The 70,507-nt window shown below is 49.8% G+C and overlaps 1 protein-coding gene across 1 annotated transcript; it reads left to right on the top strand.

Moving 5' to 3' along the window:
* The first annotated feature begins 22,075 nt into the window (after positions 1-22,075).
* On the top strand, positions 22,076-55,354 carry TMIE (transmembrane inner ear). The gene is made up of 4 exons (XM_071560201.1): positions 22,076-22,283; positions 37,587-37,704; positions 46,365-46,514; positions 54,367-55,354. The coding sequence occupies exons 1-4, from the start codon at positions 22,185-22,187 to the stop codon at positions 54,828-54,830; spliced, it is 831 nt and encodes a 276-aa protein (XP_071416302.1). The 5' UTR covers positions 22,076-22,184; the 3' UTR covers positions 54,831-55,354.
* Positions 55,355-70,507: the final 15,153 nt, after the last annotated feature.

The raw sequence follows: 70,507 nt of genomic DNA, 5'->3' as shown, positions 1-70,507 counted from the left end.
GGAAAGGGACATGCCCAGAACTCACTGGGGGCACAGCAGCGACCCTGGCACACAGAAGGGCACAATTCCTTGCCAGGGGATGGATGGATGGATGAGCAGGCAATGAGCTGTGCCAGCAGAGCTGGGGGCAGGACTTGAGCACAACTTTGGTTTCCAGGCCAACCTTTGGAATGAAATCAACTTTCCACCCCTCACCCCCAAGGGAGGAGAGGGCAGAGGAGCCTCAAATCCCTCAGAAATCCCAGAGCCCAGCAGGAATTCCCAGCCTGCAGAGCCCACATGTGGATGGAGATTCCTCCCTGCAGAGCTCAGGATGTTTCCCACCCTCCAGAAACAAGGGAGGGTTCCAAAAATCCCAGGGCTGAAGGTCTGGGAACCTCCAGCTCCAACATGGAATTGCAAAGGCCAAGGAGTTCTGCTCCATCCTGGGCTCTGGAGGTCCTTAAGGTCTTCTGGTTCAACCCACTGAGGACATGAAGATGGTCTGGGCTTCAAGCTCAGCTTTGGGGGTTGTTTCTCTACAGCTTTGGTCAAGTGCCATGTTGTCCATGTCCATCCCTTGGATTCCTGGTTATATTTTAATTCCAGCCTGGGAAAGTTGTGCTGAAACTGCAGATGGAAAGGGGTGGAACAGTTTGGTTTGACTTTTCCTTGGGCTCCCTCAGCAAAGTTCTGCTCTCAGGTTTGCTCTGAGGCCTCCAGGCTGTTCCTCAGCCTTAGTCCAAAGGACAAGCAACACAAGCCCCAAATGTTTGGACTTTTCCCAGGAAAATTCCCCCTGGATGTGGACAAGGAATGACACGACCTGTGCAGCAAAGTTCTCAGGGAACTCCCACTCCTTTGCTGCTTTTCCTCTTCCAGGAATCCCAGAAGGGGTTGGGTTGAAAGGGATCCTTAAGGATCATCCAGTCCCATGGGCAGGGACACCTCCCACTGTCCCAGGTTGCTCCAACCTGGCCTTGGACACTCCCAAGGATGGAACAGCCACAGCTGCTCTGGGAAATCCATTCCAATCCCTCCCAGCCAAGAATTCCTTCCCAATATCCCACCTAAATCTCCCAGTTTTCCTTTTCCCCAGCCCTAATCCCCCCTTCTCCTTTAGATAATTCCAACAACAAACCACACAGCCAGGATTTCTCCTTATCTTCCCCACATTCCTGCTGCCCTCATCAGAGATAAGACCTCCAACTTCCAGGAATTTCCCACTGGCTCCAACTCCCTTTGGAATGAGATGATCTTCAAGGTCCTTTCCAAATAAAACCATTCCAGCATTCCATGGGAAATCCAAAGCTATACTTAAATTTCAATCTGATCAACCTGAAGATGAAAAAGCCCATTTTGCTCTTGGGAATTTCTAAGACAACTCTTGAAATAAAAAAAAAAAAAATAAATAGACCTGAGCCACTTCCAACTGCAATAAATAAACAATTAAAAACTAATCAAGGACCTTTTGGCAGAGGCAGCTTCTCTTTTGGACACAGAGGAGTTTTATCAGAGCTGAGCTGCCCCTGAGAAGAGTTTAAGTAAATAAGGGCAGTGGTTTCTTGGTGAAGTCTTTAGAAATCCTCCCAATCAGCTCCAGGGGTCCCTCCCCTTATCTGAGCAGCTCATCATTAATGAAATTACCTCTGGCTGCAGCCACAGAGCAGGTGGGATCAGTTCCAGCTGGGAGCTCTGGGAACGCTGCAGGAGGTCACTGCCCTCCACACACGCCAAGTCCAGGTGGCTCAGGCTTTGTTTTCCCTCTCCTGCTTGTGCCCAGTTGGAAATCCTTGTTGCCCACATCTCACCCTGGGGGAGATGGTTTCAAACTGAGCTGAAACTGTTGAAAACCAGCCCTGGAAACATCTGGTTTCAAATTGAGCTGAAAACCATCCTGGAAACATCTGCTGGAGGGATCAGGAGGGGCAGGTGGACCCATGACCACATGGTCTCCAAGAGGGCTGGTTCAAATGGCATCCCAATCATCATTCATTGGCCACCCATGGCAATTAATCTGGTTCTAAAGATCATTCATTAGCCACCCATGGCAATTAATCTGGTTCTAATGATCATTCATTCATTAGCCACCCATGGCAATTAATCTGGTTCTAAAGATCATTCATTAGCCACCCATGGCAATTAATGGCAATTAATCTGGATCTAAATGTATCACCAAATATTCATTAGCCACCCATGGCAATTAATCTGGTTCTAAAGATCATTCATTAGCCATCTATGGCAATTAATCTGGGTCTAAAGATCATTCATTAGCCACCCATGGCAATTAATCTGGTTCTAAAGATCATTCATTAGCCACCTATGACAATTAATCTGGTTCTAATGGCATCACCAATTACCATTCATTAGCCACCTATGGCAATTAATCTGGTTCTAAAGATCATTCATTGGCCACCTATGACAATTAATCTGGTTCTAAAGGTATCACCAATCACCATTCATTAGCCACCCATGGCAATTAATAGCAATTAATCTGGTTCTAAAGGCATCACCAATCATCATTCATTAGCCACCCATGGCAATTAATCTGGTTCTAAAGATCATTCATTAGCCACCTATGGCAATTAATCTGGTTCTAAAGATCATTCATTAGACACCTATGGCAATTAATGGCAATTAATCTGGTTCTAAATGTATCACCAATCATTCATTAGCCACCTATGGCAATTAAAAGCCTTTTCCACCTTAGAAATACCCAAGAGAGGTTTGACCAAGAAGACTCTCAGAGGACGAGCCCACCTTGCTCCTCCTGCTGAGGGTTTTTCTCCTTGAGAACAGAAGGATCTGCCCAAGTCCCCCCCAATTTGTGCCTGGTGGGGAAACATTTCCTTTCCCAGAATCCTGGAATTGTTTGGATTAGGAAGCATCTTAATTCCCATCCCATTCCACAAGGCCAGGCTGCTCCAAGCCCTGTCCAACCTGCCCTTCAGTTCTTCCAATGATGAAGCACCTACAGTTCTCTTGGCCACTTATGGAATCACAGAATCATAGAATGGATTGGGTTGGAAAAGACCTCCCAGATCATCAAGTCCAACCCTTGGTCCAACTCCAGTCCCTTTACCAGATCATGGCACTCAGTGCCACGGCCAAGCTCAGCTGAAAAACCTCCAGGGATGGGGAATCCACCCCCTCTCTGGGCAGCCCATTCCAATCCCTGAGCACTCTCTCTGCAAAGAATTTCTTTCTGATCTCCAACTTCAATTTCCCCTGGCAGAGCTTGAGCCCATCGTGCCCCCTTGTCCTATTGCTGAGTGCCTGGGAGAAGAGACCAACCCCCACCTGGCCAGAACTTCCCTTCAGGCAGTTCCAGACAGTGCTGAGGTCACCTCTGAGCCTCCTCTTCTCCAGGCTGAACACCCCCAGCTCCCTCAGCCTCTCCCCACAGCACTTGTGCTCCAGTCCCTTCTCCAGCCTCGTTGCTCTTCTCTTCTCACTTGGGTTGGAAGAGACCTCTGAGATCATCAAATCCAACCCTTGATCCAACCCTTGATCCAACCCTTGATCCAACCCCACAGAGTGCCCTGGGCTGGTGATCACAGTGGGGTTGGATCAAGACATGGTGGATTCTCTGTCCCTGGAGGTGTTTAAGTGCCACATCCACTCAGTGCCACATCCAGTCCCTTCTCCAGCCTCGTTGCTCTTCTCTGGCCCCGCTCCAGCCCCTCAAGATCTTTCCTCAACTGAGGGGCCCAGAACTGAACACAACACTCAAGGTGTGGCCTCCCCAAGGCAGAGTCCAGGGGAAGGGTCACTGCCCTGGGCCTGCTGGCCACGCTAGTTTGGATCCAGGCCAGGATCCCCTTGGCCTTCTTGGCCACCTGGGCACACTGGTGGCTCCTGTTGAGCTTCCTGTCCCTCAGTCCCCCCAGGTCCCTCTGCCTGGCTGCTCTCCAGCCACTCTGTGCCCAGCCTGGAGCGCTGCAGGGGGTTGGGGTGGCCAAAGGGCAGGACCTGCACTTGGCCTTGTTCAACTCCATCCCATTGCAATCAGCCCATCTCTCCAGTCCATCCAGATCCCTCTGCAGAGCCCTCCTGCCTTCCAGCAGCTCGACACTCCCTCCCAACTTGGTGTCAGCAGCAAATTTGCTGCTGATGGACTCAATCCCCTCATCTAAATCATCACTAAAGATGTTAAACAGGACTGGACCCAACACAGACCCCTGGGGACACCACTGGTGACCAGCTGGATCCAGCTCCATTCACCAGCACTCTCTGGATCAGCTCCTGACCCAGCAGAGGGGACACTTGTCCAGGCCATGGGCTACCAGCTTTTCCAGGAGTATATTATGGGAGACAGTGTCAAAGGCCTTGCTGAAGTCCAGACAGACACACCCACAGCCTTCCCCTCATCCACCAGGTGGGTCACCTGAACGTAGAAAGAGATCAGGTTGGTCAGACAGGACCTGCCCCTCCTAAACCCCTGCTGGCTGGGTCTAATCCCTTGTCACTTCCATCAGTGTCTCCCCACCCTCAGAACTTCCCAAAAACAGCTTCTCTGGAACTAATTCCTGTTTTTATTTTTTTTTAATCCAAAGTCTATTTATAGCCCCTGTTCCTGTGTTGAAATTCAATCCCAGACAAATCCTGGAGCTCTGGGCTGGAGGTGCTGAGTCAGCTCTGTTGGCATCACATTCCTGTGCCACCAGGGCACTACCACCCCCCGGGACAAGTACCAGCCACTCTGGAAATTGCTGCTTTGTGACTCACTCCCAAGAACCTTCTGGGCTCCACCAGCTCCAGGCCAGGCGTCCTGAGGCATTCCCAGGAGCAGCAAAGGACCTGCAGCTTCCCATTCCCACAAAACCTCCCATTCCTGCTCAGTCCAGGGAGAGGCTGTTGGAAGAGATGGGGAAAAAATGGGGAAAAATTCCTCTTTTTTTTCCCTCCAACAAGATATGGTTGGACTTGATGATTGTTGAGTTCCTCTCCAACCTTGGTGATTCTATGGTTGCTTCTCCTGCTGTACATCCCACTATTATTCAGCTCCTTTTTCCTTGCTAAAAAGATTATTTTAAAGGATTTTAAAGGATTTTTTGCCCCTCAAGACATCCCAGATGCACATCAGGATGGGATTTTTAAGAAAATCAGCAGCTTTATTTACCCCTCAGGACATCCCAGATGCACATCAGGATGGAGTGAGAAGACTGAGCAGGGGGATGGAGAAGTCAACACAAATCCCTTCATCCCAACTGGATGTTCCTGCTCCAGGAATGCCACAGGACCATCCAAGGACTTGGCAAGGACAGGCCAGTCCCAGCCCCTGAGATCCCATTGGATCTGTCACCCTTAAACCATCTGATGCTCCCTCAGAGAGGAGGAACCAGCAGAAACCCTCCCATTCCCTCACCCTCCCAGCATGGAGGGAGGTGTGATCCAAGCATGGAATCACATCTGGAGAGCCCAGGATTTGTGTGTGCCACTGGGAAGCTTCATGGAGACAGGAGCCAACTGTGCCATCATCCCTGTCTCATGCAGGAGAAGTTTCACAACCTCCTTGATAACCAACCTCCTCCTGGTTCCTCCACTGAGGCTTTTCCCTGGAGGGGGAGGGAGGAGGGCAAGGCAGGGGGGAGGGCAAGGCAAGGCAGCAGGGATGGGCATGAGGCAGCAGGGATGGGCATGAGGCAGCAGGGATGGGCACAAGGCAGCAGGGATGGGTACAAGGCAGCAGGGATGGGTACAAGGCAGCAGGGATGGGCAGAAGGCAGCAGGGATGGGCACAAGGCAGCAGGGATGGGCACAAGGCAGAAGGGATGGGCACGAGGCAGCAGGGATGGGCATGAGGCAGCAGGGATGGGCACGAGGCAGAAGGGATGGGCACAAGGCAGCAGGGATGGGCACAAGGCAGAAGGGATGGGCACAAGGCAGAAGGGATGGGTACAAGGCAGCAGGGATGGGCACAGGGCAGCAGGGATGGGCACGAGGCAGCAGGGATGGGCACGAGGCAGAAGGGATGGGCACAAGGCAGCAGGGATGGGCACAAGGCAGAAGGGATGGGCACAAGGCAGAAGGGATGGGCACGAGGTAGGAGGGATGGGCAGAAGGCAGCAGGGATGGGCACAAGGCAGCAGGGATGGGCACGAGGCAGCAGGGATGGGTACAAGGCAGAAGGGATGGGCACAAGGCAGCAGGGATGGGCACAAGGCAGCAGGGATGGGTAGAGGGCAGCAGGGATGGGTAGAGGGCAGCAGGGATGGGCACGAGGCAGCAGGGATGGGCATGAGGCAGCAGGGATGGGCACGAGGCAGAAGGGATGGGCACAAGGCAGCAGGGATGGGTAGAGGGCAGCAGGGATGGGCAGAAGGCAGCAGGGATGGGTAGAGGGCAGCAGGGATGGGCAGAAGGCAGCAGGGATGGGCACGAGGCAGCAGGGATGGGCACAAGGCAGAAGGGATGGGCACAAAGCAGCAGGGATGGGCACGAGGCAGCAGGGATGGGCACAAGGCAGCAGGGATGGGCACGAGGCAGAAGGGATGGGCAGAAGGCAGCAGGGATGGGCACGAGGCAGCAGGGATGGGTACAAGGCAGCAGGGATGGGCACAAGGCAGCAGGGATGGGCACGAGGCAGCAGGGATGGACACACGGCAGCAGGGATGGGCACGAGGCAGAAGGGATGGGCACAAAGCAGCAGGGATGGGCACAGGGCAGCAGGGATGGGCACGAGGCAGCAGGGATGGGTAGAAGGCAGAAGGGATGGGCACAAGGCAGAAGGGATGGGCACGAGGTAGGAGGGATGGGCAGAAGGCAGCAGGGATGGGCACAAGGCAGCAGGGATGGGCACGAGGCAGCAGGGATGGGCACATGGCAGCAGGGATGGGCACGAGGCAGCAGGGATGGGCATGAAGCAAAAGGGATGGGCACAAGGCAGCAGGGATGGGCACAGGGCAGCAGGGATGGGCAGAAGGCAGCAGGGATGGGTAGAAGGCAGAAGGGATGGGCACGAGGCAGAAGGGATGGGCATGAGGTAGGAGGGAGCACAGGGAGCAGGGACAGGGGAACAGGGACAGGAGCAGAGGGCACAGGGAGAGGGCACAGGGACAGGGAACAGGGACAGGAGCAGAGGGAACAGGGACAGGGACAGGGACAGGGACAGGAGCAGAGGGAACAGGGACAGGGAACAGGGACAGGGACCAGGGACAGGAGCAGAGGGCACGGCCTCAGGCTGGGCCAGGGCAGGGCCAGGGTGGACATTGGGGAAATTCCTCCTGGGAAGGGCTGTCCAGCCCTGGCACAGCTGCCCAGGGCAGGGGTGGATCCCCATCCCTGGAGGGGTTTCAAAACCCTGTGCATGTGGCACTTGGGGACAGGGTCAGTGGTGGCCTGGGCAGTGCTGGGGGATGGTTGGACTCAAGGATCTTAAAGACCTTTTCCAACCTGAGCAGTCCTCTAACTCCACAAAGGATGCTCAGTGAGGACATTTCAGCCTCAGCTGAACAGCCACATGACCCAAATCCCATTTTTCCTGCTGTTTCCATGACCTTTAGCAAAGTTCCCTCCTCCTGTGCTCTCCTGTGTGGAGCAGCAGCTGCTCCTGGTGCTGTCCCTGGTCTGTGACAGGCCCAGTTCTCAGCCCAGCAGTGCCAAAGCTCCTTCACCACCAGGGAAGGGCCACAAAGTGAAGCTGCAGAAGTTCAAGGTCACCCAAGGCATTGAGAAGACCCTGGACAGACAAAACCTTTTGATGGCCTTCACCGGGGAACTCCTGGTTCTCCTCAGGCTAAAGAAGAGCTGGAAAGAGGCAAAACCCACCAGGAGCTCAGTGGCCACCAGCACAAAGGACAAACCCTTGGTCCTGCTCAGAGTCCCCAGGAGTAACAGGTCTCCTTGTGCCTGTTGGTCGGGCTGTACCAGTTCCTTAACCTGTTGGACCAACTCCAGCTGCAACGAGGTGGTGCTGAAACTGCCCCAGGAGCTGCACCCACGAGTCCCATCCTCTCCCAGCACAGGGGAGGTGGCTGCCAAGGCAGGAGAACCCATGGTGGGGATGGTCACCAGCTCCAGATGTGGCCCGTGGTGGGTGTTCCTGCCCTGAGGTGACATCAGATGCTCATCCATCTGGATGCTGCTCCATCAGAGGGCAGGGATGGCATTGCTGTCAGGGCTTTGGAAAGCCCACAGACCCTTTGGGAAGCCACCAAGCACTGCCCAAGTACCCACATGCCACCCAAAGCTCCCTCAGGACACCAAAGCACAGGACATTCCATGCCCCAGGTGCCTCCTGCTCATCACAACAACTGCAATTCACAGAATCACAGAATGGATTGGGTTGGAAAAGACCTCCAAGATCATCAACTCCAACCCTTGGTCCAACTCCAGTCCCTTTACCAGATCATGGCACTCAGTGCCACGGCCAAGCTCAGCTGAAAAACCTCCAGGGATGGGGAATCCACCCCCTCTCTGGGCAGCCCATTCCAATCCCTGAGCACTCTCTCTGCAAAGAATTTCTTTCTCATCTCCAACTTCAATTTCCCCTGGCAGAGCTTGAGCCCATCGTGCCCCCTTGTCCTATTGCTGAGTGCCTGGGAGAAGAGACCAACCCCCACCTGGCCACAACTTCCCTTCAGGCAGTTCCAGACAGTGCTGAGGTCACCTCTGAGCCTCCTCTTCTCCAGGCTGAACACCCCCAGCTCCCTCAGCCTCTCCCCACAGCACTTGTGCTCCAGTCCCTTCTCCAGCCTCGTTGCTCTTCTCAGTTGAGTTGGAAGAGACCTCTGAGATCATCAAGTCCAACCCTTGGTCCAACCCCACTGTGATCACCAGCCCAGGGCACTCTGTGCCCTGGGCTGGTGATCACAGTAGGGTTGGATCAAGACATGGTTGGATCAAGACATGGTTGGATCAAGACATGTTGGATTCTCTGTCCCTGGAGGTGTTTCAGAGGACACTCAGTGCCACATCCAGTCCCTTCTCCAGCCTCGTTGCTCTTCTCTGGCCCCGCTCCAGCCCCTCAAGATCTCTCCTCAACTGAGGGGCCCAGAACTGAACCCAACACTCAAGGTGTGGCCTGACTCCAGAGAGCAAACCAGACCGAAATTCCAGCCCTTGGAGCAGCACCTTCCACAGTGACCACTGGCCAGTCCAACAGACCCATCAGGGCTCTACTTGAGGATTCATTGTCTGCAACAGCAACCACAGAAAGAAGGAACCCTTTTGTAAACAAGCCCAGTGGCCTCATTAGTCTAAACTCATTAATCTAAACTCATTAGTTTAAACTCATTAGTCTAAACTCATTAGTCCAAACTCCTCCTTGCTCTGTGGGAGCTTGTCCAACCTGAGGCCCTGATGGAGAGGACTGGTGGTCAATCCTAACTCTGGAGGAGCAGCTTTACATGCAGGAAACCAGGAGAGTAGACCATGAGACCTTCACTTTCCTCTGTCCCCACCAAGCCACCACCCCCTTCCAGCTCACAGCAGCTTCTTCTCAGTGCCAAGTCACCTGGAACCACGAGCCTGGTGGTGGTGAGATGGATGATTTTCCAGAAAACTCTTTAATTCTGGGAGTTTTGGGGGCTTTGGAAGGGCACAGAAGCCGCAGGGTGTGACTGCAGGAGGAGGGGAACTTTCACCAGGGCTCTTTCAGGTGCCCCAAGCAGGGTGGCACAACCCCAGCTGCAGAGCTGGGACCTTCTCCCCACCCCTTGGCACGTGGGGTGACTCATCCAGGGAGTGGATCGGAGCAACTCCACAGCCAGAGGCACCTGGAAGGTGGAGACAGGAAAGGGGAGCAAAGAGGCTGAGACAGAGAGGTGGAGACCCACTGGAAGGGGCATGGAGAGGGAAAATCCAGGGGGAATGGAGAGGGAAAACGCAGGGGGATGGAGAGGGCAAATCCAGGGGGGGTTGGAGAGGGAAAATCCAGGGGGAATGGAGAGGGAAAATCCAGGGGAGATGGAGAGGGTAAATCCAAAGGAGATGGAGAAGGAAAATCCAGGGGGGATGGAGAGAAAAAATCCAGGGGGGATGGAGAGCAGAAATCCAGGGGGGATGGAGAGGGAAAATCCAGGGGGGATGGAGAGGGAAAATCCAGGGGGGATGGAGAGGGAAAATCCAGGGGAGATGGAGAGCAAAAATCTAGGGGGGATGGAGAGGGAAAATCCAGGGGGAATGGAGAGGGAAAATCCAGGGGGGATGGAGAGAAAAAATCCAGGGGGATGGAGAGGGAAAATCCAGGGGGAATGGAGAGGGAAAATCCAGGGGGGATGGAGAGGGAAAATCCAGGGGGGATGGAGAGCAGAAATCCAGGGGGGATGGAGAGGGAAAATCCAGGGGAATGGAGAGGGAAAATCCAGGGGGAATGGAGAGGGAAAATCCAGGGGGGATGGAGAGGGAAAATCCAGGGGGGATGGAGAAGGAAAATCCAGGGGGGATGGAGAAGGAAAATCCAGGGGGGATGGAGAAGGAAAATCCAGGGGGGATGGAGAGAAAAAATCCAGGGGGAATGGAGAGGGAAAATCCAGGGGGGATGGAGAGAAAAAATCCAGGGGGGATGGAGAGGGAAAATCCAGGGGTGATGGAGAGGGAAAATCCAGGGGGGATGGAGAGGGAAAATCCAGGGGGGATGGAGAGGGAAAATCCAAAAGGGATGGAGAAGGAAAATCCAGGGGGGATGGAGAGCAAAATTCCAAAGGAGATGGAGAAGGAAAATCCAGGGGGGATGGAGAGCAGAAATCCAGGGGGGATGGAGAGCAAAAATCCAAAGGGGATGGAGAGCAAAAATCCAAGGGAGATGAAGAGCAAAAATCCAGGGGGAATGGAGAGAAAAAATCCAGGGGGGATGGAGAAGGAAAATCCAAAGGGGATGGAGAGAAAAATCCAGGGGGAATGGAGAGGGAAAATCCAGAGGGGATGGAGAGTAAAAATCCAGGGGGAATGGAGAGGGAAAATCCAGGGGGAATGGAGAGGGAAAATCCAGGGGGAATGGAGAGGGAAAATCAAGGGGGGATGGAGAGAAAAAATCCAGGGGGAATGGAGAGGGAAAATCCAGGGGGAATGGAGAGGGAAAATCCAGGGGGAATGGAGAGGGAAAATCCAGGGGAGATGGAGAGGGAAAATCCAGGGGGGATGGAGAGGGAAAATCCAGGGGGAATGGAGAGGGAAAATCCAGGGGGATGGAGAGCAAAAATCTCAGGGGGGATGGAGAGGGAAAATCCAGGGGAGATGGAGAGGGAAAATCCAGGGGGGATGGAGAGGGAAAATCCAGGGGGCATGGAGAGCAGAAATCCAGGGGGGATGGAGAGAAAAAATCCAGGGGGGATGGAGAGGGAAAATCCAGGGGGGATGGAGAGGGAAAACCCAGGGGGGATGGAGAGCAGAAATCCAGGGGGGATGGAGAGGGAAAATCCAAAGGAGATGGAGAAGGAAAATCCAGGGGGGATGGAGAGCAAAAATCCAAAGGGGATGGAGAGCAAAAATCCAAGGGAGATGAAGAGCAAAAATCCAGGGGGAATGGAGAGAAAAAATCCAGGGGGGATGGAGAAGGAAAATCCAAAGGGGATGGAGAGAAAAAATCCAGGGGAGATGGAGAGGGAAAATCCAGAGGGGATGGAGAGAAAAAATCCAGGGGGGATGGAGAGGGAAAATCCAGAGGGGATGAAGAGTAAAAATCCAGGGGGGATGGAGAGAAAAACTCCAAAGGGGATGGAGAGCAAAACTCCACTTGCTTTTCCTTCTTACTACATGAGACATTTCCTGTGCCCATGACCAGCCCCATCCCATCACCCCAAGGGGTTTATGGCAACTCCTGAAAAAGCCTCCACTGAATTTGGGAGGGCTGGGAAAAGCTCTCCTCAAACACCAGCAGGGTGGGAGAAGGTGACAAGGACCAGGCAGTGCAGGAGCAACTCTGAACCCAGAGCAGGTCTTGGTTCAATCTCCCACTCCCCCCTGTCCCTCCCAGCTCAACTCTGAACCCAAAACAGGTCTTGGTTCAATCTCCCACTCCCCCCTGTCCCTCCCAGCTCAACTCTGAACACAGAGCAGGTCTTGGTTCAATCTCCCACTCCCCCCTGTCCCTCCCAGCTCAACTCTGAACCCAAAACAGGTCTTGGTTCAATCTCCCTCTCCCCCCTGTCCCCCCCAACTCAACTCTGAACCCAAAACAGGTCTTGGCTCAATCTCCCACTCCCCCCTGTCACTCCCAACTAAACTCTGAACCCAGAGCAGGTCTTGGTTCAATCTCCCACTCCCCCTGTTCCCCCCAACTCAACTCTGAACCCAAAACAGGTCTTGGTTCAATCTCCCACTCACCCCTGTCCCTCTCAGCTCAACTCTGAACTCAGAGCAGATCTTGGCTCAATCTCTCTTTCCTTCCTGTCCCCCCCAACTCAACTCTGAACCCAAAACAGGTCTTGGCTCAATCTCCCACTCCCCCCTGTCCCTCTCAGCTCAACTCTGAACCCAGAGCAGGTCTTGGCTCAATCTCCCACTCCCCCCTGTCACTCCCAACTCAACTCTGAACCCCAAACAGGTCTTGGCTCAATCTCCCACTCCCCCCTGTCCTTCCCAGCTCAACTCTGAACCCAAAACAGGTCTTGGCTCAATCTCCCACTCCCCCCTGTCCCTCTCAGCTCAACTCTGAACACAGAGCAGATCTTGGCTCAATCTCCCACTCCCCCCTGTCCCTCCCAGCTCAACTCTGAACACAGAGCAGATCTTGGCTCAATCTCCCACTCCCCCCTGTCCCTCCCAGCTCAACTCTGAACCCAAAACAGGTCTTGGCTCAATCTCCCTCTCCCCCCTGTCCCTCCCAACTCAACTCTGAACCCAAAACAGGTCTTGGCTCAATCTCCCTCTCCCCCCTGTCCCTCCCAGCTCAACTCTGAACACAGAGCAGGTCTTGGCTCAATCTCCCTCTCCTTCCTGTCCCTCCCAGCTCCCAGATTTCCACACTGGGATGGAAGCACCGACCAGACAGCCCATCAGTGATGGACCTTGGCTGTGAGAGCACTGACTGCAGACACAGCAAACCAGGAGGAGATCCAGACTCGATCAAGTTGAAGATGTCCCTGCTCATTGCAAGAAGGACCTTCAGAGGTCCCTTTCATCCCAAATCATTCATGACCTCCTTTTGTACCCTCTCCTTGCCCTTCAGTGCCCTTCCCACAGCCCCAAACCATCCATATCCAACCTCCCCAAACCACCCCTATCCAAAGTCTCCCTTCAGCAGCTCCACAGGGGACAACATGGCCCTGTCCCACTGGGCTGGGAGCCACCTGCACCCTCAGGGCACGTTGGTTACATCACAAATCCAACCACCCAGGGGCACAGAGACACAAAGGCAGGGAATTGTTCCCTTGTGTCCCATTCCCACCAGCACCCACAGGGATGTGGTGAGGATTTCCCTCCCTGCAAGGAGGAACTGAGACACATTCCTGGTCTGGAGCAGAACCACAGCAGGACTTTGATGAATTCTCAGCTCTCCAAACTACCTGGTGGTGTAAACATGGGTGGATCTTTTCCTAACCCTACAAAGTACAGAGACAAAAAATTGGGAGAGAGACCCCATCACACACCGAGCCTCATCCTGTTCCCAAAGCTCCAGAGCTGGAACCTCCTGAGCCTCATCCTGTTCCCAAAGCTCCAGAGCTGGAACCTCCTGAGCCTCATCCTGTTCCCAAAGCTCCAGAGCTGGAACCTCCTGAGCCACATCCCATTCCAAATGCTCCAGAGCTGGAACCTCCTGAGCCTCATCCTATTCCAAATGCTCCAGAGCTGGAACCTCCTGAGCCACATCCTGGGGAGCAGCACCACAATCTGAGCCTCATCCTGTTCCCAAAGCTCCAGAGCTGGAACCTCCTGAGCCTCATCCCATTCCAAAAGCTCCAGAGCTGGAACCTTTTGAGCCTCATCCCATTCCAAAAGCTCCAGAGGTGGAACCTCCTGAGCCTCATCCTGTTCCCAAAGCTCCAGAGCTGGAACCTCCTGAGCCTCATCCCATTCCAAATGCTCCAGAGCTGGAACCTCCTGAGCCTCATCCCATTCCAAAAGCTCCAGAGCTGGAACCTCCTGAGCCTCATCCTGTTCCCAAAACTCCTGAGCTGGAACCTCCTGAGCCTCATCCTGTTCCCAAAGTTCCAGAGCAGGAACTTCCTGAGCTATATCCTGGGGAGCAGCACCACAACCTGTGACTCATCCCATTCCCAAAACTCCAGAGCTGGAACCTCCTGAGCCTCATCCCATTCCCAAAACTCCAGAGCTGGAACCTCCTGAACCACATCCCATTCTCAAAAGCTCCAGAGCTGGAACCTCCTGAGTCTCACCTGGGGGAGCAGCACCACAACCTGAGCCTCATCCCATTCCAAAAACTCCAGAGCTGGAACCTCCTGAGCCTCATCCCATTCCAAAAACTCCAGAGCTGGAACCTCCTGAACCACATCCCGTTCTCAAAAGCTCCAGAACTGGAACCTCCTGAGCCACATCTCGGGGAGCAGCACCACAACCTGAACCTCATCCTGTTCCAAAACTCCAGAGCGGGAACCTCCTGAGCCTCATCCTGTTCCCAAAACTCCAGAGCTGGAACCTCCTGAACCACATCCCGTTCTCAAAAGCTCCAGAGGTGGAACCTCCTGAGCCACAACCTGAGCCTCATCCCATTCCAAAAACTCCAGAGCTGGAACCTCCTGAGCCTCATCCTGTTCCCAAAACTCCAGAGCTGGAACCTCCTGAGCCACATCTCAAGGAGCAGCACCACAACCTCCAGCTGCAGGAGCACCTTTTGCAGCACCTCCCACCAGCCCAACAAAGTCCTCCTTACCGCGGGATGAGGCAGGACACGTCTCCATGGGAATGGGAAGAGCAGCGGGTGGGAATTGCTGCCTGCTCCGACCGCTCCGCCGCTGGATTTTCTCCCTTCTCGCAGGGGAAGGGAAAGAAAACTCGAGGAAGTGCCTCTCCTCTGCTCTCCTTCTCCCAAGGTGCACCGCCCAACATTCCTGGTAGGCATGGAAACCTCCTGGCAGGATGCCCGGGCTTGGCCGGTGTCCACATGGCATTCCAGGCGGCGACTCAACGCTTGGAAAGGCTTTTGGGAGGGTTTGAAGCGAACCGGGATGCGCGGGCTGAGGCTGCCGCTCCCTGGCGGCAGAAAGAAATTAGGGATGCTCCCAAATTTGCCGTGGGCGCCGAGGGAAAACTCTGCTGGTGGTTCAGCGGAGACGGAGATGCGATGCAGCCTCCGCGCTTCTCCAGGAGGAGAATTCCCAGAGCGCAGGGACAAAGGGAAACCTCCAGACAGCGACAGGGAAGCTGCAAAGAGGCAGGGGAAAATATTTCACCCTGCTCTGAGGGTTGAACTGCAGCCAGAGGGGTTTAAGAAGGGATTCTTCCCTTCTCCTGGTTTTTTTCCCTGTTCTCCTGGCTCCCAGATCTCCTTCCCTGCCCTGGGGTTTCCTCTCTTTGCTCGTGGTTGGGCTGAAGAGTGTTGGGGTCTCCTGGGAAATGTCCAACAAACCCTGAGAGCCAGGCTTGGAACAGCCCAGTTTTTATTTCTGGGATGTTTTCTCAGGTTGGGAAAGGATGGATCCATGGTTAAGGCACAAGATACTTTGGGGAGGTGGGAAGTGAACCCCAAAAAAACAGGAATGTGTTTCCTTTTCTATTTGCACGGAGACAAATATCCACATGGACGTGAGACCTCAGTGCTCTGGGGAGGAGTGAGGAGGGCAGGGAAAGCCTGGGAGTGACTGTTGGGGGGCATGGGAGCTCTGGGAGGGCTTGGACACTCCATCTTCCCTCAAATCCCTTATTCCCTCTGGGCAAAAGGTGATTTCCCTCTGACTCCCTCACCCTGTGTCCATCCCTGCAGCTCCAGGGGCCTTCAAAGCATTTGGAGGAAGGGAAACAACAAATTCTCCTCAGGGGCCTCCTCCCCAAAGGTATTTCCATTAAAATCCTCTTCAGAAATCCCAGTTCCTTGGTAGACACCAAGAAATCCAGACTAAAGGCAGGAGATTCCCTCCCTTCTCTCCTCTTGTGTTTCAAGGCTTTTCCAAGGAGACCAGACCTCAAGTGGCTCTTCCTCTTTCCACAGAATCATGGAATGGATTGGGTTGGAAAAGACCTCTGAGATCATCAAGTCCAACCCTTGGTCCAACTCCAGTCCCTTTACCAGATCATGGCACTCAGTGCCACGGCCAAGCTCAGCTGAAAAACCTCCAGGGATGGGGAATCCACCCCCTCTCTGGGCAGCCCATTCCAATCCCTGAGCACTCTCTCTGCAAAGAATTTCTACCTGATCTCCAATTTCCCCTGGCAGAGCCTGAGCCCATCGTGCCCCCTTGTCCTATTGCTGAGTGCCTGGGAGAAGAGACCAACCCCCACCTGGCCAGAACTTCCCTTCAGGCAGTTCCAGACAGTGCTGAGGTCACCTCTGAGCCTCCTCTTCTCCAGGCTGAACACCCCCAGCTCCCTCAGCCTCTCCCCACAGCACTTGTGCTCCAGTCCCTTCTCCAGCCTCGTTGCTCTTCTCAGTTGGGTTGGAAGAGACCTCTGAGATCATCAAGTCCAACCCTTGATCCAACCCCACTGTGATCACTCTGGCACTCCGTGCCCTGGGCTGGTGATCACAGTGGGGTTGGATCAAGACGTGGTGGATTCTCACTCAGTGCCACATCCACAGAATGACAGAATCACAGAATTGATTGGGTTGGAAAAGCCCTCCGAGATCATCAAGTCCAACCCTTGGTCCAACTCCAGTCCCTTTACCAGATCATGGCACTCAGTGCCACGGCCAAGCTCACCTTAAAACCCTCCAGGGATGAGGAATCCACCCCCTCTCTGGGCAGCCCATTCCAATCCCTGAGCACTCTCTCTGCAAAGAAGTTTTTCCTGATCTCCAACCTAAACCTCCCCTGGCAGAACTTGAGCCCCTCTTGTCCTACTGTTGGTTGCCTGAGAGAAGACACCAACCCCACCTGGCTACAACATCCTTTCAGGCAGTTCCAGACAGTGCTGAGGTCACCTCTGAGCCTCCTCTTCTCCAGGTTGAACACCCCCAGCTCCCTCAGCCTCTCCCCACAGCACTTGTGCTCCAGTCCTTAAGTCCTTCCACCAGCCTTATGCTCAAGTCCTTTCACCTTTTTGCCCCTCGTTCCAAAGGCAGGACAACAAAGAAGCCCCTGGAAGAGGAAGAAGCTGAAGCAGGAAAAGCCACATCCCCTTTCCAGTGGTTTGACCCCTGGGGCTCTCACTCCCCAAACTCTGTCACTTCAGGCAGCACCAGCACCCCGAGGTGACACATCCAGCAAAGCCCCACAATCCCTGCCCTTCCCAAGAAGCCAGAAATGGGAAGGTGACAAGTTCAACAGCAACTGTGGTGAGGTTGGTGGCCTTGCACTGCTCAGTGAGCCCCTCCCACCACAGGCTGTGTGTGGGCTGGGAGTGACCACAGCTGGGGAGGGTTCCTTGGGCAGAGCCAACTGTTCTCCTCCTTCTCTCTGCAAGAGCCACTTCCTCAGAGTTGCTAAACCCAGAAGTTTGGCAACACTTTTTATTTCTCACCACAAAACCCTCAGCTCGAGGGGTTGGGTCACTGAACTGGAAGTGGAATGAATTAGAGGAATAAAATAAAGCTCTGAGAGGTCAAAGGGAATAAAAGACCAACATGAGACTTTATAATTCCACATCCCAGCGGGAGATGCTGCTCTGACCCAACTCCAGAGAAGCTGCACTGAAAGGGCTGGAGGCTGCAGGTTTGCCCTGAAAACTTCCCCTCCAGTGACCCATTTACAGGACAAGGAATTGGGAATTTGGGAACACAAGAAGATCATGTTGGTTTGGGTTGTTTTTGCACAGCTCCTGATCCAGATGTTCCCAGCAGTGGTTTGATGCCACAGCAGGTCCAAGCACATGGAGAGGAGGGAACTCCCCATGAGCCACAGTTTGATCTGCTCAGTTCACTCCAAACCAAAATAAAATCCCAAAACCTCTCTGAGAACAAAAGGATGGAGCAGTTTGGAACTCCAAGGCCATGGGGAAGGCACCAGGAGTCACCTGCAGCCTGGAAACAACATTCCAGAACTTGGATGTTCTGGGGGTGACCCAGAGCACAGCAGATGCATTTCCATAAAATCCCCTCCAACAACAACATTTTCCAAAAGGAATCAATCCCATCAGCAGCACTGGCCAAGTTTTCTAAGGATTTATGTCTTGGAAGATTCAGCCACAAAGCAAAGCTGCCCATCTTGGCTGGTCCCAGAGTCCCTGCCCAGCCTGGATCCTCTGCTGTCCTGCAGGAATTGGCCACATCTCGTCCTTCCTCCCTCCATGGAGACTTCATTTTTGTCCCAACACCCACTTTTGAAGGAATTAAATACACAAAAATTCCTTCATAACTCCCAGAGCTTTATCCCATGGCCAGTTTGAGGTGAATTTAAACAACAAATTTCAGGAGTCCAAGAGAGGGAAAGGAAGGTGGAGGGAGGAGGAGAAGAGCAACAAATGCACATCCAAAAGCCTCATTTCCTTAACAAATGAAGCTGGAAAACATGAAGAGCAGGTTGGTGAACCACCCCTTGGGATCACAGAATCATAGAATGAACTGGGATGGAAGAGACCTCTGAGATCATCGAGTCCAACCCTTGGGCCAACTCCAGTCCCTTTACCAGATCATGGCACTCAGTGCCACGGCCAAGCTCAGCTGAAAAACCTCCAGGGATGGGGAATCCACCCCCTCTCTGGGCAGCCCATTCCAATCCCTGAGCACTCTCTCTGCAAAGAATTTCTTTCTCATCTCCAACTTCAATTTCCCCTGGCAGAGCTTGAGCCCATCGTGCCCCCTTGTCCTATTGCTGAGTGCCTGGGAGAAGAGACCAACCCCCACCTGGCCACAACTTCCCTTCAGGCAGTTCCAGACAGTGCTGAGGTCACCTCTGAGCCTCCTCTTCTCCAGGCTGAACACCCCCAGCTCCCTCAGCCTCTCCCCACAGCACTTGTGCTCCAGTCCCTTCTCCAGCCTCGTTGCTCTTCTCACTTGGGTTGGAAGAGACCTCTGAGATCATCAAGTCCAACCCTTGATCCAATCCCACTGTGATCACCAGCCCAGGGCACTCTGTGCCCTGGGCTGGTGATCACAGTGGGGTTGGATCAAGACATGGTGGATTCTCTGTCCCTGGAGGTGGATTCTCTGTCTCTGGTCCTGCTCCAGCCCCTCAAGATCTTTCCTCAACTGAGGGGCCCAGAACTGAACACAACACTCAAGGTGTGGCCTCCCCAAGGCAGAGTCCAGGGGAAGGGTCACTGCCCTGGGCCTGCTGGCCACACTAGTTTGGATCCAGGCCAGGATCCCCTTGGCCTTCTTGGCCACCTGGGCACACTGGTGGCTCCTGTTGAGCTTCCTGTCCCTCAGTCCCCCCAGGTCCCTCTGCCTGGCTGCTCTCCAGCCACTCTGTGCCCAGCCTGGAGCACTGCAGGGGGTTGGGGTGGCCAAAGGGCAGGACCTGCACTTGGCCTTGTTCAACTCCATCCCATTGCAATCAGCCCATCCCTCCAGTCCATCCAGGTCACAGAATCCCAGACTGTTCTGAGTTGGAAGGACCCACAAGGATCATCGAGTCCAACTCTCAAGTTAATGGGGATTGAACCCGTGACCTTGGCATTGTTACAACCAAGTTTTAACCAACTGAGCTGATCTCAGGGTCCTATCAAGGATCCTGGAGCTCCAGCCTGGATTTCCCTCGGGACAGGAGGACCAAACTGCTCAGCTGGGGAGGGAAATGTGAAATAATCCATTCCCTGTCTCGGTGCTGCCACCGCCTGTTGGGATTCCCACATTTCCAAGCTATTGAACCAAGGACAGATTTGCAGGTAGAGCTTCTGAGATAAGATTGGAATTTCTTTGGAGCCCTTGGGTCCACACAGGAGCTGGAAACGGAGCCTACAGAAACTCCACGGAGTGACATCAACAGAGCTCTTTCATAAAATCAAAATAAGTTGCATTAAGGCTGTTCAGATCCAGCAATTTTGGGGAAATATTTATTACTTAATAATTAGCTATACCTGTATGATATTAGATAGTTTCATGCTGTGTGGGGGGTTTAAGATTGTGGGAAACTGTGAAAAAATAGTTCTGAACAAAGTCCCTCCTGAAACTTGAATATTTTTGTACAAGAACAGTTTAAATATTGTTGATGTAAACAGAGTTGTTCCCTTTTCCCTCCTTCTCCTCCTCTTCCCTTCTCTCCACAACCACCCAGGAACTGTAACCCACGATGGAGAGGACTGAGAAATAAACTACCAAAAAAGAAAAACCCAAAAAATGAGATGCAGTCAAGGGATTTATTTAATGGCAGGGGTTGAAGCCCCTGGAAAGGCCCTAGAAAGGCTCAACTGAGACCTGTCTGTGGAGTTCAGGCCTTGGGACAACCCCCTGTTTGGTGCTGAGGCCTCCCAGCACATCCTGCCTTCCCTTTCCCCTGCTCCCTGTTTTCCAAGCACATTCCCATCATCTCAGCCCCCAAAGCAATGCACTCCTTGGCATCATTCCACCTCCTCTGCTCTTCCCAGCTGGATCAGAAATGGAAACCTCAAAGCTGGGCAGCCCATTTGACCTTGTTAAATATTCATTTCCCATGGAGCTACATTTGCTTTTTCCTGGAATTGTGTTTAGTTCCCTGAAAGAGCTGAAGGGTGTGGATCCTTCTGGACCAGCAGGAGTGGTTGGATCCTCCTGGATGTCTGTGCTTGTTTTCTTGCCTGAAATCCCAGGTTTCTCCCACTAAAGAATCCTGAATTCCTCTTCCCAGTTACCTTCAGTACCTTTCAGGGATCAACTTTAAACTGTCAGGGAGTAGGTTTGGGTGGGATATTGGGAAGGAATTCCTGGCTGGGAGGGTGGGCAGGGACTGGGATGGATTTCCCAGAGCAGCTGTGGCTGCCCCAGCCCTGGGAGTGTCCAAGGCCAGGTTGGAGCACCCTGGGACAGTGGGAGGTGTCCCTGGAACTGGATGACCTTTAAGGTCCCTTCCAACCCAAACCATTCAAGGATTCAGGATCAGATAAAAAGGGATTTAATTCAGACCAAAGGGTTCCATTGATGGCTTTTGACCTGAGTTATTGATTCAAGAAGCCAAACCTTTGTTTTGGTGGTTTTTGGAGGTTTTGTGACAGAACAACAGGGGATGGAGGAGAAGGAGGAGACAGGCAGGGGAAGGAAGGTTTGGGTGGGATATTGGGAAGGGATTCCTGGCTGGGAGGGACTGGGATGGATGTCCCAGCAAAGCTGTGGCTGCTCCAGCCCTGGGAGTGTCCAAGGAGCACCCTGGGACAGTGGGAGGTGTCCAGGGTCCCTTCCAGCCTAACCCACTGTGGGAATCTTTGATTCCATGAAGTCCAGGTGAAGCTGCAGATTGTGGCAACAGATCCCTCACATTCCAAAATCCTTCAGGAGGGAAAGATGCCTTTAAATCCCAGGATGTCCAACCCCCACTGGCCTTTCAGGGATCAACTTTAAACTGTCAGGGAGTAGGTTTAGGTGGGATATTGGGAAGAAATTCCTGGCTGGAAGGGTGGGGAGGGACTGGGATGGATTTCCCAGAGCAGCTGTGGCTGCCCCAGCCCTGGGAGTGTCCAAGGCCAGGTTGGGGCACCCTGGGACAGTGGGAGGTTGGAACTGAGTGACCTTTAAGGTCACTTCCAGCCTAACCCACTGTGGGAATCTTTGATTCCATGAATTTCAGGTAAAGCTGCAGATTGTGGCAACAGATACCTCACATTCCAAAATCCTTCAGGAGGGAAAGATGTCTTTAAAATCCCAGGATGTCCAACCCCCACGGGCCTGGGGTAGCTCTGATGCTGCTCATGCACCAGCTTGGCTTTCAGCCCTTTAATTTTTTATTTATTAAGGGAGAGAATTCCCCCAACCAATAAACCAGGAGCAAAATAAGAGTTGGAATAACTCAGGCAGCTGAGGAGAACAAAATGAATCAGGAAATCAGGGATTTAACAGTGAATTTCCTTCCTCTGGGTGAGCAGGGAGAGCTGCCAGTGCTGCTCCCTCCCTCAGCCCTCCCCCTGGCCAGGCTGCTCTGTAAGTGACACCGGTAATTAATTAATTAATGACTCCCTGGCTGCTGGGCTGGAGAGAAGGGCTGCTGGGAAATGCTGAGGGTTGCTGAGAGCTGCCTGGTTAATTCATAACCTGCCCTGCCCTGGGCTCAGCCCGGCAGCTGCAGAAATCCTGGGAAGAGAGGATGGCACGGGAACCGCCCTGGCAGTGCCCTCTGTGCTGGGTGGGACCTCCTGGCCTCGTCCTGTCCTGCTCCAGAGCTGCCCTGGCACAGCTGATCGAGGTAAGAGTCTTGCTGGGGCTTGGGGTGCCCCAGGGATGTGCTTCCTCCAGGGGATGTGGTTTCTCTAGGGATGTGCTTCCTTCAAGGATGTGCTTCCTCCAAGGATGTGGTTCCTCCAGGGCTGTGGTACCTCCAGGGCTGTGGTACCTCCAGGGCTGTGGTTTGTCCAAGGATGTGGGTTCTCCAGGGATGTAGTTTCTCCAAGGATGTGGGTTCTCCAAGGATGTGGTTTCTCCAGGGCTGTGGTTCCTCCAGGGCTGTGGTTCCTCCAGGGCTGTGGTTCCTCCAGGGCTATGGTTCCTCCAGGGATGTGGTTTCTCCAGGGATGTGGTTTCTCCAGGGATGTGGTTTCTCCAGGGATGTGGGTTCTCCAGGGATGTGGTTTCTCTAAGGATGTGGCTCCTCCAGGGCTATGGTTGTGGTTTCTCCAAGGATATGGTCTCTCCGGGGGCTGTGGTTCCTCCAGGGGATGTGGTTCCTCCATGGAGGTGGTTTCTCCATGGAGGTGGTTCATCCAGGGCCTCTGGTTTCTCCAGGGCTGTGGTTCCTCTAGGGATGTGGGTTCTCCAAGGATGTGCTTCCTCCAGGGATGTGGGTTCTCTAAGGATATGGTTTCTCCAGGTATTTGGTTTCCCCAGGGCTGTGGTTTCTCCAGGGCTGTGGCTCCTCCAGGGCTGTGGGTTCTCCAAGGATGTGGCTGCTCCAAGGATGTGGCTTCTCCAGGGCTGTAGTTTCTCCAGGGCTGTAGTTTCTCCAGGGATGTGGGTCCTCCAGGGCTGTGGTTCCTCCAGGGCTGTGGGTCCTCCAGGGCTGTGGGTCCTCCAGGGCTGTGGGTCCTCCAGGGCTGTGGTTTCTCCAAGGATGTGCTTCCTCCAGGGATGTGAGTTCTCCAAGGATGTGGCTGCTCCAAGGATGTGGCTCCTCCAGGGCTGTAGTTTCTCCAGGGCTGTGGTTCCTCCAGGGCTGTGGTTCCTCCAGGGCTGTGGTTCCTCCAGGGCTGTGGTTCCTCCAATGATGTGGGTTCTCCAGGGATGTAGTTTCTCCAAGGATGTGGGTTCTCCAGGGATGTGGTTTCTCCAAGGATGTGGTTCCTCCAGGGCTGTGGTTCCTCCAGGGCTGTGGTTCCTCCAGGGCTGTGGTTCCTCCAGGGCTGTGGTTCCTCCAGGGCTGTGGTACCTCCAGGGCTGTGGTTCCTCCAGGGCTGTGGTTCCTCCAGGGCTATGGTTGTGGTTTCTCCAGGGGCTGTGGGTTCTCCAGGGGCTGTGGGTTCTCCAGGGGCTGTGGGTTCTCCAGGGGCTGTGGCTCCTCCAGGGCTGTGGGTTCTCCAAGGATGTGCTTCCTCCAGGGATGTGGGTTCTCTAAGGATGTGGGTTCTCCAGGGATTTGGTTTCCCCAGGGCTGTGGCTCCTCCAAGGATGTGGCTCCTCCAAGGATGTGGCTCCTCCAGGGCTATGGTTGTGGTTTCTCCAAGGATATGGTCTCTCCAGGACTGTGGTTTCCCCAGGGGCTGTGGTTCCTCCAGGAGGTGTGGCTTCTCTGGGAATTTGGTTTCTCCAGGGATGTGGTTGTGGTTCCTCCAGGGATGTGGTTTCTCCATGAAGGTGTTTTTTCCAGGGCTGTGGTTTCTCCAGGGTTGTGGTTTCTCCAAGGATGTGGGTTCTCCAGGAATGTGGTTTCTCCAAGGATGTGCTTCCTCCAGGGATGTGGGTTCTCTAAGGATGTGGTTTCTCTGGGGATTTGGTTTCCCCAGGGCTTTGGTTTCTCCTAGGATGTGGCTCCTCCAGGGCTATGGTTGTGGTTTCTCCAAGGATATGGTCTCTCCAGGGCTGTGGCTCCTCCAGGGGCTGTGGCTCCTCCAGGGGCTGTGGCTCCTCCAGGGGCTGTGGCTCCTCCAGGGCTGTGGGTTCTCCAAGGATGTGCTTCCTCCAGGGATGTGCTTCCTCCAGGGATGTGGGTTCTCTAAGGATGTGGTTTCTCCAGGGATTTGGTTTCCCCAGGGCTGTGGTTTCTCCAGGGCTGTGGTTTCTCCCAGGAGGACAGCAGGGGGTTCAAGGTGGCTCCAAGGGGTTGGAGGCTTCTCTGGAAGGTGTTTGTTTGTTCCTGCAGACCCAAAAACTGGAAAGGAGGAGCCTGGAAAGGGTTGAAATCCAAGCACAGTTTGGAGTGTCCAGCAAGTGCCACGTGCCAGAGGATCAGCAGGAGCAGGGAAGGAAGTTCAGGGATGATCCCAGTGATCCCATCCCTGGATGCACCAGCCCAGGAGAAACATCTGGGCTGCCCTTCCCCTCCTTCCCTTCCCTTCCCTCCTTTCCTCTGGCTCTGCACAACCAGACACTTTGGAGGGGACATTCCAGAGCCTCTCCCTCAGGATGACTCTGCACTCCCTGTGGAAAGGCTGGGATGATCCAGGAAGGAAAAGCAGCTTCCCAAGCCCTGCCAGGAGGGAAAATCCTGCTTGGAAAAACAACCCTCAGGAATTCCAGCTGCCAAGAGTTTTGCAGCCCAACCCTCAGGTCACCTCACTCTAAAGTGAATTAATTCCAGATTTTTACCCAGATCTGCCACCCATCCTGTTGGTTGGGGCCACAACACCCCCAGCAAGGCAGGCAGAGACCTGGAACTCCTTTCCAAGCTCCCCCCCCAGGCAGCTGGAGACAAAATTCCCATTTTTTTCAGAGCTGTTTGGCCTCTCTCAAGGTGACAAGCGAGGCAGAACTTTCCCTGACAGAGCAAATTTCCCAAAATAACCCTCAGTGAGCTCGTGCAGACACAACTCCCACCCAGCAGAACGTTCCCTCTCTCTGCATTCCAGACACACACCGGGCAGGAACTGTCCTTGGGCCAAAGGAAAACAGAGATAAAGGTCAAAAAAAACCCACCCAAATTTGTTATGAACCAGGTGGGATTTGGGGACCTGTTCTGCTTCAACCAGACTCGCTGCATCTGAGGCTCTGCAAGGAGGGTTTGCTCTCACTCATCAGGTGATTGGATTATCCTGAAGAATTTAATTTATGCTCAGCCAGCCCACCAAAGCAAACAGGGCAGGTCAGACAGGCTGGACATCAAAGGTTGCACTCAGCTAAAAATAAACCAGGAAGGAGAAGGAAATAGAGAAAGGATGTTCTTGTTTAATGGGGTTCAAGTGTCCTCAAATTCCTGTCCACTTTCCACTTGGGAGAGAAGAGGCAATAAAAGCTTTGGAATATGGAATTGAATTGGTAAAGAGATTTATTCCCTCTGAGACCTCCTGGGAGAACCTCAATTCCCTGGAAGTTTAATTGGGCAAGTGATCCAGGAACTGGGGTGGAGTTGGAATTAGAATCATGGAATGGTTTGGGTTGGGAGGGACCTTTAAGGGTCATCCCATTCCACCCCCTCCATGGGCAGGGACACCTCCCACTGTCCCAGGGTGCTCCAGCCTGGCCTTGGACACTCCCAGGGATGGGGTAGCCACAGCTGCTCTGGGAAATCCATCCCAGTCCTTCCCAAACCTTCCAAAATCCCTCCCATGCTCAGACATCACCAGGTGCTAAACAATCCCTTGGAAGTTTGGGAAAAGGCCTTTTCCAGCATCCCACCCATGCTGTGACAGCAGGAAAAGTGAAGAACAGGAGGAGGTGGCTTTGCCTTTCCTGCCCCTCTCTCAAGTTGCTCATCTCCCATGAAATAACCCATGGAATTCCATGGAATTCCTTTTCCACTGATTCATCTCCCTCAGCTTTGCACCTTCCCAACCATTCCTGCTGTGGTGGCAGGAAAACTGAGGAACAGGAGGAGGTGGCTTTGCCTTTCAAAACCCTCTCTCCAGTTGCTCATCTCCCATGAAATACCCCATGGAATTCCATGGAATTCCTGTGGCACTGGTTCATCTCCCTCAGCTTTGCACCTTCCCAACTATTCCTGGTGTGGCAGCAGGAAAAGTGAAGAACAGGAGGAGGTGGCTTTGCCTTTCCAAACCTTCTCTCAAGTTGCTCATCTCCCATGAAATACCCCATGGAATTCCATGGAATTCCTTTTCCACTGGTTTATCTCCCTCAGCTTTGCACCTTCCCAGCCATTCCTGCAGAGCTCCAGCCAGGAGAAGTTCTGCATTTTCAGGAGCAGGGAGGTCCCAAGGGCAGGAGGGGTGAGGAGGCAGCAGCTTCTGACGCTACTCACCTTCAGTATTCCCTGGAAACAGGGAGGGGAAGGAAAATCCACATTCCCACTGGCTTTGGAAGAGAAGTGTCCTCTCCTGAAGGTCACTCTTACCCCCATCACTTCCTCTGTTCATCCTTTTTGGGTCAGGGCTTGAAATCCCAGAGCTGCAAATCCCGGAATGGTTTGGGTTGGGAGGGACCTCGGAGATGATCCAATTCCAAGTCATGGACAAGGACAACTCCACTATCCCAGGTTGCTTCAAGTCTCATCCAACCTGGCCTGGAAGAGCTTAAGGAATAATTCTGGACCATCCTAAGAGGAAAACCCTCAGGATTTGGGACAGCACAGGGAGATTTCTCTGCTTGTTTAAGGCACTTCATTGATCCTGTGGTCCATATTTTCCTACTCATTCCCAAATGATTCCTTAGGGATGAAATTCTCTTCTTCCTATCCCAAGCTTTTTCTCAGCCCTCATTTGATTTACCCGTTGGGTTTTTTCTTGTTTTAGTTTCCCTTTATAATAAACTTTTCCGTCTGTCTGCACTTTCCTCAAAGAGGAAATCAGGATAAAGGAAAACAACAGGATAAATAAATAGATAAAAAATGATAAAAAATAAATAAAAAAGGATAAAAAAAGAAATAAAAAATGATTAAAAATAAATAAAAAATGATAAAAAAGAAATAAAAAATGATAAAAAATAAACAAAAAATGATAAAAAATAAATAAAAAATATAAAAAATAAATTAAAAATGATAAAAATAAATAAACAATGATAAAAAATAAATAAAAAATTATTAAAAATAAATAAAAATTAAAAAAATAAATAAAAATGATACAAAAATAAATAAAAACGATAAAAATAAATAAAAAATGATAAAAAATAAATTAAAAATGATAAAAAATAAATAAAAATGATTAAAAATAAATAAAAATTATAAAAATAAATAAAAAATGATAAAAATTAAAAATTATAAAAAATAAATAAAAAATGATAAAAAATAAATAAAAATGATAAAAAAATAAATAAAAAATTATAAAAAATACATAAAAATGATAAAAAATAAATAAAAAATGATAAAAATAAATAAAAATGATAAAAATAAATAAAAATGATAAAAAAGAAATAAAAATGATAAAAAAGAAATAAAAATGATAAAAAATAAATTAAAAATGATAAAAAATAAATAAAAATGATAAAAAAAGAAATAAAAATGATAAAAAAGAAATAAAAATGATAAAAAATAAATAAAAAATGATAAAAAAATAAATAAAAATGATAAAAAAATAAATAAAAATTATAGAAAAAGAAATAAAAATGATTTAAAAATAAATAAAAAATGATAAAAAATAAATAAAAAATTATAAAAAATAAAAAATAAAAAATAAATAAAAATGATAAAAAATAAATAAAAAATTATAAAAAAGAAATAAAAAATGACAAAAAAGAAATAAAAATTATAAAAAAGAAATAAAAATGATAAAAAATAAATAAAAAATTGATAAAAATTAAATAAAATCAGGATAAATAAAAAATAAATAGTCTGAAAAATGGAGCTTTGCAAACCGTCCTGTCAGAATGACCTGACCAGGATAATCCACTCCTAAAAGTCTTGGAGCAGGTGGGAAGTTGAGCCCTGGCATGGGAAGGTCTCTCAGGTGTTTGGGGTGTGGTTTAGTCAATGATCCCTTTATGGAGTTAATTCTCCTCTGTCAGACCTTCACTAAATCCCCCACCTCTGGATTGGAGTTTGGAGCTTCCTCAGGAGATCCAACCCTGTCCTAGAAAAACCTTCCCAGAAGATTTACCAGGCCAGAAAATGGGACTTTTTCCCTCAGGAATTCAAATAAAGTTTCTTCTGGTCTCCTCTCACTTCTATTTGGACTCCTTGGAAAAGCTGCAACACAAACTTGGGAGCAGGGGATGAATAAAAGCCCTGAAACCTCCTTTTCTTGACTCCTGAGGAGCAGCTTCAGTGAACAAAGGCAGGTCCTGCTGGAGAAGGTCCCAGCAAGACAAAGTCAAGGCCAGTTTGAAGAGGTTCATGAGAGGCTTTCAGGTGGTTTTCAGGCCCTTCTACTTCTCAGCCACCCCAGTGATGTGTCTGATACACAAAGTGTTGAGTGGAGTTGGGCTAAGACTGAATTAATGTTCATTCTTGGGCTCAAGGGACCAGAATTTTCCTCTGGAGCCTCCAAGTTGGATGGTTTGTTCTATTCCAGGACCTAAAAATACTCAGGGGTGACTGGATTGGACTTGAGGAACCTCAAATTCCTGAGCTCCAGTGGGACCCTGAGCTCCATTTCCCACGTGGGTGCACAGATTGAGCTCCTCTGCTGGCAAGGAAAAGAATAAATAAGAAAATAACAGTTGTGAGGGACCTAAAGAGGCACCACACGTGGTTGGAGGGAGGAGTGGTGGGTTTGGGAGTGGCATCTTGGAGGAAGACACGGGAATTTTGGCTCAGCTGGATTGCAAATATAGATAATTATAAATTAATAAGATGAATAAATTTATAGAAAAATATAAAAGTCCATTTTTCTGGAAAATTCCATGTCATGACCTGTGTGAGGAGATGAGCCCAAGCCAGAGGGGTGGAGACTGTCCAGGACAAAGTCACTGGATCTTCCCACACCCAAACCCACAAAAACGTTAAGGAAAAAACTTATTTAACACCAATGAATGGATTTTCTGAGGGTGGGCAGGGACTGGGATGGATTTCCCAGAGCAGCTGTGGCTGTTCCATCCCTGGGAGTGTCCAAGGGCAGGTTGGAGCACCCTGGGACAGTGGGAGGTGTCCCTGGGACAGTGGGAGGTGTCCCTGGAACTGGATGACCTTTAAGGTCCCTTCCAACCCAAACCATTCAAGGATTCAGGAACAGATAAAAAGGGATTTAATTCAGACCAAAGGGTTCCATTGATGGCTTTTGACCTGAGTCATCAACTCAAGATGCCAAACCTTTGTTTTGGTGGATTTGGGAGTTTTTGTGACAGAACAACAGGGGATGGAGGAGAAGGAGGAGACAGGCAGGGGAAGGAAGGTTTGGGTGGGATATTGGGAAGGAATTCCTGGCTGGGAGGGTGGGGAGAGGCTGGGATGGATTTCCCAGAGCAGCTGTGGCTGCCCCAGCCCTGGGAGTGTCCAAGGAGCACCCTGGGACAGTGGGAGGTGTCCCTGGGACAGTGGGAGGTGTCCCTGCCCATGGCAGGGGTGGGATGGGATGATCCATAAGAACTCAGAACAGGCTGTTTAGGATTTCATGAGCATTTTTAATGAGCAGAGGACGCTTCCCAGGGAGCTGCTGGAGAGAGCCCAGAGGAGGCACCAGGGTGGGCAGAGGATGGAGCAGCTCTGCTGGGAGAGCTGGGATTGATTGTTCAACCTGGTGGCTTTGGGGTGACCTCATTGTGGCCTTCCAGGACCTGAAGGAGCTCCAGGAAAGATGGAGAGAAACTGTTTACAAAGGATGGAGGGACAGGACACAGGGAATGGCTTCAAAATAAAAGAGATTTGGTTCAGGTGGAATATTGGGAAGGAATTCCTGGCTGGGAGGGTGGGCAGGGACTGGGATGGATTTCCCAGAGCAGCTGTGGCTGTCCCAGCCCTGGGAGTGTCCAAGGCCAGGCTGGAGCACCCTGGGACAGTGGGAGGTGTCCCTGGAACTGGATGACCTTTAAGGTCCCTTCCAACCCAAACCATTCAAGGATTCAGGATCAGATAAAAAGGGATTTAATTCAGACCAAAGGGTTCCATTGATGGCTTTTGACCTGAGTCATCAATTCAAGAAGCCAAACCTTTGTTTTGGTGGGTTTGGGAGTTTTTGTGACAGAACAACAGGGGATGGAGGACAAGGAGGAGACAGGCAGGGGAAGGAAGGTTTGGGTGGGATATTGGGAAGGGATTCCTGGCTGGGAGGGTGGGCAGGGACTGGGATGGATTTCCCAGAGCAGCTGTGGCTGCCCCAGCCCTGGGAGTGTCCAAGGCCAGGCTGGAGCACCCTGGGACAGTGGGAGGTGTCCCTGAGACAGTGGGAGGTGTCCCTGCCCATGGCAGGGGTGGCACTGGATGATCCTTATGGTCCCTTCCAACCCAAACCACTCCATGATTCCATTCTATAATTTATCCCACTTAAATTCAGTCCTTATCTCCCTTTTTCCCCCTAAATACACAATCCTATTCCATTGCCCTTATCTGGGAAGCCCCACATCAATTATTTATTCTAATTAAACACCTAGACTTGAAACTTGAAGGTCTTTCCAACCTTCAGTGACCATCTCTGTCTTTTCAGTGTTGCCTTTGGACCCTGCCAAGGTTTCCTCACCCCTACAGAGGATTTTCACCCCTCACCAGATCATTTTTTTCCCTTCCTGAATGTCCATTATCGGATTTTCCATCTCCTGCTTGGAAGGAGGAGAAAGTTCTTGTGCCTTCCTTTGAAGCTCAGGCCTCCAGAACCTCCCAGGGCTTTTAGATGTGCAACCAGAAGCAATTAGGAATAAATATTGCTGGTTTCTCAGAGCCAGCCCTGCTGCAGGGAAACAGCAGCACCAATCAAGCCTAATTAGGAGGGTCATTAACAAAAGAGACCAGAAAAAGTGGTGCCTTTTCTCCCATTTTTTCTTCTCTGCTGCTCCACGAGGCAAATAAAAGTCTCCAGCAACCACCTCCCTTTCCCACTGGGGATGATCCCACCCCTGACAGGTTCCACCTGCCTGAAATGAATCAGAACAAGCAATCATGACACTATTAATTAATTTTTTTGAGTCAGAAGCACCAGTGTCAAACTGTTCTGACCTAAAAGTCGGGAAGGATGGAATGTTTGGGGCTTCAGGAGATGTTTTGCAGCCCTGACTTTCCAATGCCAGGGCAGATCCAGCTCTTTAAGGAGTAATTTTTTTTCTCCTCCCGGCCTTTATTGGACACTTGGAGAAGGAAAAGAAAGGTCAGGATATCAACACAGCCCAACTTTGGCTCCTTCTTCAGTTCCCCCACCCCAAAATGAGCCCCACATGGTTGGAAACCCAAAACAGGAGGCAGCAAATCCAACCAGGGAACCACCTGATCCCTGGGACACCCCAAAATTCCTCTTCCCTGCTCCTGATCCCAGAGATCAAGCCAAGAATTGGACATCAAGGATGGGATTGATCTGCTCTAAACTGGCTCCAAACTGGACACCCAAAGCTGAGCTGAGCCCCTGGAGGCTCTGCTGAAAAAAGGTCATTTATTCCCCAGATCTGGAGAAGTTTCCTCCAGGAATAACCTCCTTTAAATGCCCCTTCCACACAGAGATAAGCCTGGATTAACTAGTTCAGGCTTAACTACCTGTCCCACATATCTTTGAGATAAGCCTGACATAACTAGTTCAGGCTTAACTACCTGCCCCACACCTTTTGGAGATAAGCCTGACATAACTAGTTCAGGCTTAACTACCTACCAACAGATCTTTGAGATAAGCCTGACATAACTAGTTCAGGCTTAACCACCTGCCCCACACCTTTTTGAGATAAGCCTGACATGACTAGTTCTGGCTTAACTACCTGCCCCACACCTTTCTGAGATAAGCCTCGAGTGACTAGTTCAGGCTTAACTACCTGCCCCACACCTTTTTGAGATAAGCCTGACATAACTAGTTCAGGCTTAACCACCTGCCCCACATCTTTTTGAGATAAGCCTGACATAACTAGTTCAGGCTTAACTACCTGCCCCACACCTTTTTGAGATAAGCCTGGCATAACTAGTTCAGGCTTAACTACCTGCCCCACATGTTTTAAGCACCTGAGGGAGGGTAAAGGGATTTCCTTCACAGGGAGAGGCTGAGTTGGGGTTGGCACCCAAAAATTGGCATCAACAAGAGGTTTCTGTGTCTCACCTTCCAGTCGAGGAACATCCTGACAACACTCATGGAATCCCAGGAGGGTCAGATCTGAGGGGACACTGGGGGGTCTGGCTCTGTTGGGGTGATTTGGGGGGGTCAGAGCTGAGGGGACATTGGGGGGTCTGGGGGCTCTGTTGGGGTGATTTGGGGGGTCAGATCTGAGGGGACACTGGGGGGTCTGGCTCTGTTGGGGGGGTTTGGGGGGGTCAGATCTGAGGGGACACTGGGGGGTCTGGCTCTGTTGGGGTGATTTGGGGGGTCAGATCTGAGGGGAATTTGGGGATCTGGGGGCTCTGTTGGGCTGATTTGGGGGGTCAGATCTGAGGGGAGTTTTGGGGTCTGGGGGCTCTGTTGGGTTGATTTGGGGGGTCAGATCTGAGGGGACATTGTGGGGATCTGGGGGCTCTGTTGGGGTGATTTGGGGGGGTCAGAGCTGAGGGGACATTGTGGGGGTCTGGGGGCTCTGTTGGGGTGATTTGGGGGGGTCAGAGCTGAGGGGACATTGTGGGGGTCTGGCTCTGTTGGGGTGATTTGGGGGGTCAGAGCTGAGGGGACACTGGGGGGGTCTGGGGGCTCTGTTGGGGTGATTTGGGGGGGTCAGAGCTGAGGGAAATTTTGGGGTCTGGCTCCGTTGGAGTTGGGGGCGTCTGGGGAGGGTGAGAGTGGGTTTGGGGGTGCCAGAGGGGTCTGGAGGGGATTTGGGAGTTTTGGGGTGTCCAAGGGAGGTCTGGAGGGATTTGGGGTGTCAGGAGGGGTCTGGTTTGGGGGTGTCAGAGGGGTCTGGAGGGGATTTGGGGGGGGGCAGAGGAGATCTGGGGTGGAATTGGAGCTGTTGGTGTATCGGGGGGGGGAGGTTGGGGGGTCTGGAGGGGATTTGGAAGTTTTGGGGTGTCCAAGGGAGGTCTGGAGGATTTGGGTGTCAGGAGGGGTCTGGTTTGGGGGTGTCAGAGCAGTCTGGAGGGGATTTGAGGGGGGCAGAGGAGATCTGGGGTGGAATTGGGGCTGTTGGTGTGTTGGGGGGGGGAGGTTGGGGGGTCTGGAGGGGATTTGGAAGTTTTGGGGTGTCCAAGGGAGGCCTGGAGGGATTTGGGGTGTCAGGAGGGGTCTGGTTTGGGGGGCAGGGCCCTCATTACCTCCCCCTCCCACCCCCTGGGCCTGGGACCCCCCAAACACACCTGGGATCCCCAAACTCACACCTGAGACCCCCCAAACACACCTGAGACCCCCCAAACACACCTGGGACCTCCAAACACACCTGGGCTCCCCCAAACACACCTGAGACCCCCAAACACACCTGAGACCCCCCAAACACACCTGGGACCTCCAAACACACCTGGGCTCCCCCAAACACACCTGAGACCCCCAAACACACCTGAGACCCCCCAAACACACCTGGGACCTCCAAACACACCTGGGCTCCCCCAAACACACCTGAGACCCCCAAACACACCTGAGACCCCCCAAACACACCTGGGACCCCCCAAACACACTTGGGCTCCCTCAAACACACCTGGGACCCCCAAACTCACACCTGAGACCCCCAAACACACCTGGGCTCCCCCAAACACACCTGGGCTCCCCCAAACACACCTGGGACCCCCAAACCCACACCTATATCACAATTACCCCCTTTCTGAGTTGTCCATCACAGACAAGCCTGGAAGAAAAGATCCATCCTGAGCTCCACAAAATGACCAAATCATCCCAAGTTCTGCAGATGAAGCATCTCCTGGGAGTCAAACTGGGGCTTCCCAAGAGGGAACCCCATCCTGGGATCAGGAGGAAGGAAAACTGAACCCCAGGCAGGAAGGAAATTCAGGTCTCTGGGCTCAGCACATCTAATTGGACCAAGTTTTCTGCCCCATCACCAGTGCCCTGATGCCCCACCCTGGAGTTCCTGCCCACTGCTCTTCATTGCTGAAGAAGTCCAAAGAAATCCTGGAGTTGGAAAGGGAGACCTTTCCACGTCAGGTGCTTCAGATTCCTCCTTCTTTGGTTGTCCCAGGATCTCTGGCCAGACTTCCCCTCAGCATCAATCCTGGTTTTTAACCCCTGGGAAAAGGGAGATGCCACAAATTCCGATGGGATGGGGCAGGTTGGTTCTGAGGTTGGTGCTTGGAGGAGACAGGCTGAGAGTCCTGTGGCCCCCAGATGGGCTGTGAGCAGCATCTCCTGGGAGGAGAAGCACTCCAGACACAGCAGGAATTATCCTGCATTAGGAAGAGACTAAAATATGGTTTGTGTTGCACAGAGAGAAGTAACTGGAGAGCAGCTCCAGCTCGGATTCGCTGCGGGGTATCCGTTACACGGGATGGAAACGGCTCCTGGAAGGGCTGGGACAGGAGGGGCTGGCAGGGACTCAGAGGGGCCTGTTGGGGAGGGGTGGAGAAATGGGGGGGCTGGAGGAGTGGGGGGCTGGAGAAATGAGGGGGCTGGAGAAATGGGGGGGTGGAGGAATGGGGGGGTTGGAGAAGTGGGGGGCTGGAGAAATGAGGGGGCTGGAGAAGTGGGGGGGCTGGAGAAAGGAAGGGGGTTGGAGAAATGGGGGGGCTGGAGAAATGGGGGGTTGGAGAAAGGAAGGGGGTTGGAGAAATGGGGGGGTTGGAGAAATGGGGAGCTGGAGAAATGGGGGGTTGGAGAAAGGAAGGGGGCTGGAGAAATGGGGGGGTTGGAGAAATGAGGGGGTTGGAGAAATGAGGGGGTTGGAGAAAGGAAGGGGGTTGGAGAAATGGGGGGGCTGGAGAAATGGGGGGGTGGAGAAATGAAGGGGTTGGAGAAATGAAGGGGTTGGAGAAAGGAAGGGGGTTGGAGAAAGGAAGGGGGTTGGAGAAATGGGGGGGTTGGAGAAAGGAAGGGGGTTGGAGAAAGGAAGGGGGTTGGAGAAAGGAAGGGGGTTGGAGAAATGGGGGGTTGGAGAAAGGAAGGGGGTTGGAGAAAGGAAGGGGGTTGGAGAAATGGGGGGTTGGAGAAAGGAAGGGGGTTGGAGAAAGGAAGGGGGTTGGAGAAAGGAAGGGGGTTGGAGAAATGGGGGGTTGGAGAAAGGAAGGGGGTTGGAGAAAGGAAGGGGGTTGGAGAAAGGAGGGGGCTGGAGAAATGGGGGGGCTGGAGAAATGGGGGGGCTGGAGAAATGGGGGGTTGGAGAAAGGAAGGGGGTTGGAGAAAGGAGGGGGCTGGAGAAATGGGGGGGTTGGAGAAATGGGGGGGGATGGAGAAGTGGGGGGGTGGAGAAATGAAGGGGGTTGGAGAAATGAAGGGGTTGGAGAAAGGAAGGGGGTTGGAGAAAGGAAGGGGGTTGGAGAAAGGAAGAGGGTTGGAGAAAGGAAGGGGGTTGGAAAAAGGAAGGGGGTTGGAGAAAGGAAGGGGGTTGGAGGAATGAGGGGGCTGGAGGAATGAGGGGTTTGGAGGAATGAGGGGGTTGGAGAAATGGGGGGGTTGGAGAAATGAGGGACTTGGAGGAATGAGGGGTCTGGGAGAAGTAGAGGGGTTAGAGAAGTGGAGGGGCTTGGAGGAATGAGGGATTGGAGGAATGGAGGGGTTGGAGACAGGGAGGGGTTGGAGAAAAAAAAGGAGTTGCAGAAAGGAATGGCTTAGAGAACGGAAGGAGGTTGGAGAAAGGAAGAGGTTGGAGAAAGGAAGAGGTTGGAGGAATGGAGGAGCTTGGAGATATGGAGGAGCTTGGAGACATGGAGGGGTTGGAGGAATGGAGGGGGTTGGAGGAATGGAGGGCCTGGAGGAATGGAGGGGTTGGAGGAATGGAGGGGTTGGAGGAATGGAGGGGTTGGAGACATGGAGGGGTTGGAGACATGGAGGGGTTGGAGACAGGGAGGGGTTGGAGAAAGGAATGGCTTAGAGAAAGCAAGGGGGTTGGAGAAAGGAAGAGGTTGGAGAAAGGAAGAGGTTGGAGGAATGGAGGCGCTTGGAGATATGGAGGAGCTTGGAGACATGGAGGGGTTGGGGAGTGGAGGGGTTGGAGGAATGAAGGGAGTTGGAGGAATGGAGGGGGTTGGAGGAATGGAGGGGTTGGAGGAATGGAGGGGTTGGAGAAAGGAAGGGCTTTCAGCTCCTATCAACTGTTCACAAGGCTCTGGTAGATCTCCTTTAGCCTGGGGAGGAGAAGCTTTGGGGGGAACTGACTGTGGCCTTCCAGGACCTGAAGAAGCTACAATAAAGATGGAGAGAGACAGTTCCCAAGGGATGGAGGGACAGGACACAGGGAATGGCTTCCCACTGCCAGAGGGCAGGGACAGATGGGATGTTGGGAAGGAATTCCTGGCTGGGAGGGTGGGCAGGGACTGGGATGGATTTCCCAGAGCAGCTGTGGCTGCCCCAGCCCTGGGAGTGTCCCAGGCCAGGTTGGAGCACCCTGGGACAGTGGGAGGTGTCCCTGGGACAGTGGGAGGTGTCCCTGCCCATGGGACTGGTTGACCTTTAAGTGCCCCCCAACAACCCAAACCATTCCAGGATTTTCTGCTCTCTGCTGCCCTGGGCTCTCTGCTCACCCTGGCCCTGCCCCACCCTCCTTGTCCTCTGCTCTCAGGTTTGGGTTGTCCCTCTCAATTCCCAAACTCAGGGAGTGTCTGGCTCTCCTCACCCCAACATTGAGCTCTTCCTCCTCCCCTCCTCACCCAATCCCTGCAGACCAACCCATGGAGAAGCCTCTCAAGAGACAAACCCCCCACATTTTCCTTTGAACCTGAGTCTTAAAACCCTTTTAAAGTCAGGAACATAAAATAAAACCCCATTTCCTCCCGACCTTGAGCAATGAGCTCTTCAGAAAAAGGTGGGACTTCAAGGACACCCAAAAAAAATTGACTTTGCCATCATGAAAACTGCAGATGGACTTTAAAATGGATAAAGCTTTGGAGACAACTCTTCCTTGCAACCTCCACCCCTCAAAGATCCCCAAGTTGTTGTAGACACTTCCAGAGCTGTTCCCATCTTGCTATTTTTGGAACCTCAAAGATCCCCAAGTTGTTGTAGACACTTCCAGAGCTGTTCCCATCTTGCTATTTTTGGAACTTCAAAGATCCCTAAGTTGTTGTAGACACTTCCAGAGCTGTTCCCATCTTGCTGGTTTTGGAACCTCAAAGATCCCCAAGTTGTTGTAGACACTTCCAGAGCTGTTCCCACCTTGCTGTTTTTGGAACCTCAAAGATCCCCAAGTTGTTGTAGACCAGGGGCAAACATCTCCAGACCTGTTTGCATCTTGTTATTTTTTGAATCTCTGCAGACCTTAAAATGTTTAAACCTTAAATGTAGTGATTTTTTTTCCTCTCTTTCCTTCCCAGGCCACCACAGAACCCCCCAAGAAGAAGCCAGACCCTGTCACTTCAGAGACCGTGGTCATCTGGGGGCTCCGGCTCTGGCAGGTGGTTGGTATCTTTGCCATCTTTGTCCTGGCAGTCAGTAAGTCCTCATTCTCTGCCTTTCACCACCCTGAGTCCTGTTTTCTCTTGGAGGTGTCCAGGTGGTCACCATGAGGGTCTTTGGGAGGCTCTTGAGGTGTCCAGGTGGTCCCCATGAGGCTCTTTGGGCATCCCTGGAGGTGTCCAGGTGGCCACCTTTAGGTTCTTTGGGTGTCTCTGGAGGTCTCCAGGTGGCCACCATGAAGCTCTTTGGGCATCCCTGGAGATCTCCAGGTGGCCACCATGAGGTTCTTTGGGTGTCTCTAGAGGTCTCCAGGTGGCCACCATGAAGCTCTTTGGGCATCCCTGGAGATCTCCAGGTGGCCACCATGAGGCTCTTTGGGCATCTCTGAAGGTGTCCAAGTGGCCACCATGAGGCTCTTTGGGCATCCCTGGAGGTCTCCATGTGGACACCATGAGGCTCTTTGGGCATCCCTGGAAAGGAGTCCAGGTGGTCCCCATGAGGCTCTTTGGGCATCCCTGGAGGTGCCCAGGTGGCCACAACGAGGCTTTTTGGGCAGCTCTTTGGACATCTCTGGAAGTGTCCAGGTGGTCACCATGAAGCTCTTTGGCCATCCCTGGAGGTGTCCAGGTGCTCCCCAAGAGGCTCTTTGGCATCCCTGGAGGTGTCCAAATGGTCCCCATGAGGCTCTTTGGGCATCTCTAGAGGTCTCCAGGTGGCCACTATGAGGCTCTTTGGGCATCCCTGCAGGTGACCAGGTGGCCACAACGAGGCTCTTTGGGCATCCCTGCAGGTGTCCAGGAGGTCCCCATGAGGCTCTTTGGGCATCCCTGCGGGTGTCCAGGTGGTCCCCATGAGGCTCTTTGGGCATCCCTGGAGGTGTCCAGGTGGTCACCATGAGGCTCTTTGGGCATCCCTGGAGGTGTCCAGGTGGCCACCATGAGGTTCTTTGGGTGTCTCTGGAGGTCTCCAGGTGGTCCCCATGAGGTTCTTTGGGCAGAACTTTGGGCATCTCTGGAGGTACCCAGGTGGCCACCATGAAGCTCTTTGGGCATCCCTGGAGATCTCCAGGTGACCACCATGAGGCTCTTTGGGCATCTCTGGAAGTGTCCAGGTGGTCCCCATGAGGCTCTTTGGGCATCCCTGGAGGTGCCCAGGTGGTCACCATGAGGCTCTTTGGGCATCCCTGGAGGTGCCCAGGTGGCCACAACGAGGCTTTTTGGGCAGCTCTTTGGACATCTCTGGAAGTGTCCAGGTGGTCACCATGAAGCTCTTTGGCCATCCCTGGAGGTGTCCAGGTGCTCCCCAGGAGACTCTTTGGCATCCTTGGAGGTGTCCAAATGGTCCCCATGAGGCTCTTTGGGCATCTCTAGAGGTCTCCAGGTGGCCACTATGAGGCTCTTTGGGCATCCCTGCAGGTGAGGGGGCCACAACGAGGCTCTTTGGGCATCCCTGGAGGTCTCCATGTGGACACCATGAGGCTCTTTGGGCATCCCTGGAAAGGAGTCCAGGTGGTCCCCATGAGGCTCTTTGGGCATCCCTGGAGGTCTCCAGGTGGTCACCATGAAGCTCTTTGGCATCCCTGGAGGTGTCCAGGTGGCCAATATGAGCCTCTTTGGGCATCCCTGGAGGTCTCCAGATGGTTCCCATAAGGCTCTTTGAGCATCCCTGGAGGTGACCAGGTGGCCACAACGAGGCTCTTTGGGCACCCTTGGAGGGGTTCAGGTGGTCCCCATGAGCCTCTTTGGGCATCCCTGGAGGTCTCCAGGTGGTCCCCATGAAGCTCTTTAGGCATCCCTGGAGGTCTCCAGATGGTCCCCATAAGGCTCTTCAGGCATCCCTGGAGGTGTCCAGGTGGTCACCATGAAGCTCTTTGGCATCCCTGGAGGTGTCCAGGTGGCCAATATGAGCCTCTTTGGGCATCCCTGGAGGGGTTCAGGTGGCCAATATGAGCCTCTTTGGGCATCCCTGGAGGGGTTCAGGTGGTCCCCATGAAGCTCTTTGGGCATCCCTGGAGGTCTCCAGGTGGCCAATATGAGCCTCTTTGGGCATCCCTGGAGGTCTCCAGGTGGTCCCCACGAGGCTCTTTGGGCATCTCCTTTCCCTTCACTGCCCTGTTTGGGCAAACCCCACTCCCCAAACTCCAGGGCTAACAACTCCTGCCAACTGTGCCCATTCCTCAGGTGCCACCACACCCTCAGGGCACTGCCCAGGCCAAGGACTTCTCCTGGAGACTCCAAAGAGCAGGGAATGGGCAGCGGGATTGGCAGCAGGAGCTTTGGAATGGCAGCCTGGCCAAGGGTCTGTGCAGCTCCTGGTCCTGGGCACCAAAGAGGGGGAAGGTTCTGCCCCAGCAGGGCAGGGAAAATTCAATATATTATGGAGAAGAACATATGAAAAGTTATTTCAGGTGCTGAAAGGAATTGAGAGACCAAAATACTTCCCAAGTTCAGAAAAAAATTCAATGTATTATAGATAAGAACATGTAAAAAGGTATTTCAGGTGCTGAAATCAGGAATTGAGAGACTAAAACAGTTCCCAAGTTTAGAAAAAAATTCAATGTATTATAGACAAGAACATATAAAAAGATATTTCAAGTGCTGAAATCAGGAATTGAGAGACCAAAACACTTCCCAGGTTGAGTGTTCAGACAAAAATTCAGTGTATTATGGATAAGAAAATACAAAGAAAATTATTTCAAGTGCTGAAAGTGGGAATTGAGAGACCAAAATACTTCTCAGGTTGTGATTAGATAAAAATTCAATGTATTATAGAGAAGAACATATAAAGAAAATTATTTCAAGTGCTGAAATCAGGAATTGAGAGACCAAAACACTTCCCAAGTTTAGAAAAAAAATTAATGTATTATAGACAAGAACATGTAAAAAGTTATTTAAAATGCTGAAAGGAATTGAGAGACCAAAACAGTTTCCAAGTTGTGTGTTCAGACAAAAATTCAATGTATTATAGACAAGAACATATAAAAAGTTTTTTCAAGTGCTGAAATCAGGAATTGAGAGACCAAAATAATTCCCTGGTTCAGAAAAAAATTCAATATATTATAGACAAGAACATATAAAAATATATTTAAAATGCTGAAAGGAATTGAGAGACCAAAATAGTTCCCAGGTTGAGTGTTCAGACTAAAATTCAATGTTTTATAGATAAGAACATATAAAAAGTTATTTCAGGTGCTGAAAGTGGGAATGGAGAGACCAAAATATTTCCCAGGTTCAGAAAAAAATTTAATGTATTATAGATAAGAACATATAAAATATGTTTAAGGTGCTGAAATCAGGAATTGAGAGACCAAAATAATTCCCAGGTTGAGTGTTCAGACAAAAATTAAGTGTATTATGGATAAGAACATACAAAGAAAATTATTTCAAGTGCTGAAAGTGGGAATGGAGAGACCAAAACACTTCTCAGGTTGTGATTGGACAAAAATTCAATGTTTTATAGATAAGAACATATAAAAAGTTATTTCAAGTGCTGAAATCAGGAATTGAGAGATTAAAACAGTTTCCAAGTTGTGTGTTCAGACAAAAATTCAATGTATTATAGACAAGAACATATAAAAAGTTATTTAAAGTGCTGAAAGGAATTGAGAGACCAAAATAGTTCCCAAGTTTAGAAAAAAATTCATTGTATTATAGACAAGAACATATAAAAAGATATTTAAAGTGCTGAAAGGAATTGAGAGACCAAAATAGTTCCCAGGTTGAGTGTTCAGATAAAAATTCAATGTTTTATAGACAAGAACATATAAAAAGGTATTTCAGGTGCTGAAATCAGGAACTGAGAGACCAAAACACTTCCCAGGTTGAGTGTTCAGACAAAAATTCAATGTATTATGGATAAGAACATACAAAGAAAATTATTTCAAGTGCTGAAAGTGGGAATGGAGAGACCAAAATACTTCCCAGGTTCAGAAAAAATTCAATGTATTATAGACAAGAACATATAAAAAGATATTTCAGGTGCTGAAATCAGGAATTGAGAGACTAAAACAGTTTCCAAGTTCAGAAAAAAATTCAATATGTTATAGACAAGAACATATAAAAAGTTTTTTCAAGTGCTGAAATCAGGAATTGAGAGACCAAAACACTTCCCAGGTTGTGATTAGACAAAAATTCAATGTATTATAGATAAGAACATACAAAGAAAATTATTTCCAGGGCTGAAAGGAATTGAGAGACCAAAATATTTCCCAGGTTCAGAAAAAAATTCAATGTATTATAGACAAGAACATGTAAAAAGTTATTTAAAGAGCTGAAATCAGGAACTGAGAGACCAAAACACTTCTCAGGTTGAGTGTTCAGACAAAAATTAAATGTAATTTAGATAAGAACATACAAAGAAAATTATTTCAAGTGCTGAAAGGAATTGAGAGACTAAAACAGTTTCCAAGTTGTGTGTTCAGACAAAAATTCAATGTATTATAGATAAGAACATATAAAAAGTTATTTAAAGTGCTAAAGGGGGAATTGAGAGACCAAAATATTTCCCAAGTTTAGAAAAAAATTCAATGTATTATAGACAAGAACATGTAAAAAGATATTTAAAGTGCTGAAAGGAACTGAGAGACCAAAACACTTCCCAGGTTGAGTGTTCAGACAAAAATTCAGTGTATTATGGATAAGAAAATACAAAGAAAATTATTTCAGGTGCTGAAAGTGGGAATGGAGAGACCAAAACACTTCCCAAGTTCAGAAAAAAATTTAATGTATTATAGACAAGAACATATAAAAGATATTTAAAATGCTGAAAGGAATTGAGAGACTAAAATATTTCCCAGGTTGTGTGTTCAGACAAAAATTAAATGTAATTTAGATAAGAAAATACAAAGAAAATTATTTCAAGTGCTGAAAGTGGGAATGGAGAGACCAAAATATTTCCCAAGTTTAGAAAAAAATTCAATATATTATAGACAAGAACATATAAAAAGATATTTAAAATGCTGAAAGGAACTGAGAGACCAAAACAGTTCCCAGGTTGAGTGTTCAGACAAAAATTAAGTGTATTATGGATAAGAAAATACAAAGAAAATTATTTCAAGTGCTGAAATCAGGAATTGAGAGACCAAAATACTTCCCAGGTTGTGATTAGACAAAAATTAAATGCAATTTAAATAAGAACATAAAAAGAAAATTATTTCAAGTGCTGAAATCAGGAATTGAGAGACCAAAACACTTCCCAGGTTGAGTGTTCAGAAAAAATTCAATGTTTTATAGACAAGAACATATAAAAAGTTGTTTCAGGTGCTGAAATCAGGAATTGAGAGACTAAAACAGTTCCCAGGTTGAGTGTTCAGACAAAAATTAAATGTATTATGGATAAGAAAATACAAAGAAAATTATTTCAAGTGCTGAAATCAGGAATTGAGAGACCAAAATACTTCTCAGTTTGTGATTAGACAAAAATTAAATGTATTATAAATAAGAACATATAAAGAAAATTATTTCAAGTGCTGAAAGTGGGAATGGAGAGACCAAAATACTTCCCAGGTTCAGAAAAAATTCAATGTATTATAGACAAGAACATATAAAAGATATTTCAGGTGCTGAAATCAGGAATTGAGAGACCAAAACACTTCCCAGGTTGAGTGTTCAGACAAAAATTAAATGTAATTTAGATAAGAACATACAAAGAAAATTATTTCAAGTGCTGAAATCAGGAATTGAGAGACTAAAATAGTTCCCAAGTTTAGAAAAAAATTCAATGTATTATAGACAAGAACATATAAAAAGATATTTCAAGTGCTGAAATCAGGAATTGAGAGACCAAAACACTTCTCAGGTTGTGATTAGAAAAAATTCAATGTATTATAAATAAGAACATATAAAAAGTTATTTAAAGAGCTGAAAGGAACTGAGAGACCAAAACACTTCCCAAGCTGAGTGTTCTTTATTTTGAGGTGATTCTAAATTTCCAGGTGATTCTTTATTTTCAGGTGATTCTTTTCAGGTGCCTCTTTATTTTCAGGTAATTCTTTCTTTTCAAGTGACTTTATTTCCAGGCGATTCTGTATTGTCAGGTGATTCTTTTCAGGTGATTCTTTATGTTCAGGTGATTCTGTATTTTCAGGTGACTCTTTTCAGGTGGCTCTTTATTTTCAGATTACTCTTAATTTTCAGGTGATTCTTCATTTTCAGGTAATTCTTTCTTTCCAGGTGGTTCTTTATTTTCAGGTGACTATTTTCAAATTATTATTTTCAGTCGATTCTGTATTTTCAGGTGATTATTCTCAGGTGACTCTTTATTTTCAGGTAATTCTTTCTTTTCAAGTGACTTTATGTTCAGGTGATTCTGTATTTTCAGGTGATTATTTTCAGGTGGCTGTTTATTTTCAGGTTATTCTTTCTTTTCAGGTGATTCTTTCTTTTCAGGTGATTCTGTATTTTCAGGTGACTCTTTTCAGGTGACTCTTTATTTTCAGGTGACTATTTTCAGTCAATTCTGTATTTTCAGGTGACTCTTTATTTTCAGGTGACTCTTTATTTTCAGGTGATTCTGTACTTTCAGGTGAGTATTTTCAGGTGACTCTTTTCAAGTGATTCTGTATTTTCAGGTGCCTCTTTATTTTCAGGTGCCTCTTTATTTTCAGATGATTATTTTCAGGTAATTCTTTATTTCCAGATGACTCTTTATTTCCAGGCGGTTCTGTATTTCCAGGGGATTCTTTATTTTCAAATGATTATTTTCAGGTGATTCTATATTTTCAGTCGATTCTGTATTTTCAGCTGATTCTTTTCAGGTGGCTCTTTATTTTCAGGTAATTCTTTCTTTTCAAGTGACTTTATTTTCAGGTGATTCTGTATTTTCAGGTGACTCTTTTCAGGTGACTCTTTTCAGGTGACTCTTTTCAGGTGACTCTTTATTTTCAGGTGACTTTATTTTCAAGTGATTCTGTATTTTCATGTGGTTCTGTATTTTCAGGCAATTCTTTATTTTCAGGTGATTATTTTCAGGTGATTCTTTTCAGGTGACTCTTTTCAAGTGATTCTGTATTTTCAGGTGATTCTTTTCAGGTGCCTCTTTATTTTCAGATTACTCTTAATTTTCAGGCGACTATTTTCAGGTGATTCTGTATTTTCAGCTGATTCTTTTCAGGTGGCTCTTTATTTTCAGATTACTCTTAATTTTCAGGTGATTCTTCATTTTCAGGTAACTCTTTATTTCCAGGTGGTTCTGTATTTCCAGGCGATTCTTTATTTTCAAATGATTATTTTCAGTCGATTCTGTATTTTCAGCTGATTATTTTCAGGTGGCTCTTTATTTTCAGGTTATTCTGTATTTTCAGGTGACTTTATTTTCAGGTGATTCTGTATTTTCAGGTGATTCTTTTCAGGTGACTCTTTTCAGGTGACTCTTTTCAGGTGACTCTTTTCAGGTGACTATTTTCAGGTGACTATTTTCAGTCAATTCTGTATTTTCACGTGGTTCTGTATTTTCAGGTGACTCTATTTTCAGCTGATTCTGTACTTTCAGGTGAGTATTTTCAGGTGACTCTTTTCAAGTGATTCTGTACTTTCAGGTGCCTCTTTATTTTCAGATTACTCTTAATTTTCAGGTGACTATTTTCAGGTGACTCTTTATTTTCAGCTGATTATTTTCAGGTGACTCTTTATTTTCAGGTAATTCTTTCTTTTCAAGTGACTTTATGTTCAGGTGATTCTGTATTTTCAGCTGATTCTGTACTTTCAGGTGACTCTTTATTTTCAGTTGATTATTTCCATGTCACTCTTTATTTCCAGGTCACTCTTTCTTTCCATGTCACTCTTTATTTCCATGTCCCTCTTTATTTCCATGTCACTCTTTATTTCCAGGTCCCTCTTTATTTCCATGTCACTCTTTATTTCCAGGTCCCTCTTTATTTCCAGGTCCCTCTTTATTTCCATGTCACTCTTTATTTCCAGGTCCCTCTTTATTTCCAGGTCCCTCTTTATTTCCATGTCACTCTTTATTTCCATGTCCCTCTTTATTTCCAGGTCCCTCTTTCTTTCCAGGTCCCTCTTTATTTCCAGGTCCCTCTTTATTTCCAGGTCACTCTTTATTTCCAGGTCCCTCTTTATTTCCATGTCACTCTTTATTTCAATGTCACTCTTTATGTCCATGTCACTCTTTATTTCCAGGTCCCTCTTTATTTCCAGGTCCCTCTTTCTTTCCAGGTCCCTCTTTATTTCCATGTCACTCTTTATTTCCAGGTCCCTCGTTATTTCCATGTCCCTCTTTATTTCCAGGTCACTCTTTATTTCCAGGTCCCTCTTTATTTCCATGTCACTCTTTATTTCCATGTCACTCTTTATTTCCATGTCCCTCTTTATTTCCAGGTCCCTCTTTATTTCCATGTCACTCTTTATTTCCAGGTCCCTCGTTATTTCCATGTCCCTCTTTATTTCCAGGTCACTCTTTATTTCCAGGTCCCTCTTTATTTCCATGTCACTCTTTATTTCCATGTCACTCTTTATTTCCATGTCACTCTTTATTTCCATGTCCCTCTTTATTTCCAGGTCCCTCTTTCTTTCCAGGTGACTCGGTGACTTTAACACCTTGCCCAAGTCCCTCAGCCACTGATGGAAACACCTGCAGGTCCCACCTTGGAGGTTCCTCTTCCCCGCTCTTTCCTCCTGGCGTGTCCCAGCTCAAGGCCCACCCTGCCTGACCCAAGTGCTGTTCTTTCCCTTCTTTCTGCCCAGTTATCACCCTGTGCTGCATCTTCAAGTGCCGCATCCCTCGCACCAAGAAGGAGATCGAGGCCCGCTATGCCCAGCGCCAGGCGGCCAAGAACTACGCGGACAAGCTGGACACGGTGCCGCCCCTCAGCGAGCTCACCGAGATCCCTGGAGGTACCTGCCATGCCCACGCCCTGCCCACACCCTCCTCCTCCCCTGGGGTTGCTTTCTGTGCTGAGGGCAGAGCTCTCTGTGGGGCTTGGGGGGGCCAACATTGAGATAAACCCTCCCATGGGTAGATGAAACCTCCCAGGTGAAGATAAACCCTCCCAGGTGAAGATAAACCCTCCCATGTGAACATAAAACCCTCCCATGTGAACATAAAACCCTCCCATGTGAAGATAAACCCTCCCACATTAAGATAAGCCCTCCCACGTGGAGATGAACCCTCCCATGGGAAGATAAACCCTCCCATGGGAAGATAAACCCTGCCAGGTGGAGATAAACCCTCCCATGTGAAGATAAACCCTCCCACATTAAGATAAGCCCTCCCATGGGAAGATAAGCCCTCCCACGGGAAGATAAGCCCTCCCAGGTGAAGATAAACCCTCCCAGATGAAGATAAACCCTCCCATGGGAAGATCAACCTTTCCATGGGAAGATAAAACCCTCCCATGGGAAGATCAACCCTCCCATGGGAAGATAAAACCCTCCCATGTGAAGATAAAGCCCTCACATATTAAGATAAACCCTCCCATGTGAAGATAGACCCTCCCATGTGAAGATAAACCCTCCCATGGGAAGATAAACCTCCCAAAGGAAGATTAGTCATTCCAGGTGAAGATAAACCCTCCCAAGTGAAGATAAACCCTCTCAAAGGAAGATTAGTCATCCCAGGTGAAGATAAACCCTCCCAAGTGAAGATAAACCCTCCCACATTAAGATAAACCGTCCCACATTAAGATAAACCCTCCCATATTAAGATAAGCCCTCCCATATTAAGATAAGCCCTCCCATGGGAAGATAAGCCCTCCCAGGTGAAGATAAACCCTCCCAGGTGAAAATAAACCCTCCCATGGGAAGATAAACCTTTCCATGGGAAGATAAAATCCCCCCATGGGATGATAAACCCTCCCATGGGAAGATCAAACCCTCCATGGGATGATAAACCCTCCCATGTGAAGATAAAGCCCTCCCATATTAAGATAAACCCTCCCATGGGAAGATAAACCCTCCCATAGGAAGATAAACCCTGCCAGGTGAAGATAAACCCTCCCAGATGAAGATAAAAGCCTCCCATGGGAAGATAAACCTTTTCATGGGAACACAAACCCTCCCATGGGAAGATAAAACCCTCCCAGGTGAACATAAACCCTCCCAGGTGAAGATAAACCTTCCCATGGGAAGAGAAAACCCTCCCATGGGAAGATAAACCCTCCCATGGGAAGATAAACCCTCCCATGGGAAGATAAATCCTCCCATGTGGAGATAAAACCCTCCCATGGGAAAAGAAAACCCTCCCATATTAAGATAAACCCTCCCATGTGTAGATAAACCCCCCTAGGTGAAGACGAAACTCTCCCAGGTGAAGATAAACCCTGCCAGGTGGAGATAAACCCTGCCATGTGAAGATAAAGCCCTCCCATATTAAGATAAACCCTCCCATGGGAAGAGAAACCTTTCCATGGGAACATAAACCCTCCCAGGTGAAGATAAACCTTCTCATGGGAAGAGAAAACCCTCCCATGGGAAGATCAACCCTCCCAGGGGAAGGTAAACCCACCCATAGGATCATAGACCCTCCCATGGGAAGTTAAACTCTTCCATGTGAACATAAAACCCTCCCATATTAAGATAAACCCTCCCAAGTGTAGATAAACCCTCTCATGGGAAGAGAAAACCCTCCCCTGGGAAGATCAACCCTCCCATGGGCAGATAAAACCCATCCATGGGAAGATAAATCCTCCCATGTGAAGATAAACCCTCCCATGGGAAGATAAACCCCCCTATGGGAACATCAACCCTCCCAACTTTAAGATGAACCCAAACCTGCAGCATTTGTGGCAGCAGACCCAGATTTTTAGGTAACAGGGAGTTTCTCTGTTGGTAAAACTCCTTTGGAATCAGAGAACCATGAAATCACTAAGGTTGGAAAAGATCTCCGAGATCATCAAGTCCAACCTTTGGGCAAATCCCACCATTCCCACCAAATCATTTTGTGAAGTGCCACATCCATTTGTTTTTCGAACACCTCCAGGGGTGGTGCCTCCACCACTGCCCTGGGCAGCCCCTTCCAATGTTTAACCACCCTGTCAGTGAAGATTTTTTTCCCTAATATCCCATCTGATCCTTCCCTGGTGCAACTGGGAGGAATCATAGACTCAGTTGGGTTGGAAAAGACCTCCCAGATCATCAAGTCCAACCCTTGATCCAACCCCACTGTGATCACTCTGGCACTCCGTGCCCTGGGCTGGTGATCACAGTGGGGTTGGATCAAGACATGGTGGATTCTCACTCAGTGCCACATCCATAGAATCACAGAATCACGGAATGGATTGGGTTGGAAAAGACCTCCCAGATCATCAAGTCCAACCCTTGGGCCAACTCCAGTCCCTTTACCAGATCATGGCACTCAGTGCCACGGCCAAGCTCAGCTGAAAAACCTCCAGGGATGGGGAATCCACCCCCTCTCTGGACAGCCCATTCCAATCCCTGAGCACTCTCTCTGCAAAGAATTTCTTTCTCATCTCCAACTTCAATTTCCCCTGGCAGAGCTTGAGCCCATCGTGCCCCCTTGTCCTATTGCTGAGTGCCTGGGAGAAGAGACCAACCCACAGCTGGCCAGAACTTCCCTTCAGGCAGTTCCAGACAGTGCTGAGGTCACCTCTGAGCCTCCTCTTCTCCAGGCTGAACACCCCCAGCTCCCTCAGCCTCTCCCCACAGCACTTGTGCTCCAGTCCCTTCTCCAGCCTCGTTCTCTCTCCCTTTGTCCCATCTCTCATTGCCTTGGAGAAGAGCCCGACCCTCTCCCTTCAACAACCTCCTTTCAGGAGATCTGTAGAAAGCACCAAGAAATCCATGTTTAGATCTTCCAGAGGGATTGGACCATTTTAAAGGCCAGTTCTTGGGTTGGGGGATGTCAGTAGGAAAACAAAGGAGTTGTGTGAAGTTCCATGTTCCCCATGAGTGGTTTATTTGCTGTTGGGATGGCCTGGAGTGTTCCTGTCTCTGCTCTCTGCTGCCCTCACTCTCCTCTCCTGCTTCTGTGCCACAGGCTCTGCTGAAACTCTCCTCACTCTCTCTGGCCACGGCCAGCCCAGACCTCTCAACTCCCTGCCCGTGCTGAAAGAAGAGGATGAAATGGCCCTGCAAGGACTTTAGTGCTCTGCCCTCCTGCCTGTCCCTCTGGGCTTCTCTTTTCCACTGGGATCCAGCAGCCCTTGGACTCTCTGCTGCTTCTCCTCTCTGCATTTGGCCTGTTTTCTCCACACCTTCGTCTTCTCAACACCTTTTTCTTCTCAACATCTTTGCTTTCTCCAAACCTTTGAGTTTTCTCCACACCTTTGTCTTCTCCACACCTTTTATTTGTCCACACCTTTTACTTCTCCACACCTTTGTGTTTTCTCCAAACCTTTGAGTTTTCTCCCCATCTTCAAGTTTTCTCCACATCTTGGAGTTTTCTCAACACCTTTTTCTTCTCAACATCTTTGTTTTCTCCAAACCTTTGAGTTTTCTTCATGCCTTCGAGTTTTCTCCACATCTTGGAGTTTTCTCCACACCTTTTACTTCTCCACACCTTTGTTTTCTCCAAACCTTTGAGTTTTCTCCACACCTTTGAGTTTTCTCCACACCTTTGAGTTTCCTCCATACCTTGGAGTCTTCTCCACACCTTTGTGTTTTCTCCACACCTTTTTCTCCACACCTTTATTTTCTCCACACCTTTGTGTTTCCTCCACACCTTTTTCTTCACACCTTTGAGTTTCCTCCAAATCTTTGGGTTTTCTCCACACCTTTGAGTTTCCTCCACACCTTTTTCTTCACACCTTTGAGTTTCCTCCAAATCTTTGGGTTTTCTCCACACCTTTGAGTTTCCTCCACACCTTTTCCTCCACAGCTTTGTGTTTTCTCCACACCTTTTTCTCCACCCCTTTTTCTCCACCCCTTTTTCTCCACACCTTTATTTTCTCCACACCTTTGAGTTTCCTCCACACCTTGGAGTCTTCTCTACACCTTTGAGTTTTCTCCACACCTTTTTCTCCACACCTTTGGATTTTCTCCACACCTTTGTTTTCTTGACACTCTTGTTCTGTCCACACCTCTGAGTTTTCTGCACACCTTCGAATTTTCTCCACACTTTTGAGTTTCGTCCACACCTTGGAGTCTTCTCCCCACCTTTGAGTTTCCTCCACACCTTGGAGTCTTCTCCACACCTTTCAGTTCTCTCCACACCTTTTTCTCCACACCTTTGAGTTTTCTCCAAATCTTTGAGTTTCCTCCACACCTTTCTGTTTTCTCCACACCTTTTTTCTCCACACCTTTTTTCTCCACACCTTCGAATTTTCTCCACACCTTTATATTTTCTCCACAACTTTGTGTTTTCTCCACACCTTTGAGTCTTCTCCACACCTTTCAGTTTTCTCCACACCTTTTTCTTCACACCTTTGAGTTTCCTCCACACCTCGGAGTCTTCTCCACACCTTTCAGTTTTCTAGACACCTTTGAGTTTCCTCCACACCTTTGAGTTTTCTCCACACCTTTGAGTTTTCTCCACACCTTTGGCTTTTCTCCTCACCTTTGTCTTCTCAACACTTTTGTTTCCTCCACACCTTTGTTTTCTCCACACTTTTGTGTTTCCTCCACACCTTTGAGTTTCCTCCACACCTCTGAGTTTCCTCCACACCTTGGAGTCTCCTCCACACCTTTGTGTTTTCTCTACACCTTTTTCTCCACACCTTTATTTTCTCCACATCTTTGAGTGTTTTCCACACCTTTGTGTTTTCTCCACACTTTCAAGTTTTCTCCACACCTTTGGCTTTTCTCCTCACCTTTGTCTTCTCAACACTTTTGTTTCCTCCACACCTTTGTTTTCTCCACACTTTTGTGTTTTCTCCACACCTTTGAGTTTTCTCCACACCTTTCAGTTTCCTCCACACTTCCTGCTTTCTCCACACCTTTGGATTTTCTCCACACCTTTGTGTTTTCTGGACACCTTTGAGTTTCCTCCACACCTTTGAGTTTCCTTGACACCTTTAACTTTCCTCCACATCTTTTCCTCCACACCTTTGTGTTTTCTCCACGCCTTCATGTTTCCTCCACACCTTTGAGTTTCCTCCACACCTTGGAGTCTTCTCCACACCTTTGAGTTTTCTCCACACCTTTGAGTTTCCTCCAAATCTTTGAGTTTCCTCCACACCTTTGTGTTTTCTCCACACCTTTATGTTCTCCACACCTTTCAGTTTCCCCCACACTTCCTGCTTTCTCCACACCTTTGGATTTTCTCCACATCTTTATTTTCTCCACACCTTCGAATTTTCTCCCCACCTTTGTGTTTTCTCCACACCTTTGTGTTTTCTCCACACCTTCGTGCTTTCTCCACACTTTCAAGTTTTCTCCACACCTTTTCCTCCACACCTTTCAGTTTCCTCCACACTTCCTGCTTTCTCCACACCTTCGAATTTTCTCCACACCTTTGAGTTTCCTTCACACCTTTGTGTTTTCTCCACACCTTTGAGTTTCCTCCACACCTTGGAGTCTTCTCCACACCTTTGTGTTTTCTCCACACCTTCAGTTTTTCTCCACAACTTTGAGTTTCCTCCACACCTTTGAGTTTCCTTCACACCTTTGGAGTCTTCTCTACACCTTCCTGTTTTCTCCACACCTTTGAGTTTTCTCCACACTTTTCTGTTTTCTCCACAACTTTGTCTTCTCCACACCTTCGAATTTTCTCTGTACCTTCAAATTTCCTCCACACCTTTGAGTTTCCTCCACACCTTGGAGTTTCCTCCACACCTTTGAATTTCCTTCACACCTTGGAGTTTCCTTCACACCTTGGAGTCTTCTCCATGCCTTTCAGTTTTTTCCACACCTTTGGTTTTTCTCCACACCTTTGAGTTTCCTCCCCACCTTTGTGTGTTCTCCACACCTTTGTCTCCTCTCTCTTTCCTGTGTCTCTGCAATCCCTGTGACCTGTTGCTCCCCAGGATCTGCAAGTTTCCCTCCTTTCCAGCCTGTGGAACTTTAGAGAAATGGAACCACTTCGAGGAGTAGGAAAATAAGGAGAATGAGGAAAAGTTTTCTGCTCCCAAACACTTTGTTGGATTAATTAAAGTCTGAGGAACCAGTGACCCTGAGGAGACCTCTCAGCTGCAATGTGGGCACTGAATCCAAGATCAGGGAATCATGGAATGGTTTGGGTTGCAAGGGAACTTTGAGATGATCCAATTCCAACTCCCTGCCATGGGCAGGGACACCTCCCACTGTCCCAGGGTGCTCCAGCCTGGCCTGGGACACTCCCAGGGCTGGGGCAGCCACAGCTGCTCTGGGAAATCCATCCCAGTCCCTGCCCACCCTCCCAGCAAGGAATTCCTTCCCAATATCCCACCCAAACCTTCCTTCCCCTGCCTGTCTCCTCTTTCTCCTCCATCCCCTGTTGTTCTGTCACAAAAACTCCCAAACCCACCAATTCTTGAGTTGATGACTCAGGTCAAAAGCCATCAATGGAACCCTTTGGTCTGAATTAAATCCCTTTTTATCTAATCCTGAATCCTTGAATGGTTTGGGTTGGAAGGGACCTTAAAGGTCATCCAGTTCCAGGGACACCTCCCACTGTCCCAGGGTGCTCCAGCCTGGCCTTGGACACTCCCAGGGATGGGGCAGCCACAGCTGCTCTGGGAAATCCATCCCAGTCCCTCCCCACCCTCCCAGTCAGGAATTCCTTCCCAATATCCCACCTGTTCCTGCCCTCTGGCAGTGGGAAACCACTCCCTGTGTCCTGTCCCTCAGGTCATCACCTCCCACCCACTGCCCAGAGATGAAGGGCTGGAGCTTCTCAGGGTGAGTTTGCCTGACAGTTTCTGTTCTCCAGGATGTGTAATTGCAGAATCCCAGAATAGTTTGGGTTGGAAGGGACCTTCAAGATCATCCAGTGCCACCCCTGCCATGGGCAGGGACACCTCCCACTGTCCCAGGGTGCTCCAACCTGGCCTTGGACACTCCCAGGGCTGGGGCAGCCACAGCTGCTCTGGGAAATCCATCCCAGTCCCTGCCCACCCTCCCAGTCAGGAATCCCTTCCCAATATCCCACCTGTCCCTGCCCTCTGGCAATGGGAAGCCATTCCCTGTGTCCTGTCCCTCCATCCCTTGTCTAACTTCCCTCTCCATGGTGCATCTCCTCCATTTCTCCCCTTCCCACCCACTCCCCACCACCAGCTCGGCCCAACTTTCCCTTCCCTCACTGGGAGACCAAACAGAGTGGAAATGTCTGTTAAGCCCCTTCATTGACACCCTGCCCACCTTTATAACAAAGAATCCCTTCTTAGTATCTAATCTAAATGTGACCTTCAGGATTGTCCCCTCTCTGAGCTGTAGGAGACACATCCCACTGGCAGAGAAACAGGAAAACCACCAATCCCAAAAGCCCCAAACCCAAGGCAGGTCTGGGCTGGGTTACAGGAGAGATGTTTCTGTTCCCTCCTGGGGAAGGAGACAACTCCACATCCAATGTCATTGCTGGGACTCTGTGTTGATGTTCTTGGGTCAGTTCCTACTGGGAGGACCCATTTCCTCCATGAAATCCATCACTCACCCCTTGAAATCCCCAGTTCTGCTTTTTCCCAATATCTTTTCAATACCAAGCCAGGAAAAGCTGCTCATCATGGAGAAAAAAGGAGGAAAAAAAAAAAACCATTAGAAATATTTTCCCTGTGTCCAAGATTTCCAGCAAGGAGCAGGAATTTGGGGCTTTTCCTGCCTGTTCCCAACCCAAGTTAACTCCTCTCTTGTTTTCTTTTTCCATCCTTTCCTACAGCTCAGGTTGCAGAAGAAAAAAAGGAAGAAGTTCCCACTGTATCTGGAAAAGTGGAGAAGGCTCAGGGGAAGAAAGAGGAGTCCAAAAGCACCAAGAAGAAGGATGGGGAGAAGGACCAGAAAGAAGGGAAGGATGGGGCCAAAAAGAAAGAGGGAGAAAAAGGAGAGAAGGGAGAGAAGGGAGGGAAAGCAGAGAAGGGAGAGAAAGGAGAGAAGGGAGAAAAAGGAGGAAAAGGAGAGAAGGGAGAAAAGGGAGAAAAAGGAGAGAAGGCAGAAAAAGGAGGGAAAGGAGAAAAGGAAGGAAAAGGAGGAAAGGAAGGAAAAGGAGAAAAGGGAGGAAAGGACACAAGTGACAAGAAACAAGGGGGTGGGAAGAAAGAAAACGAAGCAGGAAGATCAGGAGGAGGCACCAAAAGCAATGGAAAGGCTGCTGGGAATGCCAAAGGCCCTGCAAAGAAGAAGTGACCTCGTGGAAGATGGTGCTGGCACCTTCTTGGGAGGACCAATTGCTGTGGGAGCAGCACTGGGAGCAGACAGGACATGGTTGTCCATGTGCTCCAGCTGCTGAGTGCCATTGGAGATGGATTGATTCCCTTTTGAGGACCAAGTCACCAGGGGGGTTGATCCACCAAAGGAACATTTGCCTTGTAAATAAAGCTCAGAACTCCTTGGGAACAACAATTGGAACCAAAGTGGGACCTGGAAGGAGAATCAGGACTTTGGATAAATGTGGAAATGCAGAGAGATGAAGCTCTAAATTAATGGGAGGACAAGATTTCACCTCAAATTTGTGCTTCTTGAGCACCTCAAGGAGCTTGAGAAATATTCCCTTGCCCTCCTCACCTCCATAGGAGGATTTGCAGGGGGATGATTTTGGGGATTGGGGGAATTCTGGAGGCTTCAAAGCCAAGGAATGGAGTTCTCCAAGTTCTGCCTCGTGTGGTTTCTGAGAGGTGGTTTGGACACTTGGGAGGAGCTTTTCCTTCCTTCCTTCTCAGGTGCCTCTCTGTGCTGCTGGAGGCAACCCAGGGAACTGCTGCTGGAGGCAATCCAGGGAACTGCAGCTCTTCCAGAGGGTTTATCCATCTTTTTCCCCCCTCCTTTTTGGCCACTGAAGACTCAAATGAAGCTCCAGCAGGATGAATGAAGGGCCTTCCAGCTGTGCTGGGCAGGGAGTGGCTGCCTCTGGTTCCTCATCCCTTTGGGAATGGCAGCAGGATCCCAGTGGGGTGGGAAGGTGCCCAGCACGTTGCAGACTCAGTGGGGCAGGGCTGGATGAATCCCTGGATGAATCCCTGAATGAATCCTTGGATGAATCCCTGGATGAATCCTTGGATGAAATCCTGGCTGAATCCTTGGATGAATCCCTGGATGAATCCTTGGATGAATTCCTGGATGAATCCTTGGATGAATCCCTGGATGAATCCTGGCTGAATCCTTGGATGAATCCTTGGATGAATTCCTGGATGAATCCCTGGATGAATCCCTAGCTGAATCCTTGGATGAATCCCTGGATGAATCCTGGATGAATCCTTGGATGAATCCTTGGATGAATCCTTGGATGAATCCCTGGATGAATCCTGGCTGAATCCTTGGATGAATCCTTGGATGAATCCTGGCTGAATCCTTGGCTGAATCCTTGGATGAATTCCTGTTTGAATCCTTGGCTGAATCCCTGGCTGAATCCTTGGATGAATCCCTGGATGAATCCCTGGATTAATCCTTGACTGAACCCCTGTTTGAATCCTTGGATGAATCCCTGGATGAATTCCTGGATGAATCCTTGGATGAATCCCTGGATGGTGATAGTTGGAGATGGTAGAGGTGGTGGTTGGTGACCAGGGAGAGGAGGTGGTGATGGCTGGAGGTGGTGGAGGAGGTGGTTGGTGATGGGAGAGGAGGTGGTGAGGGAGGTGGTTGGTGATGGGAGAGGAGGTGGTGGAGGGGGTAGTTGGTGATGGGAGAGGAGGTGGTGATGGTTGGAGGTGGTGAAGGAGGTGGTTGGTGATGGTTGGAGGTGGTGGAGGAGGTGGTTGGTGACCAGGGAGAGGAGGTGGTTGGTGATGGCTGGAGGTGGTGAAGGAAGTGGTTGGTGATGGGAGAGGAGGTGGTGATGGTTGGAGGAGGTGGAGGAGGTGGTTGGTGATGGTTGGAGGTGGTGAAGGAGGTGGTTGGTGATGGGAGAGGAGGTGGTGATGGTTGGAGGTGGTGGAGGAGGTGGTTGGTGACCAGGGAGAGGAGGTGATGATGGTTGGAGGTGGTGGAGAAGGTGGTTGGTGATGGTTGGAGGTGGTGATGGTTGGAGGAGGTGAAGGAGGTGGTTGGTGATGGGCGAGGAGATGGTGAAGGAAGTGGTTGGTGATGGGAGAGGAGGTGGTGATGGTTTTAGGTGGTGAAGGAGGTGGTTGGTGACCAGGGAGAGGAGGTGGTGATGGTTGGAGGTGGTGGAGGAGGTGGTTGGTGACCAGGGAGAGGAGGTGGTGATGGTTGGAGGTGGTGAAGGAGGTGGTTGGTGATGGGTGAGGAGGTGGTGATAGTTGGAGGAGGTGGAGAAGGTGGTTGGTGATGGTTGGAGGTGGTGATGGTTGGAGGAGGTGAAGGAGGTGGTTGGTGATGGGAGAGGAGGTGATGATGGTTGGAGGTGGTGAAGGAGGTGGTTGGTGATGGTTGGAGGTGATGATGGTTGGAGGTGGTGAAGGAGGTGGTTGGTGATGGGAGAGGAGATGGTGAAGGAGGTGGTTGGTGATGGGAGAGGAGGTGGTGATGGTTGGAGGTGGTGAAGGAGGTGGTTGGTGATGAAAGAGGAGCCGCTCTGGTCCTGACCCAAAAGCTCCACCAAGGAAAATCTGCCCTTTCCCTTTGTAAGCTCATTATCACGTAATTAAACACTCCTTTCCTTACCCTTCTCTTCCCTAATCCCAACCCCACCAATCTCACAATAAAAAAACAATAAAAATGAAAACTAAAATCCTGCTCTGGGCTTGCTGGACCCTTTTCCAACCCTCCTTAATTCCTTTCTGCCAAGTTCAGGCAGCAAAGAAATTCAGAGTCTCAGCCATCAGATCCCGGTAGTTTGGGGGCATTTTTTTATTGCTAAAAAGTAGATGTGTTAAAAATATATTTATTTTTCCTCTGGGAAGGGTCAGCTGAGGGGGGTGGATCAACACTCTGAGGGGGACAGTGTGGGTGGAATCCAGGGATGGAAAAACATCCTCCCAACCAAACCCATCCTGATGCCCGAAGTGGACACGGAGAGAAGAGAATTGACACTCCCAAATCCAGGTGTGTTTTCCCTGAGCTCCTTTTCCAGCGGGCAAAGAGAATGTGAAAACCAGAAGGTGTCAGATGGGGGTCCCCAGTGGAGCTCCTCGAGCAAGAGCAGTTCGGGAGCTGCTCCTGCACCACCAGGTGGAGAAATTGCGCCGGGAAAATGAACTCCCCGGAGATGAATCTCCGTGAAACGAATTGGAAGCGATTTATCCGAGAGCAGAATTCCAGGCACAGATTCCAAGGGCCAAAAGTCGGATGGAAACCCCAGGCTGAGATACCCAGGCGGTGATCTCGGCACCTTTGCTGTCTTTAGGTGAAGGTGGCGGTGTTGGCATGGCAGGGGTGGGGTGGAGGCATCAAACCAAGAGAGCCGGGACAAGGAATAAGTGCCAAGATAAGGCCAAGTGCAGGTCCTGCCCTTTGGCCACCCCAACCCCCTGCAGCGCTCCAGGCTGGGCACAGAGTGGCTGGAGAGCAGCCAGGCAGAGGGACCTGGGTGGACTGAGGGACAGGAAGCTCAACAGGAGCCACCAGTGTGCCCAGGTGGCCAAGAAGGCCAAGGGGATCCTGGCCTGGATCCAAAGTAGCGTGGCCAGCAGGCCCAGGGCAGTGACCCTTCCCCGGGACTCTGCCTTGGGGAGGCCACACCTTGAGTGTTGTGTTCAGTTCTGGGCCCCTCAGTTGAGGAAAGAGATTGAGGGGCTGGAGCGGGGCCAGAGACAGAGAATCCACCTCCAGGGACAGAGAATCCAACATGTCTTGATCCAACCCCACTGGGATCACCAGCCCAGGGCACTCAGTGCCCTGGGCTGGTGATCACAGTGGGGTTGGATCAAGGGTTGGACTTGATGATCTCAGAGGTCTCTTCCAACCCAACTGAGAAGAGCAACGAGGCTGGAGAAGGGACTGGAGCACAAGTGCTGTGGGGAGAGGCTGAGGGAGCTGGGGGTGTTCAGCCTGGAGAAGAGGAGGCTCAGAGGTGACCTCAGCACTGTCTGGAACTGCCTGAAGGGAAGTTCTGGCCAGGTGGGGGTTGGTCTCTTCTCCCAGGCACTCAGCAATAGGACAAGGGGGCACGATGGGCTCAAGCTCTGCCAGGGGAAATTGAAGTTGGAGAGCAGGAAAAAATCCTTTGCAGAGAGAGTGCTCAGGGATTGGAATGGGCTGCCCAGAGAGGGGGTGGATTCCCCATCCCTGGAGGGTTTTCAGCTGAGCTTGGCCGTGGCACTGAGTGCCATGATCTGGTAAAGGGACTGGAGTTGGACCAAGGGTTGGACTCGATGATCTTGGAGGTCTTTTCCAACCCAATCCATTCTATGATTCTATGAATAACTTCCAGGGTCTGCTGCTCCACATATTCCGTAGCTTTCCACTAGAGGGGATCTTGTTCTTCCTCTGAAATATCAGGAGGGAGTTTAAAAGGTACTTCGTGCTTATTTGTGGCCAGAAATCAACCTCTGCCTGAAGAAGACTTGCCTGGCACTGGTTTATCCATCAGGACTTCCACCAGTTTTGTTCTTTCGCTGGTTTAAGGAGTTAAAGTTGAGTTGACGGTGGTTTGGGTCACCCCTGATGTGAAGACATCAAGAAAAGAGTCGTTGTCTGTGGTGGATAAAACTTAAATCAGCCTGAGGGGTTTGGTGGGAATCCAAAGTCTGGATCAGCAGGTCAATAGGAGGAGATGAAAAGCTGAATTTTTTTAATTCCATTCTTGCTTTTTTTGGGATAGATGCCCCTGGAAAAGCTGTCTCTTATTTTTCCTTATTTTGATTTTCCAGTATTTTCCTTCTACTCCCTTTTCCTTACTGGTTTTGCTTGAAGTCTTAGTGAAAAGGAGAAGAAAACTGGACAGAGGTTCAGTGGTGACCTGCCAGGAGGTGCATCCACTGCTTGGAAATTCCAGGACATCTCCAAAGGATGAAATCCTCTGGAGCAATTCCAGCTGCCCCAGAGGTTCTGTGGTGGTTTCCCCCCCTCTCTTTATGTGTTTCCTTACAGAGAGACTCCAAGATCTGCTGCTTCTTCCTGAGCTCATAACACAGATCTAAATATTAGAAGTATCTTGGTGGTGCCTTCAGAGAATAAAGTGTCTGTGCCCAGCTCCCTGTGGAAAAAACTGGGATTGTCTGTGCTGTTGGGATCACCTGGTGAAGCCCATGGAGACCCAACCAGGTCATCACAGGGAGTGGGAGATTCCTCTTTCCCCCAAAGAGTCAAACTTGAGGCAGAGTTCTTAAAAACATGGGAGGTTCCTCTTCCAGGGGCCAAAAAATAAAAGGATCCACTTCCCAGTTATGTCCTGGAGATGGAGCTTTAGTGTGATGGAGCTTTTCATCTTCATTTCCTGGACTGGAGATGGAGCTTTCCATCTTCATTTCCTGGACTGGAGATGGAGCTTTCCATCTTCATTTCCTGGACTGGAGATGGAGCTTTTCCTCTTCATTTCCAGGACTGGAGATGGAGCTTTTCCATCTTTATTTCCTGGACTGGAGATGGAGCTTTCCATCTTCATTCTCCTGGACTGGAGATGGACTTTCCATCTTTATTTCCTGGATTGGAGATGGAGCTTTTCCTCTTCATTCTCCTGGACTGGAGATGGAGCTTTCCAACTTTATTTCCTGGACTGGAGATGGAGCTTTTCCTCTTCATTTCCTGGACTGGAGATAGAGCTTTTCCATCTTCATTTCCTGGACTGGAGATGGAGCTTTCCATCTTCATTTCCTGGACTGGAGATTTTCCAGGACTGGAGATGGACTTTCCATCTTCATTTCCTGGACTGGAGATGGAGCTTTTCCTCTTCATTTCCTGGACTGGAGATGGAGCTTTTCCTCTTCATTTCCTGGACTGGAGATGGACTTTCCATCTTCATTTCCTAGTCTGGAGATGGAGTTTTCCTCTTCATTTCCTGGACTGGAGATGGAGTTTCCACCTTCATTTTCTGGTCTGGAGATGGAGCTTTTCTGTAGTTCAGGTTGAGTTTTGTGTTCCTGACACAGGTGGCAATTTTGGAAGAGTTTTGGGTTTGCAGGCTGAGAGAAAAGGGCTTTTGAGCAGAAATAAAGAGCTGTAAAAGTTCCCCTTTCCCTTTTTTTTCTTTCCCTCTGAAGGGGTGGAGGAACTTTGGCCCTTTCATCATGTCCCACCACCCAACTGAACCCCCTCATGAAGAAGAACTCCCAAATTTCTCCATGGTCTTGGAGATTCCTGGGACAACAGCAAGGAGATAACTGGGCCTCTCTATTCTCCCTGATGCCACATTGGCCACATGGCACTGCCCATGGCACTGCCCATGGCACTGCCCTCCTTTCCACACACAGAGATGTTCCTGGTCCCAATCCAACCCCAGAGTCCCTGCTGTGCCCGAGCGGGGCTGAGAAGTGTCACACTCAGGGACTGGGGCACAAAAGCCACTCTGCTTAATGTCACAGGCACAGCTGGGACAATGGATGGGACCTGAGTGTTGGGTGTTGGGTGTTTGGTGTTGGATGTTTGGTGTTGAGTGTTGGGTGTTGGGTGTTGGGTGTTGAGTGTTGGGTGTTTGGTGTTGGATGTTTGGTGTTTGGTGTTGGGTGTTGGGTGTTGGGTGTTTGGTGTTGGATGTTTGGTGTTTGGTGTTGGGTGTTGGGTGTTGGGTGTTTGGTGTTGGATGTTTGGTGTTTGGTGTTGGGTGTTGGGTGTTTGGTGTTGGATGTTTGGTGTTTGGTGTTGGGTGTTGGGTGTTGGGTGTTTGGTGTTGGATGTTTGGTGTTTGGTGTTGGGTGTTGGGTGTTTGGTGTTGGATGTTGGGTGTTGAGTGTTGGGTGGTGGGTGGTGGGTGTTTGGTGTTGGATGTTTGGTGTTGAGTGTTGGGTGTTGAGTGTTGGGTGTTTGGTGTTGGATGTTGGGTGTTGAGTGTTGGGTGGTGGGTGGTGGGTGTTTGGTGTTGGGTGTTGGGTGTTGGGTGTTTGGGTGTTGGGTGTTTGGTGTTGGATGTTGGGTGTTGAGTGTTGGGTGGTGGGTGGTGGGTGTTTGGTGTTGGGTGTTGGGTGTTGAGTGTTGGGTGTTTGGAGTTGTGTGTTGGGTGTTGGTTGTTTGGGTGTTGGCTGTTTGGTGTTGGGTGTTGAGTATTGGGTGTTTGAGTGTTGGCTGTTTGGTGTTGGGTGTTTGGGTGCAGCCCCCTGTGCTTTGGTGCCACCACCCAGGGCAATGCTTTGCCCTCCTCTCCTTCTGCAGATGCTCCAGGGAGCTGATCTCAAATAATGGTGGTGAGGCATCCCTGAACTTTGGGTCTTCTTTGCCCATAAAACCGCCTGGCAGAGCAGAGTTGTTTGAACACAACAGGAATTCTGGGCTTGGAGATGTGATGGAAATGTATCTTCACCCCTCAAAACTGCTGGGGAGAAGCTGGAGAGGTGATGCAGGAGCTGGGTTTGGTTGGAGGAGAGGGAAGGGGAAAGGAAAACAAGACATAAAGGCTTTTGTGAGGTGCCTTTTAGAGAATCCCAGAATGGTTTGGGTGGGAAAGGACCTGAAAGATCAACCAGTTCCACCTCCTGCCAAGGGCAGGGACACCTTCCAGGGTGCTCAGAGCCTCATCCAACTTGGTTCTGGACACTCCCAGGGATAGGGCAGCCACAGCTTGTCTGGGCAACCTGTGCCAGGGCCTGCCCACCCTCCCAGCCAGGAATTCCTTCCCAACATCTAAATCTACTTTGCTTCAGCTTCAGGCCATTTCTACCACTCCATACCCTTGTCCCAAGTCCCTCCCCAGCTCTTCTGGAGCCCCTTTAGGCACTGGAAGATGCTCTCAGGTCTCCCTGGAGCCTTCTCCTCTTCATGCTGGAGAGATAGCGCTGGAGGGATACTGGAGTTTGGTGGCCTTTGGACTTCCAGCCTGTTCTTGTGATCCCCTGGAGGTCTTTCCCTCACTCCTTGGGCTCTGCAGCCCTTTGGGACCGTCCCTTCCAACCCTTCAGTGGCTGGTCCTGCTTTGCTGTGTCTCACAAACGAAACCCTGTTGTAATGTCTCCACCTGATGCTGTTTCCAGCACCCAAAGGTCTCTTTGCCACATGGAGGGTCTGTCTGTGGTGACCAGAGGAGCTCTGGGTTCTTGTTCCTTGGGACAGAATTCCTGAAACCCAAGGACAACTCTGGGCCTCTTGTTCCTTGGGACAGAATTCCTGAAGCCCAAGGACAGCTCTGGGCTTCTCCTTCCTTGGGACAGAATTCCTGAAACCCAAGGACAACTCTGGGCTTCTTGTTCCTTGGGACAGAATTCCTGAAGCCCAAGGACAGCTCTGGGCTTCTTGTTCCTTGGGACAGAATTCCTGAAGCCCAAGGACAACTCTGAGTTTCTTGTTCCTTGGGACAGAATTCCTGAAGCCCAAGGACAGCTCTGAGTTTCTTGTTCCTTGGGACAGAATTCCTGAAGCCCAAGGACAGCTCTGGGCTTTGGAAGGAGGGTCTGTCCCTGGCTGTTCATCCCTCCCATGGAAGGATTCCTGCTCCCCCTCCATCCCACCCTGCCCTGCTCAGCTCTGAAGCCCATCCCACCTCTCCCTTTTCTCCAGAGCTCCTGGAGCTCCCTGTCCACAGGCAGGGCATTCAGGCTGGCAGTTTAATGAGCTGCCTTTATGGGCTGCCCACCATTCCCTGGCTCCACTCTACGTGGGTCTCACCCATGCCAGGGCTGCCACGTGGGGATTATGACTCTGCAACATTCCCTTTTAAACCCCCCGAGAGACTTTATTAAACCTTTCCTGTGAGAGGACAGGGAGTGTGAGACAGAGGGGCAGACACAGGAGCACCAGAACAGGGCTTGACTTTGTATGTGGACTGAGCTCCTGCTCTCCCCCATCCCCTTTCCCTCCTCCTCAGCCCATAAACCAGCCCCTGGCATCAATGCCCTGTGTGTGTGCAAATAAAGGCTGATCAGGTCATTTCTGTGCCTTTCTGTTTGATGCCTGCCCGGGGTTAGGGGAGGGGCAGGGCAAGTGCCCCATCCTGGTTGGAATTTGGGGGGTTTGGGATGGTAGATCCATGGATGGGATGGGGGGGACACGGTCACTGAGGGGTGTTTGTGGGGTGTGGTTGGGGTTGTCAATAAAGGGGCTTGACAGACATTTCCACTCTTCGTTTGCTTTCCCAGTGAGGGAAGGGACAGTTGGGCCGAGCTGGTGGTGGGGAGTGGGTGGGAAGGAGAGAAATGGAGGAGATGCACCATGGAGAGGGAAGTTAGACAAGGGTTGGAGGGACAGGACACAGGGAATGGCTTCCCATTGCCAGAGGGCAGGGACAGGTGGGATATTGGGGAGGGATTCCTGGCTGGGAGGGTGGGCAGGGACTGGGATGGATTTCCCAGAGCAGCTGTGGCTGCCCCAGCCCTGGGAGTGTCCAAGGCCAGGCTGGAGCACCCTGGGACAGTGGGAGGTGTCCCTGGGACAGTGGGAGGTGTCCCTGCCCATGGCAGGGGTGGCACTGGATGATCTTGAAGGTCCCTTCCAACCCAAACCATTCTGGGATTCTGTAATTACACATCCTGGAGAACAGGAACTGTCAGGCAAACTCACCCTGAGGAGCTCCAGTCCTTCATCTCTGGGAAGGACTTTCCAGGAGATGTGTGTTCCATGGGGACATTTCACCCCATGCAAGAAACAGGAAGGGCTTTTACTGGCCCAGACCTTTTCTGAGGAGTCAGAAAGGTCTATTTCCCATGAATGTTTGGGAATATAATCCCGGAATCCCAGTGGGTTTGGGTTGGAAGGGACCTTAAAGATCACCTTGTTCTACTCTCTGCCATGGACAGGGACACCTCCCACTAGTCCAGGTTGCTCCAACCCCTGTCCAACCTGGCCTGGGACACTTCCAGGTGTGGGATTCTCCCATGTCTCCAGGTGCCCTTTCAGGGAGGCTTCCCTGAACCTACAGAACCTGGCACAGAACCTGCTGTAGGTACAAGGGGTTGTGTCTGGCCCCATAACTTGTGGGGCTGCCAGATGTGCCCCCTCCACACCTCCTGCTGCCAAGAGCCAAACAGCAGCTTGTGGTGGCCATCCTGGAAAGCAGCTGAAGGCTCAGCTCCTGCTCTGGTTGGGTTGAAAGTCCATGTTTGCAGTTCCAGCAGCTGCTGGTGGAAGATGTAGATGGAGCAGAGCCCACATGAGTGGGGTTGTTTCTTCCTTTGTAGGTTCATTGGGAGCTTCATCCCCTGAAAGTTTGGGGTAAAACCTTTGGGTTTATACAAATCCACAAAGTTGAACCAAAGTCTTGCCTTGGATCTGTTGAGGTTCCTCACACCCATCAGAGGGACAATTCCTCTGCTTTCCTTGCCTCATTTTCCATCTTCAGAGAACAATCCTGGGCTTAATTCCCCATTTTCACTCCTTGGTGTGTCCAAGATCTGCCCTGTGGGTGATTCCTGATCTCCATAAGGTTGTTCCTCACAGTTCAGTGATGGAATCCTGAGACAGCCAAAAACCTCAGGAGAAAGGATTCAGTTTAATCTAAAATTTCCATCCATTTAATTTAAACTCCCATCCAGAATTTTGCCTAAACCGTTGGAATAAACAAACAAATAAACAAATAAATCTCCAGCAATTCACTTTGGGCTTTTTTTTTTTTTTTTTGAGGACAACTTTGGAGTTGTTTGAATGGAATGATTTGTCTACATCTGATTGGGGGAAAAAAAAAAACCCTTTTAGGAGATTCTGAGACTTCATATCCTCCAGTTATTTGAAATAGTGGCTCATAAATTGCCTTAATTGCCACAGAATTGTCGTGTCCCAGTTTGGATATCAGGAAAAATGCCCATCTATGGAATTTATGGAGCTATTCCTGTGTGGAAAAGCTTTACTGAGGCTTTTCTTACCTTGATGTGGCAGAGGTGGTGGGGACAGTGGAGCTGGAATTGGCTCCTGGTGGCCACTCCTGCCCATAGATGGGATGGAACACCCTGAGCCTGTTCCCAAGGGCTTCAAAAACAGAGAAAAAAAAAAGGAAAATGTGCCCAAAATCCAACCCAAGGGACTCAGAATGGAGGACTTGGGGTTGGTGGCACATCTGATGAACATCCGCCCACCACAGGTGGCCTTTCTGGGAGTGACCAGGTCAGGCTCATTAAATGGGGCTACCTGGCTGTCCTAGTTCAGCAGGAGGGACCAGCTAACCCTGTGTGGGGGTGATCAAAGCTGTGTATTCTACCCCCTCTATCATTCCCCAAGGTCAATGGGCCATTAGCAGCAGCTGCCCAGGGAGCCATTATCACCTTCACACCCAGCCTGAGGGGGGCGGAGCTGCCAATGGGTCATCAACGGTCCAACAACACCCCCTGGCTCAGAGTTAATCACCCATGTGTGAGTCCCCGCCCAGGGGGAGGGACTGGGTGCTCCCTGAGGGTACATAAGGGGTGGGTAAGAAGACCTCAGGAACCTCTCGTCGGATCCAGAGGAGCAGCAGGACCTCGACAGGAAGAGATCCCCGCTCTCGCCCAGACCACAGCCCTCGCCTGCACCAACAGGTTTTTCTTTTCCTTTTGCTCTGGACTTGGGGGAACCACAGGGGTCTCAGCACAAGGGCAAACAAACCCCCTTGGGTTTGTGCCCCAGGACACTGGGTTATACTGCTGGGGTTTGTGAGTTGAAAGCAATTTCCCTTGTGTGCCAGTGTTGTTATTGTAATATTATTATTAAATTTTAGGTCTGACTTATAATCTCTCTCGTGGTGAGTTCATTTCCCCTGCTGGTTCACCTTTAAACCAGCACACTGGCAAAAATAGATCAATAAACCCACCATTTTTAATTAATATATTCCTTAAATAATTGTGGCATGTACAAAACCTGGGTGTTAATTAAAGCTGGAGCTTCACCTCAAGGGCTGAGTAGAAGCCAAGCCTGAACATGATGGATTAAGGCTGGAATTAAAGGTGTCCTTTCTTTCCCTGAGCATTTTAGGCTTGACTTGGAGCTCCTGCAGTTACCAAAGACAAAGTTTTTACCCCCAAATGAGTCCACCAAGCTTTCAAAAGTTGAACTTTGCATCTTCTTCCAGATCCCACTGTCCTCCTGCTCCCAGATGGAGCTTCAGTGGAACTTAACTGTCCAATAAAAGCTCTAATTGATGTCTTAGTTTTCCAGTTTGGACTCTGGCAGGCATGGATGTGATTTCAGGGCCACATTCCTCATGGAACACCCTCAAGGGGTGAGGAGAAACATCTGACCTGAGCTTTTCAGACAGCAATAATTGTCCTCTGGGGACTCCCCAAACTCCTCCAAGCACAAGAACTGGCAAGAATAAAGGACGTGTGACTTATAAAAGCACCGACCTGCTGCTTAATGAGACTTCACCCATAAAATAAAATGGTAAATTTATAGTAAGATTTGGGCCCAGTGACTTAGACATTGAACTTCTGAGCAAAAAATCCTGCTTGGAAATAAATTTATTTCCATTTCATGCCACCGAGTTCATTGTGGGGTTGGATCCAAGGGGTCTCTGTCACCACAGAGGTGTAAGAAAAGTCACCATTCCCTGGAGAATCCAAAAAACAAGGCATTGAAACCTCCAAAGCAGAACTCTGGCAAAAGAACCACCTCAAATCTGACCCAATAATAGGGTTTAATCTTTTCAACAACCTCGTGGTGACTTTGCCAAATCAGATGGTCCCAACCAGCCAAAAAAACCTCCCAGTGCTGCCAAAGCTTTGCAGCCAAATTCCCCAAACTGAGCATTTGATCCTGTTCTCTCCTGGAATGAGCCAAACAGAGAGAAGGATCCACTTTATTCTGCTTTTTGAGCACATCAGACACTTCAATGGGAGGACTTTCAGTGATGCAGAAAGGACTAAAAAGGGTCTGAAGACGATCTGGAGAAAATGAAACCCCCTTTTATTTGGTTCTTTTTGCTCCAGTTCAACTCAAAGAGGCTTTTCCAAACTCTGTTCAACATTCACAGTTCCAAGGAAAGGAAAGGAAAGGAAAGGAAAGGAAGGAAAGGAAAGGAAAGGAAAGGAAAGGAAAGGAAAGGAAAGGAAAGGAAAGGAAAGGAAAAGGAAAGGAAAGGAAAGAAAGGAAAAGGAAAGGAAAGGAAAGGAAAGGAAAGGAAAGGAAAGGAAAGGAAAGGAAAGGAAAAGGAAAGGAAAGGAAAGGAAAGGAAGGAAAGGAAAGGAGAGAAAGGAAAGGAAAGGAAAGGAAAGGAAAGGGAAAGGAAAGGAAAGGAAAGGAGGGGCTGAATGGAAACCCTTTGGTGTAAAAAAAAAAGTGGGAACTATAAAAAAAGATGGGCAGGGATTTGGTTGAAATGCAGAAAAAAAAGTCACAGGGAACATCTGAGAAGGTTGAATTGTCCATTTGGTGAAGGTCAAAGTGGTCCAGAGTGAGGAGAAGCATCAGAGAAGTGCAAATAATGGCCTGCAAAGAGACATGAATCAAAGCACTGGAGATTGCCAAGGAAAAGCCTGGAAAGGAGCTTTCAAAACCCTCCAAGATCACTGAGGAGTTCAAAGAAATGTTCTATTTTCTTCATCCACTGCAGCCAGAAGGAGGGAAAAGGAACTTAATGATGGAAATAATCATTGAGGGATTGCTGGAGAAGAGACTCCAGATGATGAGAGCAATTAAACATTGGGATTTCTCTGAATTTTAAGAACAGATTGGATGTAAATCATGTTCAGGTGGGGCTGATTCAACCCTGGGGCTCTGACGTGGAATGAGACTGTCCTGAGTAGAAAGATGGTGGGTTTGTACACACAAGATGTGCCACATTTCCAGGACTGGAAGTCCTGAGACTTGTTTAAATGGTTTATAAAAATTTGGGGCTGGAGGATGCTCTTTTTTCTTTAGAATTTGCTGTTTCAGAGCTTCTCATGTCAAATTTCCAGCCCTTGTTCTGCCAATGAAAAGAAATTGAGGGGGGGAAATGGTTTAAAACCTGATTTGAAAGTTGATTTCTTTGTGGGGGAAAAAAATGACATCTTCATGCAAGTGATGAGGCCTTCCAAAATTTAGGTGGTTTTTAAAGGATCATGGAATGGTTGGGGTTGGAAGGGACCTTGAAGAACATCAATCCCACCCCCTGCCATGGGCAGGGACACCTCCCACTGTCCCAGGGACACCTCCCACTGTCCCAGGGTGCTCCAGCCTGCCCTTGGACACTCCCAGGGCTGGGGCAGCCACAGCTGCTCTGGGAAATCCATCCCAGTCCCTGCCCACCCTCCCAGCCAGGAATTCCTTCCCAATATCCCACCCAAACCTTCCTTCCCCTGCCTGTCTCCTCCTTCTCCTCCATCCCCTGTTGTTCTGTCACAAAAACTCCCAAACCCACCAAAACAAAGGTTTGGCATCTTGAGTTGATGACTCAGGTCAAAAGCCATCAATGGAACCCTTTGGTCTGAATTAAATCCCTTTTTATCTAATCCTGAATCCTTGAATGGTTTGGGTTGGAAGGGACCTTAAAGGTCATCCAGTTCCAGGGACCCCTCCCACTGTCCCAGGGACACCTCCCACTGTCCCAGGGTGCTCCAACCTGGCCTTGGACACTCCCAGGGCTGGGGCAGCCAGAGCTGCTCTGGGAAATCCATCCCAGTCCCTGCCCACCCTCCCAGCCAGGAATCCCTTCCCAATATCCCACCAGATCTCTCATCTTTTAGTTTAAAACTGTTCCTAGAATGTCACCTAAAAGCTGTTGAGTTGGGAACCTCCAGGACAGGGACACAATTCCAGGACAGAGGAGCCACCAAACCCTTCTCTGAAAGAGGTTTCTGCTCGAGGGAGACCTTTATGAGAGTCAAACTATCCAAGTCTCCAATAACAGCCCAAATCTGGGCGTTCCCCTGATCCAAACAACACCCACAGACACCCAGAGGTGGCCCCAGCACGGCCTTGGAGAGAACACACATGGCCAAGAGACCCTTTGCTGGAGGCTCCACAGATTGCAGATGGAGAGGAGATGGGAACAGGGCAGGAGACACTGAGAATGTTGGGATAAAGGAATTCAGGGAATCCCAGAATGGTTCAGGTTGGGAAGGACCTTAAGGATCATCCAGTGCCACCCCTGCCATGGGCAGGGACACCTCCCACTGTCCCAGGGACACCTCCCACTGTCCCAGGGTGCTCCAACCTGGCCTTGGACACTCCCAGGGCTGGGGCAGCCACAGCTGCTCTGGGAAATCCATCCCAGTCCCTGCCCACCCTCCCAGCCAGGAATTCCTTCCCAAAATCTAAACCTAAATGTTCCTCCTTTCAGCCCTTTCAGCTCAAACCCAACCCTTTGGGTTTGCCCTCAGCTCTGGAGCACAGAAATGTGGAAGTTTGTTGCACACCAAGATCAGGGAGAAGGAGAGTTTTTGGCATAACCTGGAAGTTCAAAGGCGACTGTGACACTCAGACAGAGCTGAGTGAGCCCTGGGTGGACCTCTCAGGACCTTTGGGGGGGGAAAGTTCTCCTTGCAGCAGCTCTGAAGGAGGCTGGTGGCTGACTCAGGAGAGAAGAGATGAGATCATTTGAGATCATCTTTGTGAAACTCCCTGACTCAAAGAGGAAATGTTGACAACATCAAAGTGATGAAATGCAGAGCCACTTGTTGGAGGGTTTCAACCTCAACTGGAGATTGGCATCAGGGTGGTTTCAAGCTGGTACCAGCTCCAGCCCACCTGCAGGGCTGTCTGGTGACCTCTCCTGTCTGCTTCTCACCCTTTTTAATCTGTTTTTTTGGAGGGGGAAAGGTTTGGTGGCCTTTTTTTGTCACTGTTTGTAGAGGGGTGTTCATCTTTTTCTCTTTCAGTAGGATTTTGTACAAGGGGTGTGTCATTTCTGGGCAAACACGTTGTCAGGTTGGGGTTTCATCATGGACAGAGAGTGAAGAAAAGGTGAAAAGGGATGATTGGAGAACCAGGACACCAAG

Source organism: Pithys albifrons, chromosome 7 (assembly GCF_047495875.1).
Source record: "Pithys albifrons albifrons isolate INPA30051 chromosome 7, PitAlb_v1, whole genome shotgun sequence".
In the NCBI taxonomy this organism is placed as follows: Eukaryota; Metazoa; Chordata; class Aves; order Passeriformes; family Thamnophilidae; genus Pithys; species Pithys albifrons.
Note: the sequence above shows the minus strand (reverse complement) of the source record. Positions and strands in the feature narration are given on the sequence as shown.

Coding starts and splice junctions, on each gene's coding strand:
- TMIE (XM_071560201.1), top strand. CDS start 22,185: ATGGCACGGGAACCGCCCTGGCAGTGCCCTCTGTGCTGGGTGGGACCT. Junction 22,284..37,586: donor CCCTGGCACAGCTGATCGAG/GTAAGAGTCTTG, acceptor TTTCCTTCCCAG/GCCACCACAGAACCCCCCAA. Junction 37,705..46,364: donor CATCTTTGTCCTGGCAGTCA/GTAAGTCCTCAT, acceptor CTTTCTGCCCAG/TTATCACCCTGTGCTGCATC.